This window comes from Schistocerca piceifrons, chromosome 1, assembly GCF_021461385.2.
Source record: "Schistocerca piceifrons isolate TAMUIC-IGC-003096 chromosome 1, iqSchPice1.1, whole genome shotgun sequence".
Classification (NCBI taxonomy): Eukaryota; Metazoa; Arthropoda; class Insecta; order Orthoptera; family Acrididae; genus Schistocerca; species Schistocerca piceifrons.
In genome coordinates, this window is record NC_060138.1 from 494,022,567 (window position 1) to 494,087,422 (window position 64,856).

The window sequence follows — 64,856 nt, forward strand, 5'->3', positions numbered from 1 at the left end:
GTCTTCCAAGGAACCATACCGAGAAGTTTACGGTTTTCAACTGAATGGACAGTGCACCAATTCGTCTTTTCTGTTTGCAAGCAGCACCGTTTTCTTTTATAGCTGAAGAAGCTCGCCAAAAAAAAAAAAAAAAAAAAAAAAAGTTGCCACTTTTTACGTCTCATTTTTGTGCCGTTGCGGTGTGTTCTCGTGGGGTAGGACGCAGCTCTTGTGACGCGCGTGTTGTGTAGGTAGCGTGGCCGAGCGGTCTAAGGCGCTGGTTTCAGGCACCATTCTCTTCGGAGGCGTGGGTTCCAATCCCACTCCTGCCAAACGTGTAATGTTTCCTGTGTCGAAGGCAGGTGCACTCATTGCCCGCAAAGGAAACAGCACAACAAGGCGTGAGCGTCTGCTTGGTGAATTGCCGTAGAACAGTGCGTGGTGCAACGACAGGATTTGTAGGCACCTTTTGCTCTCATCATTGCTGGCGTCCGTCTCCCCGAAATGCGTCCGGGGCACGCCGTTCTATAACGCGAGAGAGCGGATTTTTTACAGTTGTCGTCAGTTAACCGTGGGTGGCTGCTGCGTTCGCTAGAAAGAGCACTGTCGTCGTTATCCGGTGTGGTCTAGTGGCTAGGATACCTGGCTCTCACCCAGGAGGCCCGGGTTCGATTACCGGAATCGCGCGTTTTTGTTGCTCCTCTTATGCGACTTGTCTCGACTTTGCTCGACTGACGCTACGCTGACCCGTGCAGAAAGCTACGTTAAGTATGATTCACGGCAACACCTGACGGCGAGAGAGATGAAGCGTCTATCCACTTGTTATCCAGCCACATACCTGTAGTCAAGAGGCTTGGGGGACTGCAAGACATTGCCACGGAGGTGAATGCAGCTAACCACTGTAGTTAGTGTCCTGACAGCGCAGGCACGTTCATTTGCTCGTACACATGTGATGGAGACCGTGTCTCACACTGCTGTGGCGTACACCTTGGCCTAGGCTCTGCTGTGTATCGCCACTTGCATTACAGGCAGCTGCTTTCGCGGGCGCGTCCGTGGCCGTGATCGTCTAGTGGTTAGGACATTGCGTTGTGGCCGCAATAACCCAGGTTCGAATCCTGGTCACGGCAATTTTGAAAGTTTTGCCTTGCTGCCGTTGCAATGACGAGTACTCGAAATGACAGTACTCTCTTGATTTTTTCACTCGTGTTCCGCAGGCCGCAGTTTGCCCTACCACTTCATCCCCAACACGTAATGTCGCCTCCTAGAGCGCAGACGTCCGCTGCTCTCTGTAGTCGAAAAGGGCAGTTGTTTGAAGTGCGATGGATGAGCAGCCAGTCCCAGCAGAACCGGAAGCTGTGGCGTGCACTGTTTGTACAAATGCTAGGAACACTGGCGCACCAAGCAGCGCATGTAGCGTGGCCGAGCGCTTTAAGGCGCTGGTTTAAGGCACCAGACTCTCTGTAGGCGCGGTTTCGAATCCCGTAGCTGCCGGGGGCTTTGCTGTGATCGCGTTAAGCTGCCGCTTAGTCTTCAAGTGTAACCTCCTTGAGCTCACATATGTTTGATACATGGAGCATTCTAGCTCCGCCTGACAGTTACAGCTACGATACTTTAGTGGTTACGGAAAGCCCAGGTTCGAAACCTGGTCACGGCACGAAAACGTCTCTTGACGCTGTCTCCTTAACTGCGACAGCTACAGACAAGTGGCGTCGCTACCATACGGCGGGCACGGCTTTTTCTTGCTGTGGATGGCCTAAAGAGACGCTTCCAGTGGGAGAGCAGTGGAAATACATGGCACGGCGATTGCCAAGATACTTCCATTTCGAAGTGATCTTTGTAGTACAAACGAAACGTTTTGCGGCTGCTGCTCCAACGGTAACGTGGCCGAGCGGTCTAAGGCGCTGGTTTTAGGCACCAGTCTCTTCGGAGTCGTGGGCCCGACCACATCGCGCGCTCGCTCCGGCGTGTCGGGCGGTGTTTACGTGTGCTTCGCGGTCGGCGGCGGTTCATCGCGGTGACTGTTTCTTCGCTGCACTAGTCAGCTGAACTGTAAGTTAACATGGATTCCGAAGACCGAGAAAATAATATCCAATGCGAGTTTGATAGAAACGTAACCCGACCGTCTGCTTTTGAAATTCATTCGTGGATGAAAAATGACTTGAAAATTCCTGAAAGTGATGTGTTAGGCTTGCAATTAGACGCGTTCCTGAACTCTTTGTTTGTAAAATTGAAATGTCCGGAATTGTGCGATGCCCTTGTCAGTGAAAACGGTGGCGTACGTAAATTCAAACACTCTGATGGGACAATTAGCAATGTGACTCTGTCGAATGCTGGATATGGTATTCGAAATGTTCGGGTATTCAATCTGCCGTTTGAGACTAGGAATGAGACAATAGCTCGTAGCCTTATGCCTTATGGCACAGTTTTGTCGATTACGAAGGAAAAGTGGTCGTCCGCTTACATATATCAGGTTGAGAACGGTATCCGTAGTGTCAAGATGATTGTGAGGAAGCACGTTCCCTCGTTTTTGGTTATGGCCGGCCACCGAGCTTTTATTTCGTATAGTGGTCAGCCGCAAACGTGTTCCTATTGCAATGCCACCGACCATTTTCGGCAAAATTGTCCTCGGCGTAGGCGCCCTGTGCAGCTACCGCCCCGTGGGCAAGATGACGACGCGTCGTACGCGGCCGTGTTGTTAGGTGTTCCCCGTTCACCGGCACGTTCCGCAGAAACGGCAACGCCTTTAGTTGATGCGGTCGCGATGGATGTCGATGCCACTGCAACCGGACTTGATTCTGTTCAAAACATGTCCGTTTCTTCTCAGTCAGTTCCCGTAGCTACTGTATTGCTTCCGCCTCCGGCTGGGCCAGTAGTTCCGGAGCGGACCGGATCAGAACCCGTTCAGGTGGTTACCCCCCCTGTTGCTGTTGTGGATTCGTCACCTTCTACTTCCGTGCTTCAGGGTGTTCCGGACGCGGCTCCTGCCTCACAGGAACCAAAGCCAAGGCGTGAAAGTGTTTCGGAGAGGCGTGGCAATACTGACCGCTTCCGCAGTGCCAGTAGTTCGCGGATTTTAGACACACGGTCTTTTTCTCGCGGAGAACGCAGCCCGTCTCCGGAATGGAAGCAGGTTCCCCGTCCGAAGTCAAAACAAAAACAAAAATCTGTGCAAAAGCCGGCGCACAAGCCCTTGCCCCGCCCCGTAGTCGAATCACGGCCGTTGGTTGCGACGGGGCGTCGTCCACAGCGTCCTGTGGCGAGCAGTCAGCCGGCGCCTACGACAAGTGTGTCGGCAGACAGGCGGGAACAGGTTGTCCAGCAGTTAAAGGAAATGTTGCACCACTCTGATGTAAATCTAGCAATGGACACTACGACGTCTCAGGCAACGAACCCGGCACAACTTTCGGTTAAGCGTAAGGCGGAAGACACCCCCCAGCGCCGCACGCGTCCCCCTTCACAGGATTCCGCGTCCGCACCTCCCACACAAGAACCGCCTACTTCAGCTGCACCGTTTGAACGTTGTGACTGGGCGGACGATATGGAGGAGGAGGGTGGGTCCACTCCTGTCGTCTAATTTGTTTTCTTTGTTTTTCCCTGTTGTTTATGGTAGCAAGCCCTCCATCAGTTGTGGCTACTATTAATCTTAATAAGTTGGAGTCGCCTGTGAAGTTTGCAAGTTTTGTGGGTTTTATAAATTACATTGCTGCTGATGTAGTGTTTTTGCAGGAGGTTGTGATAGATATACTTCACTCCATTCCGGGCTATCAAGTGCTCTTGAACTTTGATATCGAGTGTAATTGTGGTACTGCCATTTTAATTCGTGTTGGTCATGATTATAGTAATGTCGCTACAATTCCTAACGGTCGTGGTGTAGCCTGCACGATCAACAACGTACGATATATTAACGTGTACGCCCCTTCTGGTGCCGACGGGCAGCCACGTCGCCGTGTGTTTTATAGCAGTGACATTTGTCACCTTTTACAGGGCCCCCACCTGCCCGTAGTCATGGGCGGCGATTTTAATTGCGTGCTGGACGATAGAGATCAGGAGCCACGGCCTTATAAATGCCTAGAATTACAGACGCTCGTTACTGAGATGAATTTAATTGACTCGTGGTGTTATTTACACCCGCGGGACGTGGGCTTTACTTTCTTTTATCCCACGGGAAGGAGTCGGCTCGATAGGATTTATGTTTCTCGTGATAAACAGCACTGTCTTACGGACTCCTCTGTTCACCCCGTGATTTTTTCCGATCATTGTGCGTATGTCTGCCGCTTTCATTCTCTATTGGCGGGTAAACCCCGCGCCAGTCGATTATGGAAGTTTAATGTGCGACATCTCTCACACCCACATTTTGCGCCGGTTATCGTGCGTGTGTGGCAGAGGGTGCTAAAATATCGCGGTCTATATGCCTCCACTTTGTCTTGGTGGGTCGAATTTGTTAAGCCGGCATTACGCAAGGCCATCCTGGAGTTCGGTCAGGATGTTGCTCACTGGGAGCGTTCTACATTGCACTTTTACGAGAGCTGTTTAAATGATGCCATCCACCTGCACACAACTAATCCCGCTCTTCGGATGGCGACAATTCGGCGTATCAAACTCCGTCTTCTGGATTTGAAAAGGGAATCGTTACGCGGATCTGTCGTACGGAGCCGAGCCCCCGGGGCGCTTGCTGATGAAGCGCCTTCCGTGTTTCATCAGCTGCGCGAACGCCGGCGCGCGAAGCGACGTTACGTCACAGAGCTGGAATCAGCTGACGGTGCGCGGCTTAATAGCCAGGCGGCAATTCTTGCCGAGGCCCACCGTCACTTCATCGAACTTTTCCGTGAGAAATACACTGATACTGCCGCGATTTCAGAGCTTCTCCACGACGTTCCGTACGTCTTATCCGTAGCGGATCGCCGTCGCCTCACAGAAAACTTTACTGTGGACGAAGTGAGTGATGTCCTAAAACTGTGTTCCCAGAATAAATCACCGGGCGCTGATGGGTTGCCACCGGAATTTTATTTGCATTTTTGGCACTTGTTTGGCTCGGCCCTGACTGATGTTTTTAATGAAATTTTAAATGGTGTGGATGTTCCTGCGTCCTTCCTGGAAGGGATTGTGGTCTTGGCTCCTAAGGTTCCAGTCGCCAGGAAACTGTGCAATCTTAGACCCATCACCCTTCTTAATGGTGACTACAAACTCTTCACCAAATGTGTCTCCTCACGCTTGAAGCTGGTCATGAAAAAACTGATTAGTCCCTTTCAATACTGTGCAGTGCCTCAACGCACTCTCTATGGTGCTGTGTCCACATACCGAGATGCCATTGCCTATGCTTCGACGAATAGGATTCCTTTTGGCATTTTATCCATCGATTTTGCAATGGCTTTTGACAGAGTTAGCCACCTATATCTCCGGCGAGTGCTCCAGAAGTTTGGTTTCGGTGTAAAGTATATAACTATGATTTTTAACCTTTTCCAAAATTCCACCTCACGGATTAGTATCAATGGATTTTTGTCGGAACCTGTTCCGCTCTGCTGTTCAGTCCAACAAGGGTGCCCTCTGTCAATGGCGCTTTACGCAATCTCCTTAGATCCTTTGTTGCGTAAGTTGCACAGTGTTTGTAGGGGAATCCGTATTGGGGATGAGAAGCACGTTTGTCGCGCCTATGCTGACGACCTTGGCCTCTTGGTGTCCTCGGCTACCGATTTTGATACAATACGCGCTGTTCTTACACAGTATGAACGTGCATCCGGTGCGAGCATCAATACCCGTAAGACGGTTTTTCTGCCTATTTATGCAGCGACACGTGGCTTCAAACGCCCATGGTTTACAGTGAAGCAGGAACACAAGATTTTGGGTGTTCGCTTTCAAGCCAATCTGTTACAGACTGCGTCCTACAACTGGCGTATTGTCTTAAATGGCATACGAGCTATGGCTAGCCTGTCCGCTACTCGCACCCTTGCATTAACACAGCGGGTGATTTTAATAAATGTTTTCTTGCTCAGCAAAGCCTGGTACCTCGCACAATTATTTCAGGTACCCAAGAATTTGGGCAGAGCCATAACACAGGCAGTCTATTGGCTACTGTGGCGGGGACATATTTTCAAGGTGTCTTACGAAACATGTACTTTACCGCGCGAACAGGGTGGGCTCGGGCTCATTCATTTTGCTATGAAAGCCGCAGCGTTGCTCCTTCATCGGACGAGCGTCACTATTGAACAGGATCCGTCGAGCCCCACAGCTGTTCTGTTCGCTATTCATCGTCCACTTTCTGACGTAGCACCTCTAGACCCGACTACAATACCGTTTCAGCTGCGTTATGTTCGAGAATACTACATTCAAAAAAGTTATCTCGCCGCCGACGTACTCGACCCTCGCACACGGACTGTGAAACGTGTCTACCAGGGACTTAGAGGACGGCCAGTCGGTAATAAGATGGAGGCGCGCTACCCGCGATCTGCGTGGAGGACGGTGTGGGCTCATGTTCACGCTCCCTTCCTGTCAGCGGACGTCAGCAGCTTTTGGTACCAAGTGGTTAACCGAATTCTGCCCACCAACGAAAAGCTGCGCCGCATTCACTTATCTCCATCGAGCTTGTGTGAAGACTGTCGCCAAGACGACACCTTAGAACATCGTTTCGTGTGCCTGAGGTCACGGTCGGCTTGGAACATTGCCGTCAGGATGCTCGCACTTATCAACCGGACCAGCGCTGCCGCCTTTTCTGCGGACACGGCATTGATCCCGGACTTCAACCCATATCCGCATACGAAGCGTGCCGCCACTGCGTGGATCGTGGCTCACACTGTGTTCGCCCTCCTGCAATTGCGACTTACGGACGACTATGCCTATCTGGTTTATTTGTCCACGCAACATGACCTCACTAAAACCAGGAAAGACTATGACAAAATCTTTGCCAATTTTCTGCACATTGCACTCGCATTTGCCCACGACAAACTGTTGTAAGCAACACTTCACTGCTGCGACTTTTCTTTACTTCTGTGTTTTGCATTGTCTCCGGGCCCGGATACATAGTTAATGCAAATTGAATACTACAGGAACAGTGAATCATTCAACAAGTACGATGCTTACGCTTGTGCCGGACTGCAACGTGGAAACGACGACGAAAAGTTTAACACAGTTTTATCCTGTGTTCGTGTGTGTTTGTGTTTCGTTGTGGTTTAGTGATTTCTTTATGTTTTATTTATTTTTTTTTTTTACACCGTCTGGTTCCTCCGTCATCGGCGTACATTCAAGGATGCGTTACGCACCGCGCTGCCACGGAGATTGTTTGGTTTTGAAGAAAAGAGGATTTTTTACTTTCTTTTTCTTACGTCGGCGAGGATTGTGTTTTCCTTCTCGTTTTCCGCCGGACAGTTTTCGGAAAGTTCGGGAGTCTACTCATTCCTTTGACATGTGTGGATACTTTTAAATTTTTGTGACTTTTTTCATTACTTATTTTAATGGCCGCTCCGAAGCATTTTGAACAACAAATCATGGGACGTGTGAAGGGTGTTCCTTCCCTGTGACTGAGAGGACTAACTCAGGCAGTTTTGATTTTTTATTCTTTTTTTCAATTTTATTCTTTCCTTTACTGAATTTAGGTGGACAGCGCCTCATGCGCTGTTATTATTTCATTTTTTATTTTAAGGCGTGTAGGCGCAAAGCTACTGCTTGCTGTCATTATAGGCCTGCACTTTAACTTCAAGAGGTTTTAGTTTTCCTTCGATGCTTCGTTCGCAGTGAACAGCCACAAGAAACTTTCCCCAAAGCAATCCAGTATCTCCGATTTCATCCCTTCATCTTGAATACCAACGTCTTCCAAGGAACCATACCGAGAAGTTTACGGTTTTCAACTGAATGGACAGTGCACCAATTCGTCTTTTCTGTTTGCAAGCAGCACCGTTTTCTTTTATAGCTGAAGAAGCTCGCCAAAAAAAAAAAAAAAAAAAAAAAGTTGCCACTTTTTACGTCTCATTTTTGTGCCGTTGCGGTGTGTTCTCGTGGGGTAGGACGCAGCTCTTGTGACGCGCGTGTTGTGTAGGTAGCGTGGCCGAGCGGTCTAAGGCGCTGGTTTCAGGCACCATTCTCTTCGGAGGCGTGGGTTCCAATCCCACTCCTGCCAAACGTGTAATGTTTCCTGTGTCGAAGGCAGGTGCACTCATTGCCCGCAAAGGAAACAGCACAACAAGGCGTGAGCGTCTGCTTGGTGAATTGCCGTAGAACAGTGCGTGGTGCAACGACAGGATTTGTAGGCACCTTTTGCTCTCATCATTGCTGGCGTCCGTCTCCCCGAAATGCGTCCGGGGCACGCCGTTCTATAACGCGAGAGAGCGGATTTTTTACAGTTGTCGTCAGTTAACCGTGGGTGGCTGCTGCGTTCGCTAGAAAGAGCACTGTCGTCGTTATCCGGTGTGGTCTAGTGGCTAGGATACCTGGCTCTCACCCAGGAGGCCCGGGTTCGATTACCGGAATCGCGCGTTTTTGTTGCTCCTCTTATGCGACTTGTCTCGACTTTGCTCGACTGACGCTACGCTGACCCGTGCAGAAAGCTACGTTAAGTATGATTCACGGCAACACCTGACGGCGAGAGAGATGAAGCGTCTATCCACTTGCTATCCAGCCACATACCTGTAGTCAAGAGGCTTGGGGGACTGCAAGACATTGCCACGGAGGTGAATGCAGCTAACCACTGTAGTTAGTGTCCTGACAGCGCAGGCACGTTCATTTGCTCGTACACATGTGATGGAGACCGTGTCTCACACTGCTGTGGCGTACACCTTGGCCTAGGCTCTGCTGTGTATCGCCACTTGCATTACAGGCAGCTGCTTTCGCGGGCGCGTCCGTGGCCGTGATCGTCTAGTGGTTAGGACATTGCGTTGTGGCCGCAATAACCCAGGTTCGAATCCTGGTCACGGCAATTTTGAAAGTTTTGCCTTGCTGCCGTTGCAATGACGAGTACTCGAAATGACAGTACTCTCTTGATTTTTTCACTCGTGTTCCGCAGGCCGCAGTTTGCCCTACCACTTCATCCCCAACACGTAATGTCGCCTCCTAGAGCGCAGACGTCCGCTGCTCTCTGTAGTCGAAAAGGGCAGTTGTTTGAAGTGCGATGGATGAGCAGCCAGTCCCAGCAGAACCGGAAGCTGTGGCGTGCACTGTTTGTACAAATGCTAGGAACACTGGCGCACCAAGCAGCGCATGTAGCGTGGCCGAGCGCTTTAAGGCGCTGGTTTAAGGCACCAGACTCTCTGTAGGCGCGGTTTCGAATCCCGTAGCTGCAGGGGGCTTTGCTGTGATCGCGTTAAGCTGCCGCTTTTTCTTCAAGTGTAACCTCCTTGAGCTCACATATGTTTGATACATGGAGCATTCTAGCTCCGCCTGACAGTTACAGCTACGATACTTTAGTGGTTACGGAAAGCCCAGGTTCGAAACCTGGTCACGGCACGAAAACGTCTCTTGACGCTGTCTCCTTAACTGCGACAGCTACAGACAAGTGGCGTCGCTACCATACGGCGGGCACGGCTTTTTCTTGCTGTGGATGGCCTAAAGAGACGCTTCCAGTGGGAGAGCAGTGGAAATACATGGCACGGCGATTGCCAAGATACTTCCATTTCGAAGTGATCTTTGTAGTACAAACGAAACGTTTTGCGGCTGCTGCTCCAACGGTAACGTGGCCGAGCGGTCTAAGGCGCTGGTTTTAGGCACCAGTCTCTTCGGAGGCGTGGGTTCGAATCCCACCGTTGCCACTTTTTACGTCTCATTTTTGTGCCGTTGCGGTGTGTTCTCGTGGGGTAGGACGCAGCTCTTGTGACGCGCGTGTTGTGTAGGTAGCGTGGCCGAGCGGTCTAAGGCGCTGGTTTCAGGCACCATTCTCTTCGGAGGCGTGGGTTCCAATCCCACTCCTGCCAAACGTGTAATGTTTCCTGTGTCGAAGGCAGGTGCACTCATTGCCCGCAAAGGAAACAGCACAACAAGGCGTGAGCGTCTGCTTGGTGAATTGCCGTAGAACAGTGCGTGGTGCAACGACAGGATTTGTAGGCACCTTTTGCTCTCATCATTGCTGGCGTCCGTCTCCCCGAAATGCGTCCGGGGCACGCCGTTCTATAACGCGAGAGAGCGGATTTTTTACAGTTGTCGTCAGTTAACCGTGGGTGGCTGCTGCGTTCGCTGGAAAGAGCACTGCCGTCGTTATCCGGTGTGGTCTAGTGGCTAGGATACCTGGCTCTCACCCAGGAGGCCCGGGTTCGATTCCCGGTACCGGAATCGCGCGTTTTTGTTGCTCCTCTTATGCGACTTGTCTCGACTTTGCTCGACTGACGCGTGCAGAAAGCTACGTTAAGTATGATTCACGGCAACACCTGACGGCGAGAGAGATGAAGCGTCTATCCACTTGTTATCCAGCCACATACCTGTAGTCAAGAGGCTTGGGGGACTGCAAGACATTGCCACGGAGGTGAATGCAGCTAACCACTGTAGTTAGTGTCCTGACAGCGCAGGCACGTTCATTTGCTCGTATACATGTGATGGAGACCGTGTCTCACACTGCTGTGGCGTACACCTTGGCCTAGGCTCTGCTGTGTATCGCCACTTGCATTACAGGCAGCTGCTTTCGCGGGCGCGTCCGTGGCCGTGATCGTCTAGTGGTTAGGACATTGCGTTGTGGCCGCAATAACCCAGGTTCGAATCCTGGTCACGGCAATTTTGAAAGTTTTGCCTTGCTGCCGTTGCAATGACGAGTACTCGAAATGACAGTACTCTCTTGATTTTTTCACTCGTGTTCCGCAGGCCGCAGTTTGCCCTACCACTTCATCCCCAACACGTAATGTCTCCTCCTAGAGCGCAGACGTCCGCTGCTCTCTGTAGTCGAAAAGGGCAGTTGTTTGAAGTGCGATGGATGAGCAGCCAGTCCCAGCAGAACCGGAAGCTGTGGCGTGCACTGTTTGTACAAATGCTAGGAACACTGGCGCACCAAGCAGCGCATGTAGCGTGGCCGAGCGCTTTAAGGTGCTGGTTTAAGGCACCAGACTCTCTGTAGGCGCGGTTTCGAATCCCGTAGCTGCCGGGGGCTTTGCTGTGATCGCGTTAAGCTGCCGCTTTTTCTTCAAGTGTAACCTCCTTGAGCTCACATATGTTTGATACATGGAGCATTCTAGCTCCGCCTGACAGTTACAGCTACGATACTTTAGTGGTTACGGAAAGCCCAGGTTCGAAACCTGGTCACGGCACGAAAACGTCTCTTGACGCTGTCTCCTTAACTGCGACAGCTACAGACAAGTGGCGTCGCTACCATACGGCGGGCACGGCTTTTTCTTGCTGTGGATGGCCTAAAGAGACGCTTCCAGTGGGAGAGCAGTGGAAATACATGGCACGGCGATTGCCAAGATACTTCCATTTCGAAGTGATCTTTGTAGTACAAACGAAACGTTTTGCGGCTGCTGCTCCAACGGTAACGTGGCCGAGCGGTCTAAGGCGCTGGTTTTAGGCACCAGTCTCTTCGGAGTCGTGGGCCCGACCACATCGCGCGCTCGCTCCGGCGTGTCGGGCGGTGTTTACGTGTGCTTCGCGGTCGGCGGCGGTTCATCGCGGTGACTGTTTCTTCGCTGCACTAGTCAGCTGAACTGTAAGTTAACATGGATTCCGAAGACCGAGAAAATAATATCCAATGCGAGTTTGATAGAAACGTAACCCGACCGTCTGCTTTTGAAATTCATTCGTGGATGAAAAATGACTTGAAAATTCCTGAAAGTGATGTGTTAGGCTTGCAATTAGACGCGTTCCTGAACTCTTTGTTTGTAAAATTGAAATGTCCGGAATTGTGCGATGCCCTTGTCAGTGAAAACGGTGGCGTACGTAAATTCAAACACTCTGATGGGACAATTAGCAATGTGACTCTGTCGAATGCTGGATATGGTATTCGAAATGTTCGGGTATTCAATCTGCCGTTTGAGACTAGGAATGAGACAATAGCTCGTAGCCTTATGCCTTATGGCACAGTTTTGTCGATTACGAAGGAAAAGTGGTCGTCCGCTTACATATATCAGGTTGAGAACGGTATCCGTAGTGTCAAGATGATTGTGAGGAAGCACGTTCCCTCGTTTTTGGTTATGGCCGGCCACCGAGCTTTTATTTCGTATAGTGGTCAGCCGCAAACGTGTTCCTATTGCAATGCCACCGACCATTTTCGGCAAAATTGTCCTCGGCGTAGGCGCCCTGTGCAGCTACCGCCCCGTGGGCAAGATGACGACGCGTCGTACGCGGCCGTGTTGTTAGGTGTTCCCCGTTCACCGGCACGTTCCGCAGAAACGGCAACGCCTTTAGTTGATGCGGTCGCGATGGATGTCGATGCCACTGCAACCGGACTTGATTCTGTTCAAAACATGTCCGTTTCTTCTCAGTCAGTTCCCGTAGCTACTGTATTGCTTCCGCCTCCGGCTGGGCCAGTAGTTCCGGAGCGGACCGGATCAGAACCCGTTCAGGTGGTTACCCCCCCTGTTGCTGTTGTGGATTCGTCACCTTCTACTTCCGTGCTTCAGGGTGTTCCGGACGCGGCTCCTGCCTCACAGGAACCAAAGCCAAGGCGTGAAAGTGTTTCGGAGAGGCGTGGCAATACTGACCGCTTCCGCAGTGCCAGTAGTTCGCGGATTTTAGACACACGGTCTTTTTCTCGCGGAGAACGCAGCCCGTCTCCGGAATGGAAGCAGGTTCCCCGTCCGAAGTCAAAACAAAAACAAAAATCTGTGCAAAAGCCGGCGCACAAGCCCTTGCCCCGCCCCGTAGTCGAATCACGGCCGTTGGTTGCGACGGGGCGTCGTCCACAGCGTCCTGTGGCGAGCAGTCAGCCGGCGCCTACGACAAGTGTGTCGGCAGACAGGCGGGAACAGGTTGTCCAGCAGTTAAAGGAAATGTTGCACCACTCTGATGTAAATCTAGCAATGGACACTACGACGTCTCAGGCAACGAACCCGGCACAACTTTCGGTTAAGCGTAAGGCGGAAGACACCCCCCAGCGCCGCACGCGTCCCCCTTCACAGGATTCCGCGTCCGCACCTCCCACACAAGAACCGCCTACTTCAGCTGCACCGTTTGAACGTTGTGACTGGGCGGACGATATGGAGGAGGAGGGTGGGTCCACTCCTGTCGTCTAATTTGTTTTCTTTGTTTTTCCCTGTTGTTTATGGTAGCAAGCCCTCCATCAGTTGTGGCTACTATTAATCTTAATAAGTTGGAGTCGCCTGTGAAGTTTGCAAGTTTTGTGGGTTTTATAAATTACATTGCTGCTGATGTAGTGTTTTTGCAGGAGGTTGTGATAGATATACTTCACTCCATTCCGGGCTATCAAGTGCTCTTGAACTTTGATATCGAGTGTAATTGTGGTACTGCCATTTTAATTCGTGTTGGTCATGATTATAGTAATGTCGCTACAATTCCTAACGGTCGTGGTGTAGCCTGCACGATCAACAACGTACGATATATTAACGTGTACGCCCCTTCTGGTGCCGACGGGCAGCCACGTCGCCGTGTGTTTTATAGCAGTGACATTTGTCACCTTTTACAGGGCCCCCACCTGCCCGTAGTCATGGGCGGCGATTTTAATTGCGTGCTGGACGATAGAGATCAGGAGCCACGGCCTTATAAATGCCTAGAATTACAGACGCTCGTTACTGAGATGAATTTAATTGACTCGTGGTGTTATTTACACCCGCGGGACGTGGGCTTTACTTTCTTTTATCCCACGGGAAGGAGTCGGCTCGATAGGATTTATGTTTCTCGTGATAAACAGCACTGTCTTACGGACTCCTCTGTTCACCCCGTGATTTTTTCCGATCATTGTGCGTATGTCTGCCGCTTTCATTCTCTATTGGCGGGTAAACCCCGCGCCAGTCGATTATGGAAGTTTAATGTGCGACATCTCTCACACCCACATTTTGCGCCGGTTATCGTGCGTGTGTGGCAGAGGGTGCTAAAATATCGCGGTCTATATGCCTCCACTTTGTCTTGGTGGGTCGAATTTGTTAAGCCGGCATTACGCAAGGCCATCCTGGAGTTCGGTCAGGATGTTGCTCACTGGGAGCGTTCTACATTGCACTTTTACGAGAGCTGTTTAAATGATGCCATCCACCTGCACACAACTAATCCCGCTCTTCGGATGGCGACAATTCGGCGTATCAAACTCCGTCTTCTGGATTTGAAAAGGGAATCGTTACGCGGATCTGTCGTACGGAGCCGAGCCCCCGGGGCGCTTGCTGATGAAGCGCCTTCCGTGTTTCATCAGCTGCGCGAACGCCGGCGCGCGAAGCGACGTTACGTCACAGAGCTGGAATCAGCTGACGGTGCGCGGCTTAATAGCCAGGCGGCAATTCTTGCCGAGGCCCACCGTCACTTCATCGAACTTTTCCGTGAGAAATACACTGATACTGCCGCGATTTCAGAGCTTCTCCACGACGTTCCGTACGTCTTATCCGTAGCGGATCGCCGTCGCCTCACAGAAAACTTTACTGTGGACGAAGTGAGTGATGTCCTAAAACTGTGTTCCCAGAATAAATCACCGGGCGCTGATGGGTTGCCACCGGAATTTTATTTGCATTTTTGGCACTTGTTTGGCTCGGCCCTGACTGATGTTTTTAATGAAATTTTAAATGGTGTGGATGTTCCTGCGTCCTTCCTGGAAGGGATTGTGGTCTTGGCTCCTAAGGTTCCAGTCGCCAGGAAACTGTGCAATCTTAGACCCATCACCCTTCTTAATGGTGACTACAAACTCTTCACCAAATGTGTCTCCTCACGCTTGAAGCTGGTCATGAAAAAACTGATTAGTCCCTTTCAATACTGTGCAGTGCCTCAACGCACTCTCTATGGTGCTGTGTCCACATACCGAGATGCCATTGCCTATGCTTCGACGAATAGGATTCCTTTTGGCATTTTATCCATCGATTTTGCAATGGCTTTTGACAGAGTTAGCCACCTATATCTCCGGCGAGTGCTCCAGAAGTTTGGTTTCGGTGTAAAGTATATAACTATGATTTTTAACCTTTTCCAAAATTCCACCTCACGGATTAGTATCAATGGATTTTTGTCGGAACCTGTTCCGCTCTGCTGTTCAGTCCAACAAGGGTGCCCTCTGTCAATGGCGCTTTACGCAATCTCCTTAGATCCTTTGTTGCGTAAGTTGCACAGTGTTTGTAGGGGAATCCGTATTGGGGATGAGAAGCACGTTTGTCGCGCCTATGCTGACGACCTTGGCCTCTTGGTGTCCTCGGCTACCGATTTTGATACAATACGCGCTGTTCTTACACAGTATGAACGTGCATCCGGTGCGAGCATCAATACCCGTAAGACGGTTTTTCTGCCTATTTATGCAGCGACACGTGGCTTCAAACGCCCATGGTTTACAGTGAAGCAGGAACACAAGATTTTGGGTGTTCGCTTTCAAGCCAATCTGTTACAGACTGCGTCCTACAACTGGCGTATTGTCTTAAATGGCATACGAGCTATGGCTAGCCTGTCCGCTACTCGCACCCTTGCATTAACACAGCGGGTGATTTTAATAAATGTTTTCTTGCTCAGCAAAGCCTGGTACCTCGCACAATTATTTCAGGTACCCAAGAATTTGGGCAGAGCCATAACACAGGCAGTCTATTGGCTACTGTGGCGGGGACATATTTTCAAGGTGTCTTACGAAACATGTACTTTACCGCGCGAACAGGGTGGGCTCGGGCTCATTCATTTTGCTATGAAAGCCGCAGCGTTGCTCCTTCATCGGACGAGCGTCACTATTGAACAGGATCCGTCGAGCCCCACAGCTGTTCTGTTCGCTATTCATCGTCCACTTTCTGACGTAGCACCTCTAGACCCGACTACAATACCGTTTCAGCTGCGTTATGTTCGAGAATACTACATTCAAAAAAGTTATCTCGCCGCCGACGTACTCGACCCTCGCACACGGACTGTGAAACGTGTCTACCAGGGACTTAGAGGACGGCCAGTCGGTAATAAGATGGAGGCGCGCTACCCGCGATCTGCGTGGAGGACGGTGTGGGCTCATGTTCACGCTCCCTTCCTGTCAGCGGACGTCAGCAGCTTTTGGTACCAAGTGGTTAACCGAATTCTGCCCACCAACGAAAAGCTGCGCCGCATTCACTTATCTCCATCGAGCTTGTGTGAAGACTGTCGCCAAGACGACACCTTAGAACATCGTTTCGTGTGCCTGAGGTCACGGTCGGCTTGGAACATTGCCGTCAGGATGCTCGCACTTATCAACCGGACCAGCGCTGCCGCCTTTTCTGCGGACACGGCATTGATCCCGGACTTCAACCCATATCCGCATACGAAGCGTGCCGCCACTGCGTGGATCGTGGCTCACACTGTGTTCGCCCTCCTGCAATTGCGACTTACGGACGACTATGCCTATCTGGTTTATTTGTCCACGCAACATGACCTCACTAAAACCAGGAAAGACTATGACAAAATCTTTGCCAATTTTCTGCACATTGCACTCGCATTTGCCCACGACAAACTGTTGTAAGCAACACTTCACTGCTGCGACTTTTCTTTACTTCTGTGTTTTGCATTGTCTCCGGGCCCGGATACATAGTTAATGCAAATTGAATACTACAGGAACAGTGAATCATTCAACAAGTACGATGCTTACGCTTGTGCCGGACTGCAACGTGGAAACGACGACGAAAAGTTTAACACAGTTTTATCCTGTGTTCGTGTGTGTTTGTGTTTCGTTGTGGTTTAGTGATTTCTTTATGTTTTATTTATTTTTTTTTTTTTACACCGTCTGGTTCCTCCGTCATCGGCGTACATTCAAGGATGCGTTACGCACCGCGCTGCCACGGAGATTGTTTGGTTTTGAAGAAAAGAGGATTTTTTACTTTCTTTTTCTTACGTCGGCGAGGATTGTGTTTTCCTTCTCGTTTTCCGCCGGACAGTTTTCGGAAAGTTCGGGAGTCTACTCATTCCTTTGACATGTGTGGATACTTTTAAATTTTTGTGACTTTTTTCATTACTTATTTTAATGGCCGCTCCGAAGCATTTTGAACAACAAATCATGGGACGTGTGAAGGGTGTTCCTTCCCTGTGACTGAGAGGACTAACTCAGGCAGTTTTGATTTTTTATTCTTTTTTTCAATTTTATTCTTTCCTTTACTGAATTTAGGTGGACAGCGCCTCATGCGCTGTTATTATTTCATTTTTTATTTTAAGGCGTGTAGGCGCAAAGCTACTGCTTGCTGTCATTATAGGCCTGCACTTTAACTTCAAGAGGTTTTAGTTTTCCTTCGATGCTTCGTTCGCAGTGAACAGCCACAAGAAACTTTCCCCAAAGCAATCCAGTATCTCCGATTTCATCCCTTCATCTTGAATACCAACGTCTTCCAAGGAACCATACCGAGAAGTTTACGGTTTTCAACTGAATGGACAGTGCACCAATTCGTCTTTTCTGTTTGCAAGCAGCACCGTTTTCTTTTATAGCTGAAGAAGCTCGCCAAAAAAAAAAAAAAAAAAAAAAAAAGTTGCCACTTTTTACGTCTCATTTTTGTGCCGTTGCGGTGTGTTCTCGTGGGGTAGGACGCAGCTCTTGTGACGCGCGTGTTGTGTAGGTAGCGTGGCCGAGCGGTCTAAGGCGCTGGTTTCAGGCACCATTCTCTTCGGAGGCGTGGGTTCCAATCCCACTCCTGCCAAACGTGTAATGTTTCCTGTGTCGAAGGCAGGTGCACTCATTGCCCGCAAAGGAAACAGCACAACAAGGCGTGAGCGTCTGCTTGGTGAATTGCCGTAGAACAGTGCGTGGTGCAACGACAGGATTTGTAGGCACCTTTTGCTCTCATCATTGCTGGCGTCCGTCTCCCCGAAATGCGTCCGGGGCACGCCGTTCTATAACGCGAGAGAGCGGATTTTTTACAGTTGTCATCAGTTAACCGTGGGTGGCTGCTGCGTTCGCTGGAAAGAGCACTGCCGTCGTTATCCGGTGTGGTCTAGTGGCTAGGATACCTGGCTCTCACCCAGGAGGCCCGGGTTCGATTCCCGGTACCGGAATCGCGCGTTTTTGTTGCTCCTCTTATGCGACTTGTCTCGACTTTGCTCGACTGACGCGTGCAGAAAGCTACGTTAAGTATGATTCACGGCAACACCTGACGGCGAGAGAGATGAAGCGTCTATCCACTTGTTATCCAGCCACATACCTGTAGTCAAGAGGCTTGGGGGACTGCAAGACATTGCCACGGAGGTGAATGCAGCTAACCACTGTAGTTAGTGTCCTGACAGCGCAGGCACGTTCATTTGCTCGTATACATGTGATGGAGACCGTGTCTCACACTGCTGTGGCGTACACCTTGGCCTAGGCTCTGCTGTGTATCGCCACTTGCATTACAGGCAGCTGCTTTCGCGGGCGCGTCCGTGGCCGTGATCGTCTAGTGGTTAGGACATTGCGTTGTGGCCGCAATAACCCAGGTTCGAATCCTGGTCACGGCAATTTTGAAAGTTTTGCCTTGCTGCCGTTGCAATGACGAGTACTCGAAATGACAGTACTCTCTTGATTTTTTCACTCGTGTTCCGCAGGCCGCAGTTTGCCCTACCACTTCATCCCCAACACGTAATGTCTCCTCCTAGAGCGCAGACGTCCGCTGCTCTCTGTAGTCGAAAAGGGCAGTTGTTTGAAGTGCGATGGATGAGCAGCCAGTCCCAGCAGAACCGGAAGCTGTGGCGTGCACTGTTTGTACAAATGCTAGGAACACTGGCGCACCAAGCAGCGCATGTAGCGTGGCCGAGCGCTTTAAGGTGCTGGTTTAAGGCACCAGACTCTCTGTAGGCGCGGTTTCGAATCCCGTAGCTGCCGGGGGCTTTGCTGTGATCGCGTTAAGCTGCCGCTTTTTCTTCAAGTGTAACCTCCTTGAGCTCACATATGTTTGATACATGGAGCATTCTAGCTCCGCCTGACAGTTACAGCTACGATACTTTAGTGGTTACGGAAAGCCCAGGTTCGAAACCTGGTCACGGCACGAAAACGTCTCTTGACGCTGTCTCCTTAACTGCGACAGCTACAGACAAGTGGCGTCGCTACCATACGGCGGGCACGGCTTTTTCTTGCTGTGGATGGCCTAAAGAGACGCTTCCAGTGGGAGAGCAGTGGAAATACATGGCACGGCGATTGCCAAGATACTTCCATTTCGAAGTGATCTTTGTAGTACAAACGAAACGTTTTGCGGCTGCTGCTCCAACGGTAACGTGGCCGAGCGGTCTAAGGCGCTGGTTTTAGGCACCAGTCTCTTCGGAGTCGTGGGCCCGACCACATCGCGCGCTCGCTCCGGCGTGTCGGGCGGTGTTTACGTGTGCTTCGCGGTCGGCGGCGGTTCATCGCGGTGACTGTTTCTTCGCTGCACTAGTCAGCTGAACTGTAAGTTAACATGGATTCCGAAGACCGAGAAAATAATATCCAATGCGAGTTTGATAGAAACGTAACCCGACCGTCTGCTTTTGAAATTCATTCGTGGATGAAAAATGACTTGAAAATTCCTGAAAGTGATGTGTTAGGCTTGCAATTAGACGCGTTCCTGAACTCTTTGTTTGTAAAATTGAAATGTCCGGAATTGTGCGATGCCCTTGTCAGTGAAAACGGTGGCGTACGTAAATTCAAACACTCTGATGGGACAATTAGCAATGTGACTCTGTCGAATGCTGGATATGGTATTCGAAATGTTCGGGTATTCAATCTGCCGTTTGAGACTAGGAATGAGACAATAGCTCGTAGCCTTATGCCTTATGGCACAGTTTTGTCGATTACGAAGGAAAAGTGGTCGTCCGCTTACATATATCAGGTTGAGAACGGTATCCGTAGTGTCAAGATGATTGTGAGGAAGCACGTTCCCTCGTTTTTGGTTATGGCCGGCCACCGAGCTTTTATTTCGTATAGTGGTCAGCCGCAAACGTGTTCCTATTGCAATGCCACCGACCATTTTCGGCAAAATTGTCCTCGGCGTAGGCGCCCTGTGCAGCTACCGCCCCGTGGGCAAGATGACGACGCGTCGTACGCGGCCGTGTTGTTAGGTGTTCCCCGTTCACCGGCACGTTCCGCAGAAACGGCAACGCCTTTAGTTGATGCGGTCGCGATGGATGTCGATGCCACTGCAACCGGACTTGATTCTGTTCAAAACATGTCCGTTTCTTCTCAGTCAGTTCCCGTAGCTACTGTATTGCTTCCGCCTCCGGCTGGGCCAGTAGTTCCGGAGCGGACCGGATCAGAACCCGTTCAGGTGGTTACCCCCCCTGTTGCTGTTGTGGATTCGTCACCTTCTACTTCCGTGCTTCAGGGTGTTCCGGACGCGGCTCCTGCCTCACAGGAACCAAAGCCAAGGCGTGAAAGTGTTTCGGAGAGGCGTGGCAATACTGACCGCTTCCGCAGTGCCAGTAGTTCGCGGATTTTAGACACACGGTCTTTTTCTCGCGGAGAACGCAGCCCGTCTCCGGAATGGAAGCAGGTTCCCCGTCCGAAGTCAAAACAAAAACAAAAATCTGTGCAAAAGCCGGCGCACAAGCCCTTGCCCCGCCCCGTAGTCGAATCACGGCCGTTGGTTGCGACGGGGCGTCGTCCACAGCGTCCTGTGGCGAGCAGTCAGCCGGCGCCTACGACAAGTGTGTCGGCAGACAGGCGGGAACAGGTTGTCCAGCAGTTAAAGGAAATGTTGCACCACTCTGATGTAAATCTAGCAATGGACACTACGACGTCTCAGGCAACGAACCCGGCACAACTTTCGGTTAAGCGTAAGGCGGAAGACACCCCCCAGCGCCGCACGCGTCCCCCTTCACAGGATTCCGCGTCCGCACCTCCCACACAAGAACCGCCTACTTCAGCTGCACCGTTTGAACGTTGTGACTGGGCGGACGATATGGAGGAGGAGGGTGGGTCCACTCCTGTCGTCTAATTTGTTTTCTTTGTTTTTCCCTGTTGTTTATGGTAGCAAGCCCTCCATCAGTTGTGGCTACTATTAATCTTAATAAGTTGGAGTCGCCTGTGAAGTTTGCAAGTTTTGTGGGTTTTATAAATTACATTGCTGCTGATGTAGTGTTTTTGCAGGAGGTTGTGATAGATATACTTCACTCCATTCCGGGCTATCAAGTGCTCTTGAACTTTGATATCGAGTGTAATTGTGGTACTGCCATTTTAATTCGTGTTGGTCATGATTATAGTAATGTCGCTACAATTCCTAACGGTCGTGGTGTAGCCTGCACGATCAACAACGTACGATATATTAACGTGTACGCCCCTTCTGGTGCCGACGGGCAGCCACGTCGCCGTGTGTTTTATAGCAGTGACATTTGTCACCTTTTACAGGGCCCCCACCTGCCCGTAGTCATGGGCGGCGATTTTAATTGCGTGCTGGACGATAGAGATCAGGAGCCACGGCCTTATAAATGCCTAGAATTACAGACGCTCGTTACTGAGATGAATTTAATTGACTCGTGGTGTTATTTACACCCGCGGGACGTGGGCTTTACTTTCTTTTATCCCACGGGAAGGAGTCGGCTCGATAGGATTTATGTTTCTCGTGATAAACAGCACTGTCTTACGGACTCCTCTGTTCACCCCGTGATTTTTTCCGATCATTGTGCGTATGTCTGCCGCTTTCATTCTCTATTGGCGGGTAAACCCCGCGCCAGTCGATTATGGAAGTTTAATGTGCGACATCTCTCACACCCACATTTTGCGCCGGTTATCGTGCGTGTGTGGCAGAGGGTGCTAAAATATCGCGGTCTATATGCCTCCACTTTGTCTTGGTGGGTCGAATTTGTTAAGCCGGCATTACGCAAGGCCATCCTGGAGTTCGGTCAGGATGTTGCTCACTGGGAGCGTTCTACATTGCACTTTTACGAGAGCTGTTTAAATGATGCCATCCACCTGCACACAACTAATCCCGCTCTTCGGATGGCGACAATTCGGCGTATCAAACTCCGTCTTCTGGATTTGAAAAGGGAATCGTTACGCGGATCTGTCGTACGGAGCCGAGCCCCCGGGGCGCTTGCTGATGAAGCGCCTTCCGTGTTTCATCAGCTGCGCGAACGCCGGCGCGCGAAGCGACGTTACGTCACAGAGCTGGAATCAGCTGACGGTGCGCGGCTTAATAGCCAGGCGGCAATTCTTGCCGAGGCCCACCGTCACTTCATCGAACTTTTCCGTGAGAAATACACTGATACTGCCGCGATTTCAGAGCTTCTCCACGACGTTCCGTACGTCTTATCCGTAGCGGATCGCCGTCGCCTCACAGAAAACTTTACTGTGGACGAAGTGAGTGATGTCCTAAAACTGTGTTCCCAGAATAAATCACCGGGCGCTGATGGGTTGCCACCGGAATTTTATTTGCATTTTTGGCACTTGTTTGGCTCGGCCCTGACTGATGTTTTTAATGAAATTTTAAATGGTGTGGATGTTCCTGCGTCCTTCCTGGAAGGGATTGTGGTCTTGGCTCCTAAGGTTCCAGTCGCCAGGAAACTGTGCAATCTTAGACCCATCACCCTTCTTAATGGTGACTACAAACTCTTCACCAAATGTGTCTCCTCACGCTTGAAGCTGGTCATGAAAAAACTGATTAGTCCCTTTCAATACTGTGCAGTGCCTCAACGCACTCTCTATGGTGCTGTGTCCACATACCGAGATGCCATTGCCTATGCTTCGACGAATAGGATTCCTTTTGGCATTTTATCCATCGATTTTGCAATGGCTTTTGACAGAGTTAGCCACCTATATCTCCGGCGAGTGCTCCAGAAGTTTGGTTTCGGTGTAAAGTATATAACTATGATTTTTAACCTTTTCCAAAATTCCACCTCACGGATTAGTATCAATGGATTTTTGTCGGAACCTGTTCCGCTCTGCTGTTCAGTCCAACAAGGGTGCCCTCTGTCAATGGCGCTTTACGCAATCTCCTTAGATCCTTTGTTGCGTAAGTTGCACAGTGTTTGTAGGGGAATCCGTATTGGGGATGAGAAGCACGTTTGTCGCGCCTATGCTGACGACCTTGGCCTCTTGGTGTCCTCGGCTACCGATTTTGATACAATACGCGCTGTTCTTACACAGTATGAACGTGCATCCGGTGCGAGCATCAATACCCGTAAGACGGTTTTTCTGCCTATTTATGCAGCGACACGTGGCTTCAAACGCCCATGGTTTACAGTGAAGCAGGAACACAAGATTTTGGGTGTTCGCTTTCAAGCCAATCTGTTACAGACTGCGTCCTACAACTGGCGTATTGTCTTAAATGGCATACGAGCTATGGCTAGCCTGTCCGCTACTCGCACCCTTGCATTAACACAGCGGGTGATTTTAATAAATGTTTTCTTGCTCAGCAAAGCCTGGTACCTCGCACAATTATTTCAGGTACCCAAGAATTTGGGCAGAGCCATAACACAGGCAGTCTATTGGCTACTGTGGCGGGGACATATTTTCAAGGTGTCTTACGAAACATGTACTTTACCGCGCGAACAGGGTGGGCTCGGGCTCATTCATTTTGCTATGAAAGCCGCAGCGTTGCTCCTTCATCGGACGAGCGTCACTATTGAACAGGATCCGTCGAGCCCCACAGCTGTTCTGTTCGCTATTCATCGTCCACTTTCTGACGTAGCACCTCTAGACCCGACTACAATACCGTTTCAGCTGCGTTATGTTCGAGAATACTACATTCAAAAAAGTTATCTCGCCGCCGACGTACTCGACCCTCGCACACGGACTGTGAAACGTGTCTACCAGGGACTTAGAGGACGGCCAGTCGGTAATAAGATGGAGGCGCGCTACCCGCGATCTGCGTGGAGGACGGTGTGGGCTCATGTTCACGCTCCCTTCCTGTCAGCGGACGTCAGCAGCTTTTGGTACCAAGTGGTTAACCGAATTCTGCCCACCAACGAAAAGCTGCGCCGCATTCACTTATCTCCATCGAGCTTGTGTGAAGACTGTCGCCAAGACGACACCTTAGAACATCGTTTCGTGTGCCTGAGGTCACGGTCGGCTTGGAACATTGCCGTCAGGATGCTCGCACTTATCAACCGGACCAGCGCTGCCGCCTTTTCTGCGGACACGGCATTGATCCCGGACTTCAACCCATATCCGCATACGAAGCGTGCCGCCACTGCGTGGATCGTGGCTCACACTGTGTTCGCCCTCCTGCAATTGCGACTTACGGACGACTATGCCTATCTGGTTTATTTGTCCACGCAACATGACCTCACTAAAACCAGGAAAGACTATGACAAAATCTTTGCCAATTTTCTGCACATTGCACTCGCATTTGCCCACGACAAACTGTTGTAAGCAACACTTCACTGCTGCGACTTTTCTTTACTTCTGTGTTTTGCATTGTCTCCGGGCCCGGATACATAGTTAATGCAAATTGAATACTACAGGAACAGTGAATCATTCAACAAGTACGATGCTTACGCTTGTGCCGGACTGCAACGTGGAAACGACGACGAAAAGTTTAACACAGTTTTATCCTGTGTTCGTGTGTGTTTGTGTTTCGTTGTGGTTTAGTGATTTCTTTATGTTTTATTTATTTTTTTTTTTTTACACCGTCTGGTTCCTCCGTCATCGGCGTACATTCAAGGATGCGTTACGCACCGCGCTGCCACGGAGATTGTTTGGTTTTGAAGAAAAGAGGATTTTTTACTTTCTTTTTCTTACGTCGGCGAGGATTGTGTTTTCCTTCTCGTTTTCCGCCGGACAGTTTTCGGAAAGTTCGGGAGTCTACTCATTCCTTTGACATGTGTGGATACTTTTAAATTTTTGTGACTTTTTTCATTACTTATTTTAATGGCCGCTCCGAAGCATTTTGAACAACAAATCATGGGACGTGTGAAGGGTGTTCCTTCCCTGTGACTGAGAGGACTAACTCAGGCAGTTTTGATTTTTTATTCTTTTTTTCAATTTTATTCTTTCCTTTACTGAATTTAGGTGGACAGCGCCTCATGCGCTGTTATTATTTCATTTTTTATTTTAAGGCGTGTAGGCGCAAAGCTACTGCTTGCTGTCATTATAGGCCTGCACTTTAACTTCAAGAGGTTTTAGTTTTCCTTCGATGCTTCGTTCGCAGTGAACAGCCACAAGAAACTTTCCCCAAAGCAATCCAGTATCTCCGATTTCATCCCTTCATCTTGAATACCAACGTCTTCCAAGGAACCATACCGAGAAGTTTACGGTTTTCAACTGAATGGACAGTGCACCAATTCGTCTTTTCTGTTTGCAAGCAGCACCGTTTTCTTTTATAGCTGAAGAAGCTCGCCAAAAAAAAAAAAAAAAAAAAAAAAAGTTGCCACTTTTTACGTCTCATTTTTGTGCCGTTGCGGTGTGTTCTCGTGGGGTAGGACGCAGCTCTTGTGACGCGCGTGTTGTGTAGGTAGCGTGGCCGAGCGGTCTAAGGCGCTGGTTTCAGGCACCATTCTCTTCGGAGGCGTGGGTTCCAATCCCACTCCTGCCAAACGTGTAATGTTTCCTGTGTCGAAGGCAGGTGCACTCATTGCCCGCAAAGGAAACAGCACAACAAGGCGTGAGCGTCTGCTTGGTGAATTGCCGTAGAACAGTGCGTGGTGCAACGACAGGATTTGTAGGCACCTTTTGCTCTCATCATTGCTGGCGTCCGTCTCCCCGAAATGCGTCCGGGGCACGCCGTTCTATAACGCGAGAGAGCGGATTTTTTACAGTTGTCGTCAGTTAACCGTGGGTGGCTGCTGCGTTCGCTGGAAAGAGCACTGCCGTCGTTATCCGGTGTGGTCTAGTGGCTAGGATACCTGGCTCTCACCCAGGAGGCCCGGGTTCGATTCCCGGTACCGGAATCGCGCGTTTTTGTTGCTCCTCTTATGCGACTTGTCTCGACTTTGCTCGACTGACGCGTGCAGAAAGCTACGTTAAGTATGATTCACGGCAACACCTGACGGCGAGAGAGATGAAGCGTCTATCCACTTGTTATCCAGCCACATACCTGTAGTCAAGAGGCTTGGGGGACTGCAAGACATTGCCACGGAGGTGAATGCAGCTAACCACTGTAGTTAGTGTCCTGACAGCGCAGGCACGTTCATTTGCTCGTATACATGTGATGGAGACCGTGTCTCACACTGCTGTGGCGTACACCTTGGCCTAGGCTCTGCTGTGTATCGCCACTTGCATTACAGGCAGCTGCTTTCGCGGGCGCGTCCGTGGCCGTGATCGTCTAGTGGTTAGGACATTGCGTTGTGGCCGCAATAACCCAGGTTCGAATCCTGGTCACGGCAATTTTGAAAGTTTTGCCTTGCTGCCGTTGCAATGACGAGTACTCGAAATGACAGTACTCTCTTGATTTTTTCACTCGTGTTCCGCAGGCCGCAGTTTGCCCTACCACTTCATCCCCAACACGTAATGTCGCCTCCTAGAGCGCAGACGTCCGCTGCTCTCTGTAGTCGAAAAGGGCAGTTGTTTGAAGTGCGATGGATGAGCAGCCAGTCCCAGCAGAACCGGAAGCTGTGGCGTGCACTGTTTGTACAAATGCTAGGAACACTGGCGCACCAAGCAGCGCATGTAGCGTGGCCGAGCGCTTTAAGGTGCTGGTTTAAGGCACCAGACTCTCTGTAGGCGCGGTTTCGAATCCCGTAGCTGCCGGGGGCTTTGCTGTGATCGCGTTAAGCTGCCGCTTTTTCTTCAAGTGTAACCTCCTTGAGCTCACATATGTTTGATACATGGAGCATTCTAGCTCCGCCTGACAGTTACAGCTACGATACTTTAGTGGTTACGGAAAGCCCAGGTTCGAAACCTGGTCACGGCACGAAAACGTCTCTTGACGCTGTCTCCTTAACTGCGACAGCTACAGACAAGTGGCGTCGCTACCATACGGCGGGCACGGCTTTTTCTTGCTGTGGATGGCCTAAAGAGACGCTTCCAGTGGGAGAGCAGTGGAAATACATGGCACGGCGATTGCCAAGATACTTCCATTTCGAAGTGATCTTTGTAGTACAAACGAAACGTTTTGCGGCTGCTGCTCCAACGGTAACGTGGCCGAGCGGTCTAAGTCGCTGGTTTTAGGCACCAGTCTCTTCGGAGGCGTGGGTTCGAATCCCACCGTTGCCACTTTTTACGTCTCATTTTTGTGCCGTTGCGGTGTGTTCTCGTGGGGTAGGACGCAGCTCTTGTGACGCGCGTGTTGTGTAGGTAGCGTGGCCGAGCGGTCTAAGGCGCTGGTTTCAGGCACCATTCTCTTCGGAGGCGTGGGTTCCAATCCCACTCCTGCCAAACGTGTAATGTTTCCTGTGTCGAAGGCAGGTGCACTCATTGCCCGCAAAGGAAACAGCACAACAAGGCGTGAGCGTCTGCTTGGTGAATTGCCGTAGAACAGTGCGTGGTGCAACGACAGGATTTGTAGGCACCTTTTGCTCTCATCATTGCTGGCGTCCGTCTCCCCGAAATGCGTCCGGGGCACGCCGTTCTATAACGCGAGAGAGCGGATTTTTTACAGTTGTCGTCAGTTAACCGTGGGTGGCTGCTGCGTTCGCTGGAAAGAGCACTGCCGTCGTTATCCGGTGTGGTCTAGTGGCTAGGATACCTGGCTCTCACCGAGGAGGCCCGGGTTCGATTACCGGAATCGCGCGTTTTTGTTGCTCCTCTTATGCGACTTGTCTCGACTTTGCTCGACTGACGCTACGCTGACGCGTGCAGAAAGCTACGTTGAGTATGATTCACGGCAACACCTGACGGCGAGAGAGATGAAGCGTCTATCCACTTGTTATCCAGCCACATACCTGTAGTCAAGAGGCTTGGGGGACTGCAAGACATTGCCACGGAGGTGAATGCAGCTAACCACTGTAGTTAGTGTCCTGACAGCGCAGGCACGTTCATTTGCTCGTATACATGTGATGGAGACCGTGTCTCACACTGCTGTGGCGTACACCTTGGCCTAGGCTCTGCTGTGTATCGCCACTTGCATTACAGGCAGCTGCTTTCGCGGGCGCGTCCGTGGCCGTGATCGTCTAGTGGTTAGGACATTGCGTTGTGGCCGCAATAACCCAGGTTCGAATCCTGGTCACGGCAATTTTGAAAGTTTTGCCTTGCTGCCGTTGCAATGACGAGTACTCGAAATGACAGTACTCTCTTGATTTTTTCACTCGTGTTCCGCAGGCCGCAGTTTGCCCTACCACTTCATCCCCAACACGTAATGTCGCCTCCTAGAGCGCAGACGTCCGCTGCTCTCTGTAGTCGAAAAGGGCAGTTGTTTGAAGTGCGATGGATGAGCAGCCAGTCCCAGCAGAACCGGAAGCTGTGGCGTGCACTGTTTGTACAAATGCTAGGAACACTGGCGCACCAAGCAGCGCATGTAGCGTGGCCGAGCGCTTTAGTTCCGCTTGAGACGCGACAGCGATCGCACGTGCTGTGTATTCGATCCGCCGTTTCCCTCGGGTTGTGACTATTTACTTTCTGTGTGTGACGTTTCTTTGTCTTCTTTTCTTCGTTGTTTCGTCGCCTTAGTGTTTGTGTTGTGTCTTGTGTTGTATAGCGGCTTTTGCCGCATTAATTAAGTGTTATGGCTTCCCGGTTGTTTCCGCGGAAGTGTACTCTCAGTTTTCAGTTTAACAAGGCCACCAGGAATGTTCAACCAACTTCGTTGGAAATTCACGAATGGATTGTGGATACGATTGGCATTACATCGGACCAGGTACATACGGCGTATTTTGACACAGAACTTTACTGTTTTTTTGTGAAATTGTTGAACCCGGTTTTGCTAGATAAGATTTTACTTAAACATGGTGAGCAAGTGTCGTTCCGTCATAGAGATGGTTCTGTTAGCAGTGTTACTGTTTCAAATGCTGAAATTACGTATACCACAGTTCGGGTTTATAATTTACCCCCTGAAGTTGAAAACAGTTACCTTAAGGAAGCTTTGCTTGGTTATGGTACCGTTCGGTCAATTCGAAATGAACGTTGGTCTGCACAACATAAGCTGCAATGTTATAATGGTGTCAGATCGGTTGAAATGCATATTAAGTCGAATATACCGTCCCATCTGGTTGTATGTGGTTATCGTGTTCATCTTACTTATGAGGGGCAAGTTGGTACGTGTTTTCTATGTAATGAAAATGGTCATGTTCGTGCTAATTGCCCTAAGCGGGTGTTTGTGCTTAAAAATGGGCTAGCACAACGCCGCAAATTAACGGTTGCCGATCTTGTGCCAGCAGCTTCCTCCACTGTCTCCTGTCAGCCTCCTGCAGTAGATCCTTCACAACGGGTGACACCTTCCTCTGATGCAGGTTTTCCCCCGTTACCCACTCGCCCAGATGTATCGGCTGCTTCTACACCGATCCCGCCTGTTTCCAATAACAAACGCCGTCGTGCTAGTGATACCGGTAGCACTGATGACGAAGCTGCTGTTTCGCAGCCGGTTTGCGGATCTGACGAGAGACTTCCGGAATCTCCCATGCTTGTTTTGGATTCTGTTCCCACTGTGTCTCCTGCTTTGCCTGATGACGTCACACTTGCTGCCACGCCGTCGGCGCAAGAGCCCCAACATTCGGTCGAGGTGGTGTTGACATCCCCCCCGACACAGGCATCACAACATGTTGACGACACTTCGGTGCAGACAGCTGTTTGTCGGAAAATCGCTTCTAGAACTGCGCGCTCCGCTTCAGCGGATTCCAACCCTATCTCTCCACCTCCTACACTTCCAATACCTACACCTTCTGATGCCGGTGCCGATGTTCCTGATGCAGTTTTCCCCTTGCTTGCTCCTTCTTCTGATTCCTCTCGCCCTGCTAATCCTTCGGATGCCTTGGTTGACGTGCCTGATCTCGAACCCCCCACTCCTCCTGCTCTTGAATCTGGTGTGCATCAGATACGCCGTCGGGTGAAAGTGCCCCCCAATCTTCACGCGGTGCGAAAAAAACACAAGCATGCAAAGGATGACTCTGATTCCGTTGATTCCGGGCAATCACCCTCTGCCATGTCTGATGTTGATGATCTGGATGTAGTTGCTTCTGATGTGGTGTAATTAGGGTTCATTTTCCCTTTTTTTTTGTTGATGTTGCAGGCGTACACGTTTATTACCTTAAATATAAATAGCATTCAATCTGCTCTGAAGTTAGCGTCTCTGCAGCAGTTCATTTATGACTCTGCAGCTGATGTTGTTTTCCTGCAGGAAGTCTCCGTTGCACACCTGTTTGTTCCTGGCTTTCGCACTATTATAAATTTTGCGCCTGAGTTTTCCACAGGTACTGCCTTACTAATTCGTGACGGTATCCCCGTTACCGAAATTGAGCTCTTAGACTCGGGAAGGGGTATTGGTTGTCGGTTATTTGACACAACCTTGGTTAATATTTACGCCCCCTCTGGTTCCAGCAAACGGCAGGAAAGGTCTCGTTTTTATAAAGAGGATCTGATTTATCTTTTACGCAAAAATCCTGCGACTTTGATATTAGGGGGTGATTTTAATTGTGTATTACAAGCTAAGGACCAATCCCCTCATTTTAATTATTGTTTCGAGCTACATTCTCTTGTACGTCAACTACGACTACGCGATGCGTGGGAGGTTAAACACCCCACTTTAGTTAAATTTACATTGTTTACTGCCACGTCAAGTAGTCGACTGGACCGATTGTATATTTCTGATCCCCTTAGTGTTTCTGTTTTAAATGTAGATGTTATTCCAGCCAGTTTTACGGATCATTGTGCCCTTGCGGTTATAATTAATTTGGAGCGTCAGCCTCTTAAACTTTATCGGCCACTGTGGAAATTAAATGTCTCCTTGCTCGATGACCCTGACATCGAACCTCTAATACAGACGGCGTGGGACATGTGTTTACGTTCTCTGCGATACTATCCGTCTAAGCTTCACTGGTGGATCCACTGTGCGAAGCCAAAACTCCGTCGCACTTTAATGTCCTACAGTTATAATAGAGCGCGAGATCTGAAACTGACTTTTGAGTATTATTATTCGGTGCTTCGCGAACTTTATGATACTTCTCGAATGACAGGTGCCCACCTTTCTGAGATTCGGAAAATTAAAGCCAAGCTCCTTAGTATTAAACGGCTTCAGATGGAAGGATTGAAGATTAAATCTAAACCGCCGTCCACCTTAGCACATGAAATGACTTCCATGTACCACCTGTTTCGTCACCACAAGAACCGTCGACGTGTATTGATTGACGGCCTTATGGCAGCTGATGGTTGCCGGCTTACCTTACAGAATCAAATAACCCATGAACTTACCTGCTACTATGAGACCTTATATGCTGTGGCTGATTCTGATCCGCTTGATGTTGACGAGATTTTAACTGCTATCCCATCAGTTTTAACAGAGGACCATAATGTGGAATTTTTAGCTCCTTTTACTGCAGACGAAATTTCAGCTTTCATTGCTTGTTCACCATCTCACAAATCTCCTGGTCCGGATGGCCTTCCTAAGGAATTTTTTGTTCGCTTTTGGACTATTATAGGGCCTGTTTTTACGGATATTGTAAATGAAATCTTGAATGGTGGCACAATTCCAGCCGATTTCAAGAGAGGTACGGTTGTCCTGATACCAAAATCTGCTGGTTTGAAGACAGCTAGTGACTTTCGTCCTTTAACCCTTTTAAATTTTGATTATAAGACGGCTGCTAGGGCTGTTAATGCACGTCTATCCCTCTTGCTTACACCTGTGATAACTCCTTGTCAAAGCTGCTTTCCAGGGCGCTCCATATTGACTCCTCTGGCGGGGTATCGTGATGTCGTGTCGATTGTCGCTGTCACCAATATTTCCTGTGCGCTTTTATTTGTTGATTTTAGTAAGGCTTTTGATCGTGTGTCCCATTCGTTTTTAGAGCTTCTGCTGCGCCGACTCGGTTTTAATGAAAAGGCGCTGCTGGTACTTAAGAATATGACGACTGGTATTTCTGCTAAGATTGACATTAATGGCCAGCTCACGAAGGTCATTGATATTAAACGTGGCGTCCCGCAAGGTAGCCCTTTATCCATGACCCTTTATGCTCTCTCCCTTCAACCACTCCTCTCTCGTCTCAACTCGACACTTCGTGGTCTTACGATTTCTGGGGTTACCCTGACAGCAACAGCTTATGCTGATGATTTGGTTGTTTTGCTTCGTTCCGCCGCAGAAGTGCCGCAGTTGAAAATGGAACTAGATAAATTTTCTGCGGCCTCCGGTTCTCGTCTCAACCCCCGTAAAAGCAAACTTCTGAATTTGCGGGGCTTTGAAAATGTGGTTGTTCCGTGGGTTATGGCTGTTGAACACCATACACATTTAGGCATCTATCTTGAACGGTGTCCTCTTCGTATGGCTGCAAAAAATTGGCAAGTGGCCATTTCCAAGCTTCAAGGTGTTTTATTCGAACACTCATGGCGTTCGATACCGCTACTGCAAAAAAAGTGTGTATTAGACACTTATGTTTTATGTAAAGTATATTACGTTGCTCAGTTGTTTCCGCTTCCCCGAATGCAGGGTGCAAAAATGGTCCAGCTTATCAACAGATATATTTGGCGGGGGCACATTTTTAAATTACGTTGTGATGTTCTTACGAAGCTGCGTCTTGCGGGCGGCTTGTCGTTCACCGATGTCCGTGTCAAGGCTGCGGCCCTTTATGTTAAGCGCACCCTCCATCTTTTATTTTCTGAGTCCCCGACTGTTACTTCGCGATTATTCCATGTCGTTCGTCCTGCGAGCTTGTCACCGCCTATTAACGTAGGGCCTCTAAATGCGAAGCTACGGCATGTTCGGGACTTCTACATTGAGATTAGTTATCTGGATCTCCACTTCCAACGTGGTCCTGTTTTTACTATGCGAACACTGCTTGACAAATGGCACAGGTCTTCTTCTTCCATCCCGATTGTTTTGCAATATCCCCGTTTTAATTGGCGTCACATATGGACGAATATTAGCTTACCCGTTCATTCAGCACCTGTTGCCTCCCTATGGTATAAGGTAGTTCACCAGCTGATTCCTACGAACGAACGACTTCATCGCATAGGTTTAAGTGTCTCTCCGCTTTGTCAAACGTGTGGTTGTGTTGATACACTCCAACACCGATTTACCTGCGCTGACCGTCTTCGCATGTGGTACTGGCTGCGCCGACAATTGGCGTTACTCACCAGGAGCTCGGAATCGGCATTTACAACTGATATTCTCTGCTGGCCGGACACGGTTTTTTATCCCGGGACAAAGAACAATACCATTATGTGGCTTCTTGGCCGTTACATTTTTGCAGTGGTTGATGGTGATGGTATTTCCGATTTTCTTTCGTTTATTGGTTACATGCTTCATGAGTACTGGACGCAACAATCTTTCCCACATCTTAAGAGGGACTTTGCGAATATGCTTAGTATTGTCTTCGAAAAGCAGGGGATTGGTTAAGTTTCCACTTCTATTGATCGCTCCTGCGCCAGTTACATTAATGGCACCGGTATAGGGGCATACTGATCTCACTTCATGATAGGGAAGACATTCTCGCTAGCTCTTACTTATTTTGCTTTCCTGCCAAGCTTTTACCTGTTTGGATAGACACTGCATCACAAGCCCCGTGTCCACATATAAGTATCATAAGACTCTGAACCAAGGAAAATTACTACGTATTGGTGCCACTGTGCTTCAGTGCAGGGAGGAGGAGACGTCATGGCCAGGCCTCGGGTTTCGACCCCTGCCCAACGCGCCTCCCCCGAGCTGCACTGGGTCATTACAGTGAAAGAAATACAAAAAGAAAAAAAAATGGATAAAGCATAAAAAAAAGACACTAAAAAAAAAGGATAGCTCAGTCTAAAAGAAGAAAAAAAAAATGGATAAGGCATCGGTCTCCTAAACCGGGGATTGTGGGTTCGAGTAAAAAAAAAAAAAAAAAAAAAAAGTCGGTAGAGCATTAGGCTTTTAACCTAAGGGTCAAAAAAAAAAAAAAAAAAAAAAAAATGGATAAGGCGTCGGACTTCGGATCCGAAGATTGCAGGTTCGAATCCTAAAAAAAGAAAAAAAAAAAAGCGCTTTAAGGCGCTGGTTTAAGGCACCAGACTCTCTGTAGGCGCGGTTTCGAATCCCGTAGCTGCCGGGGGCTTTGCTGTGATCGCGTTAAGCTGCCGCTTTTTCTTCAAGTGTAACCTCCTTGAGCTCACATATGTTTGATACATGGAGCATTCTAGCTCCGCCTGACAGTTACAGCTACGATACTTTAGTGGTTACGGAAAGCCCAGGTTCGAAACCTGGTCACGGCACGAAAACGTCTCTTGACGCTGTCTCCTTAACTGCGACAGCTACAGACAAGTGGCGTCGCTACCATACGGCGGGCACGGCTTTTTCTTGCTGTGGATGGCCTAAAGAGACGCTTCCAGTGGGAGAGCAGTGGAAATACATGGCACGGCGATTGCCAAGATACTTCCATTTCGAAGTGATCTTTGTAGTACAAACGAAACGTTTTGCGGCTGCTGCTCCAACGGTAACGTGGCCGAGCGGTCTAAGGCGCTGGTTTTAGGCACCAGTCTCTTCGGAGGCGTGGGTTCGAATCCCACCGTTGCCACTTTTTACGTCTCATTTTTGTGCCGTTGCGGTGTGTTCTCGTGGGGTAGGACGCAGCTCTTGTGACGCGCGTGTTGTGTAGGTAGCGTGGCCGAGCGGTCTAAGGCGCTGGTTTCAGGCACCATTCTCTTCGGAGGCGTGGGTTCCAATCCCACTCCTGCCAAACGTGTAATGTTTCCTGTGTCGAAGGCAGGTGCACTCATTGCCCGCAAAGGAAACAGCACAACAAGGCGTGAGCGTCTGCTTGGTGAATTGCCGTAGAACAGTGCGTGGTGCAACGACAGGATTTGTAGGCACCTTTTGCTCTCATCATTGCTGGCGTCCGTCTCCCCGAAATGCGTCCGGGGCACGCCGTTCTATAACGCGAGAGAGCGGATTTTTTACAGTTGTCGTCAGTTAACCGTGGGTGGCTGCTGCGTTCGCTAGAAAGAGCACTGTCGTCGTTATCCGGTGTGGTCTAGTGGCTAGGATACCTGGCTCTCACCCAGGAGGCCCGGGTTCGATTACCGGAATCGCGCGTTTTTGTTGCTCCTCTTATGCGACTTGTCTCGACTTTGCTCGACTGACGCTACGCTGACCCGTGCAGAAAGCTACGTTAAGTATGATTCACGGCAACACCTGACGGCGAGAGAGATGAAGCGTCTATCCACTTGTTATCCAGCCACATACCTGTAGTCAAGAGGCTTGGGGGACTGCAAGACATTGCCACGGAGGTGAATGCAGCTAACCACTGTAGTTAGTGTCCTGACAGCGCAGGCACGTTCATTTGCTCGTACACATGTGATGGAGACCGTGTCTCACACTGCTGTGGCGTACACCTTGGCCTAGGCTCTGCTGTGTATCGCCACTTGCATTACAGGCAGCTGCTTTCGCGGGCGCGTCCGTGGCCGTGATCGTCTAGTGGTTAGGACATTGCGTTGTGGCCGCAATAACCCAGGTTCGAATCCTGGTCACGGCAATTTTGAAAGTTTTGCCTTGCTGCCGTTGCAATGACGAGTACTCGAAATGACAGTACTCTCTTGATTTTTTCACTCGTGTTCCGCAGGCCGCAGTTTGCCCTACCACTTCATCCCCAACACGTAATGTCGCCTCCTAGAGCGCAGACGTCCGCTGCTCTCTGTAGTCGAAAAGGGCAGTTGTTTGAAGTGCGATGGATGAGCAGCCAGTCCCAGCAGAACCGGAAGCTGTGGCGTGCACTGTTTGTACAAATGCTAGGAACACTGGCGCACCAAGCAGCGCATGTAGCGTGGCCGAGCGCTTTAAGGCGCTGGTTTAAGGCACCAGACTCTCTGTAGGCGCGGTTTCGAATCCCGTAGCTGCCGGGGGCTTTGCTGTGATCGCGTTAAGCTGCCGCTTTTTCTTCAAGTGTAACCTCCTTGAGCTCACATATGTTTGATACATGGAGCATTCTAGCTCCGCCTGACAGTTACAGCTACGATACTTTAGTGGTTACGGAAAGCCCAGGTTCGAAACCTGGTCACGGCACGAAAACGTCTCTTGACGCTGTCTCCTTAACTGCGACAGCTACAGACAAGTGGCGTCGCTACCATACGGCGGGCACGGCTTTTTCTTGCTGTGGATGGCCTAAAGAGACGCTTCCAGTGGGAGAGCAGTGGAAATACATGGCACGGCGATTGCCAAGATACTTCCATTTCGAAGTGATCTTTGTAGTACAAACGAAACGTTTTGCGGCTGCTGCTCCAACGGTAACGTGGCCGAGCGGTCTAAGGCGCTGGTTTTAGGCACCAGTCTCTTCGGAGTCGTGGGCCCGAACACATCGCGCGCTCGCTCCGGCGTGTCGGGCGGTGTTTACGGGTGCTTCGTGGCGGCGGCGGCGGTTGCTTCGCGGCGCCGTTTTTCATCTGTGCTGTACTTTTTGGTGAAGTGAGTACTATGGATCACGGTGATTCCGAGGATCGTCAGAATAACATTCAGTGCGCCTTTGATCGATCGGTAATTCGGCCGTCCGCTTTCGAAATTCATAAATGGCTTCGCGAGGATTTGAACTTAACGGACAGTGACGTTCTTGGTTTACAATTGGATTCCTTTTTGAACTCTTTGTTTTTGAAGTTGCCAACTCCCGAAATGTGTGACACTCTTGTATCGGCCAATGACGGTGTGCGACAATTTAAGCACTTTGATGGCAGAATTAGTAATGTTGTGTTGTCTAATGCTGGTTTTGGTATCCGGACAGTGCGTGTTTTCAATCTACCGTTTGAAATGAGGAACGAAACGATTTCGAGTGCTTTGACGCCTTATGGCACTGTTTTGTCGGTGTCAAAGGAAAAATGGTCAGCTGCTTATCTTTTTCAAGTGGAGAACGGTATCCGTAGTGTGAAAATGATAGTTAAGAAACATATTCCTTCTTTTGTTTATATTAAAGGACAACGCGCTTTCATAACGTACAGCGGTCAGCCCCAGACGTGTTCTTTTTGTAATAGTACTGGTCATTTCCGGCAGGACTGTCCTGCGCGTAGGCGGCCGGTACAGCTGCCACGTGGCAGTAGTCAGGACGAGATGACGTGGGCAGCAGTCGCCATTGGTCCCACCCCCCGCGACGCGCGACGCGCTGAGGCAACCGCCGTACCGGCGGACGCTACTGACATGGACACCTCACCCTCTTTGCCAATACATAGCGTTGTGTCGGAAGTGACTGTTAGTTCTCTTTCGGAAAATGTGACTGCGTCGCAGGACGTTTCCGTTAGCGCGCAACACACAGTGTCAGCACTCGTTCCAGAACGCGTGCCATTCACAGAATCTAGCCTCGTCAATGACGCTGCGTTCCGTACGGCTTCATTGTCTGCTCTGGCTGTTGAGACGCCATCAGTATTAGAATCCGCTACCTCAGTAAACTCTGTGGCAGTCTCGGAATCGGTCGCGGAAGATGTGATGCTGTCAGGATCAGAACCCGCCCCTGTGTTCCCCACGCGTGCTGCGTCCGCGAGTGTGGCTACTTCCGACCATGTTACTGGCCACCGCCACGAGAGTTTTTCGATTCCAGAGGCCCCCAAATCGCGACGCGAGCGGAATACTGCCGGCACTAGCAACCCTCAACGTTTGCGCTGTGCCAGTACTTCTGGTCGATTGGAATCAGGTTTCTTTTCCGGACGGGTTCGCAGCCCGTCGCCGGTCCGTCGGGCCGTCGTGCCGTCCCAGTCCCAACCGACACAGCAAGGTTCGCAGCGGACCCTGCAGAGTGTTGAAGTTGCGTCCCGGCCGGCGTTGACGTCGGGCCGTGGCCAGCAACGACACATTTCTCGCAGTCAGCCGGCAAAGAAAACCACCCCTGCCGACAGTAAGCGTGACGTGGCTGTTCGCCGGCTTAAAGATATTTTGCGCACGCAGGGTTCCGAAACGGACGTTGACTTGGCCATGGACGCTGTGCCGTCTGCTCAAATGCCTGTCAAACGCAAATCTGGCGACCCACACCCTCGGCGCACTCATACGTCTGTGCGTGACCCTGGGTCGACACCTTCCTTAGCTTCCTCCCCCACGGTGGTGTCCGGATCTACAGCAGACGCGCCTATGGAGTTTGCGAGCGTGCCCAAGCCCCCTCCTCCCCGTGACCAGCTGGATTGGTCGGCGGATGTGGAGGAAACGGATGACGGGACTTCAACCCGTGCATAACCTGTCTATTCTGCGGCACACATTTTAACTGGTGATGCAGGTTTTCCTGTTGTCTGTTCGTTTCTTTTGTGTTTTTTTATCTCCGTATGGCGTCTGATCCACGTCAGTGGAATGTTGTTACTGTCAATGTAAACAAAATGCGTAGTCAGTACAAGGTGTCCGCCCTGCACGCTTTTTTACGTGCCAATAATTGTCATATAGCATTTCTACAAGAAGTTACGCGTGACGCCTTGTCGTTTTTTGCTACTTTTACAGATTTTATTGTTATTGATAACGTCGTGTCATTGGAAGGTACAGGCACGGTGATTTTAGTCCGTTCTGGTCATGACGTGCAAGGTATTGACTGTTTGCCGGATGGCCGTGCTATTGCGTGTACTGTTCATGGTTTTGTTTTTGTTAATGTTTATGCCCCTTCTGGTAGCACGCCTGCAAGGAATCGATTTTATTCTCAGGACTTCTGTTATTTTCTTCACCGAAATCGGGACAACTTAGTTGTTGGGGGAGATTTTAATGCTGTTATAGACGACAGGGACCAGGAGCCTAGACCCAATAGGTGTCCGGGACTTTCTGCTCTAGTTGATGGCCTCCGGCTCCGAGATACGTGGCGTGTGCTCCACCCTCACACAACGGAGTTTACCTATTTTTATCCCACGGGCCATAGTCGTCTTGACAGGATTTATGTGTCGTCCCCGCTTGTGACTAATGTTTTGGAGGCAGAAGTTCATCCAGTTCTTTTTTCTGATCACTGTGGTTATGTATGTCGACTCATTTTATCTCTTCCCCGTATTCCTCGTCGGAAGCCGTTGTGGAAGTTTAACTGCAGCCTTTTAAGTGATGTACATTTTAATCGAAAGTTTACCGTCATGTGGCAAAGCGTCTTGCAGACCAAGCCTGCAGCACGCAGCACTCTTGAGTGGTGGGTGAAGGTTGCTAAGCCGGCTATAAGGGCATTTTTAATTAATTTTAGCCGCGAAGCTGCACATTGGCGTCGTGAGACAGCGCGTTTTTATCAGAGTTGTCTGCGTGATCTCGCCCAGCGAGTTACAGCCCAGCCTGAACTTCTTCCTACTCTCAAGCAGTTTAAGGCCAAACTGTTCCACGAACTGAGGCAGAAATGTGACGGCCCGGTTATTCGAAGTCAGCCGGTAGGTGTCGTGGATGGGGAGGCCTTATCTGTGTACCATCTAAATAGAGAGAGAAGGAGGCGCGCGAAGTTACGCATTGATACTTGGATCACACGTGACGGTACGAAAACCTCTGACGTGGGCCGGATTGAACGGGAAATTACTGAGCACTTTGCGTCTCTTTTCAACGATGTCGCTGTGATTCCTGGCGCGATGCGGTGGCTATTGCAACAGACGCCAAATGTTTTGAGCCGCACCGATAGGGCTCATCTTAACGCACCCTTTACTCTTGAGGAACTAAGGGAGGCTGTTCACGGCAGTTCGCGGGGGAAATCTCTCGGTGTAGATGGGATACCGGTAGAATTTTATCTCAAGTTTTTTAATGTTCTGAGCGATACTCTACTTGCAGTTGCCAATGACATTCAAAACGGCATTGCTATACCGGCAGAATTTGAAGAGGGCTGTATTGCCCTCGTTCCGAAAACCACAGCTGTGCCGAGCATTGACAATGTCCGACCTATAACTTTGTTAAACTCGGATTACAAAATTGTGGCACGGTGTGTCGCAATTAGGATGAAGCAAGTTCTGCCGAAAGTCCTCAGTGAAAATCAGACGTGCGCGGTAAGAGATCGAAATATCTTCGATGCTATTTTGGCATATAGAGACTGTATAGGATATGTCAAAAGCGCCAGGGTGCGGACTGCTGGGATTTTATTGGTAGATTTTAAAAATGCATTTGATCGAATAAGTCATTTTTATTTACAGAAAGTCATGACCAGAATGGGTTTCGGGCTGAAGTTTACACGGCTGATTCAAAATTTATTGCGCAATGCCACGTCACGCGTTAGCATTAATGGCCATCTCAGTGATACAATACAAATAAGGCGTTCTGTGCGTCAAGGCTGCCCTCTATCGATGGGTCTGTATGCCTTAGCTTTAGACCCTCTCCTTCGTTCCATTTGCCATGAATGTCGGGGCATCAGAGTGGGTGACGAGCACCTAATCTGCAAAGCCTATGCTGATGATTTGGGGGTGTTTATTGAACAGCCGGGTGACATCGATAGGCTGTACAGTGCTCTGAAACAGTTTGAGGCAGCGACTGGGGCGGTCGTAAGTACTAATAAGACGGCTCTACTCCCCCTCACACCGCGCATGCGTGCTGTCCACCGTCACTGGTACTGTATTAAACAGCAGTACAAAGTTCTGGGCATTGTCCTGACGGACGACACCCAACGGATGGCGGCGCTAAACTGGCGCACGACGCTTCATCAGATTCGTGCACTGGCGAAAATCCACGCTGTCAGGAATCTGGCGCTTGGCGAAAAAGTATTCCTCATAAATACCTGTGTACTTGCCAAAGCGTGGTACTTGGCCCAGATTCTGCCACTGCCGAAAAAACTTGAACGTGCCATCAAACACGCAGTCTACTGGCTGTTGTGGAAAGGCAATATTTTTAAGGTGTCCATGGACACGTGCACTTTGAGCGTGACGGAGGGGGGGCTGGGTCTGGTTGATCTCCACGCCAAATGTGCGGCGTTGTTCTTTCGAAGGACTACTGCGGTGGTTGAAAAAGGGCCTCGTAGTGTGACGGCGGTTCTGTTTGCCAAATATCGACCACATTCGGTGGCTGCTCCAGTTTTTGTTTCTGATGTTCCTTATACGGTAAATTATGTGCGCCACTTCTACCTTTATGGTAGTTACGTTGTTAGCAGCGATGTCCGTGGACGCACGGTCAGTGATATCATACGAGCACTTCGCGGGAATCCATCGAAGAATAAATGGGAACGACGGCTGCCGCAGTACGACTGGAATACCGTGTGGAAAAACATTGCATCTAAGGTCGTCCCGGCGGAAGTACGTGCGACGTGGTACAAATTAGTGAACCGTACAATTTCGACGAACTCAAAATTACAGTCCATCCATCTTATCCAGTCTAGTGCTTGTGAAATGTGCGCTGAAGAGGACACTCTTGAACATCGCTTTGTGTGTCGCAAATTCAGAGTTGTTTGGGACACTGCACGTGATATGATACGCTTGATTAACAGAGTGGCTACGCATCATGTGACCGCGATAGACGCCATAGTGCCGCAGTGTAAGGCTTACCCTGTAGCCAAACGTAATGCCACGATTTGGATTATTGGACACACCATTCATTCTATGTTTTCTCTCGGATTGACTGATAAACTGGACTTCCTTACTTATCTTTGGACTGAACATAATACCGAACGCGTCCGTGCAACTTATCACGAGACTTTTTCCAATTTTTTGAATGCTGCTCTGTCTCATGTATTCAACACGAGTTTGAATTATTCTTGATTCTGATTGATTCCTTATATATAGTTTCCCTGTCCCGTCCATGACGTGAACAGATCTAGACAGGAACGTAACGTAACGAAAATATTAAATTGTATGTCTCCGTCATGTTGTGTATATGTTGCTCGACGAAATTTACTGTCGTGCGCACCTTGATGCTTTCGTCGTTCTCCGTCTTCCTTTCTTTTTTGTTTACTCATCGAGTGGCCGATGTTCTATTGCTTATTTATTTTTTTTCTTACAGCGGTGAACGCTTTTTGCTTTCCATTATTGTCTTTAGTGGCACGGACCTCTCTTGCAGCATTGTACTTTGTGTACTCTTCTGCAGTTTCCTGTCGGTCTGTGCCTTGCCTAACCAATTGTTCCTTTTTTTTGTGCTCTCGTTGTGTCTTTACATCCGCTTTTATTTTTACTGCTGTGTGGAAATGACCGAGGTGGTCAATCGGCGTTTTCAGTTTCAAGTTGGTTGATGTGGTGCTTTCCAGGTACGGCTTTCAATGACGCACGGGTCGAATTCCTTTAAATTTGAGGTTAAGGTTCTTGTTTTTACTAGTTTTTCTAGGGAAGTTTCTTCTTTTTTCTCTTTTCCCTTTTTTTTTACCCCCGTATGTGTGCTGTTCGCTGCATACCAATACATTCCATTACATTATCTTGGAGGGATTTATTCATTTTTCATTTCGCATGTATGTTTCCACGTATTGGACCATCCGGAGGAACTCCTTGCTCTTACGCAGGAATATCTGGATCAACGGGGGAACACTCACGTTCATTGTCATCGGGGGAGCTACATCAACTAATTGTACAGCCACAGAAGCTCGCCAACGACGGCAATTATGGAGAGCGCAAGGCCGGGCTATAAGGGGAGTTGGGAGGCCCGCATATAAAAAAAAAAAAAAAAAAAAAAAAAAAGGTGTAAGGCGCTGGTTTTAGGCACCAGTCTCTTCGGAGGCGTGGGTTCGAATCCCACCGTTGCCACTTTTTACATCTCATTTTTGTGCCGTTGCGGTGTGTTCTCGTGGGGTAGGACGCAGCTCTTGGGACGCGCGTGTTGTGTAGGTAGCGTGGCCGAGCGGTCTAAGGCGCTGGTTTCAGGCACCATTCTCTTCGGAGGCGTGGGTTCGAATCCCACAGCTGCCAAACGTGTAATGTTTCCTGTGTCGAAGGCAGATGCACTCATTGCCCGCAAAGGAAACAGCACAACAGGGCGTGAGCGTCTGCTTGGTGAATTGTCGTAGAACAGTGCGTGGTGCAACGACAGGATTTGCAGGCACCTTTTGCTCTCATCATTGCTGGCGTTCGTCTCCACGAAATGCGTCCGGAGCGCGCCGTTCTATATAACGCGAGAGAGTGGATTGTTTGCAGTTGTCGTCAGTTAACCGTGGGTGGCTGCTGCGTTCGCTGAAAAGAGCACTGCCGTCGTTATCCGGTGTGGTCTAGTGGCTAGGATACCTGGCTTTCACCCAGGAGGCCCGGGTTCGATTCCCGGTACCGGAATTGCGCGTTTTTGTTGCTCCTCTTATGCGATTTGTCTCGACTTTGCTCGACTGACGCTACGCTGACGCGTGCACAAAGCTACGTTAAGTATGACTCGCGGCAACACCTGACGGCGAGAGAGATGCGGCGTCTATCCACTTGTTATCGAGCCACATACCGGTACCTGTAGTCAACAGGCTTGGAGGTCACGGAGGTGAATGCAGCTAACCACTGTAGTTAGTGTCCTGACAGCGCAGGCACGTTCATTTGCTCGTATACATGTGATGGAGACCGTGTCTGACACTGCTGTGCCGTACACCTTGGCCTAGGCTTTGCTGGGTATCGCCACTTGCATTCGAGCCAGCTGCCTGCGCGGTCGCCTCCGTGGCCATGGCCGTGATCGTCTAGTGGTTAGGACATTGCGTTGTGGCCCCAATAACCCAGGTTCGAATCCTGGTCACGGCAATTTTGAAAGTTTTGCCTTGCTGCCGTTGCAATGACGAGTACTCGAAATGACAGTACTCTGTTGATTTTTTCACTCGTGTTCCGCAGGCCGCAGTTTGCACTACCACTTCATCCCCAACACGTAATGTCGCCTCCCAGAGCGCAGACGTCCGCTGCTCTCTGTAGTCGAAAAGGGCAGTTGTTTGAAGTGCGATGGATGAGCAGCCGGTCCCAGCAGAACAGGAAGCTGTGGCGTGCACAGTTTGTACAAATGCTAGGAACACTGGCGCACCAAGCAGCGCATGTAGCGTGGCCGAGCGCTTTAAGGCGCTGGTTTAAGGCACCAGTATCTCTGTAGGCGCGGTTTCGAATCCCGTAACTGCCGGCGGTTTTGCTGTGATCGCGTTAAGCTGCCGCTTTTTCTTCAAGTGTAACCTCCTTGAGCTCACATATGTTTGATACATGGAGCATTCTAGCTCCGCCTGACAGTTACTGCTACGATACTTTAGTGGTTACGGAAGGCCCAGGTTCGAAACCTGGTCACGGCACGAAAACGTTTCTTGACGCTGTCTCCTCAACTGCGACAGCTACAGACAAGTGGCGTCGCTACCATACGGCGGGCACGGCTTTTTCTTGCTGTGGATGGCCTAAAGAGACGCTTCCAGTGGGAGAGCAGTGGAAATACATGGCACGGCGATTGCCAAGACACTTCCATTTCGAAGTGATCTTTGTAGTACAAAGGAAACGTTTTGCCGCTGCTGCTCCAACGGTAACGTGGCCGACCGGTCTAAGGCGCTGGTTTTAGGCACCAGTCTCTTCGGAGGCGTGGGTTCGAATCCCACTGTTGCCACTTTTTACATCTCATTTTTGTGCCGTTGCGGTGTGTTCTCGTGGGGTAGGACGCAGCTCTTGGGACGCGCGTGTTGTGTAGGTAGCGTGGCCGAGCGGTCTAAGGCGCTGGTTTCAGGCACCATTCTCTTCGGAGGCGTGGGTTCGAATCCCACAGCTGCCAAACGTGTAATGTTTCCTGTGTCGAAGGCAGATGCACTCATTGCCCGCAAAGGAAACAGCACAACAGGGCGTGAGCGTCTGCTTGGTGAATTGCCGTAGAACAGTGCGTGGTGCAACGACAGGATTTGCAGGCACCTTTTGCTCTCATCATTGCTGGCGTTCGTCTCCACGAAATGCGTCCGGAGCGCGCCGTTCTATATAACGCGAGAGAGTGGATTTTTTGCAGTTGTCGTCAGTTAACCGTGGGTGGCTGCTGCGTTCGCTGGAAAGAGCACTGCCGTCGTTATCCGGTGTGGTCTAGTGGCTAGGATACCTGGCTTTCACCCAGGAGGCACGGGTTCGATTCCCGGTACCGGAATTGCGCGTTTTTGTTGCTCCTCTTATGTGATTTGTCTCGACTTTGCTCGACTGACGCTACGCTGACGCGTGCACAAAGCTACGTTAAGTATGACTCGCGGCAACACCTGACGGCGAGAGAGATGCGGCGTCTATCCACTTGTTATCGAGCCACATACCGGTACCTGTAGTCAACAGGCTTGGAGGCCACGGAGGTGAATGCAGCTAACCACTGTAGTTAGTGTCCTGACAGCGCAGGCACGTTCATTTGCTCGTATACATGTGATGGAGACCGTGTCTGACACTGCTGTGCCGTACACCTTGGCCTAGGCTTTGCTGGGTATCGCCACTTGCATTCGAGCCAGCTGCCTGCGCGGGCGCCTCCGTGGCCATGGCCGTGATCGTCTAGTGGTTAGGACATTGCGTTGTGGCCCCAATAACCCAGGTTCGAATCCTGGTCACGGCAATTTTGAAAGTTTTGCCTTGCTGCCGTTGCAATGACGAGTACTCGAAATGACAGTACTCTGTTGATTTTTTCACTCGTGTTCCGCAGGCCGCAGTTTGCACTACCACTTCATCCCCAACACGTAATGTCGCCTCCCAGAGCGCAGACGTCCGCTGCTCTCTGTAGTCGAAAAGGGCAGTTGTTTGAAGTGCGATGGATGAGCAGCCGGTCCCAGCAGAACAGGAAGCTGTGGCGTGCACTGTTTGTACAAATGCTAGGAACACTGGCGCACCAAGCAGCGCATGTAGCGTGGCCGAGCGCTTTAAGGCGCTGGTTTAAGGCACCAGACTCTCTGTAGGCGCGGTTTCGAATCCCGTAGCTGCCGGGGGCTTTGCTGTGATCGCGTTAAGCTGCCGCTTTTTCTTCAAGTGTAACCTCCTTGAGCTCACATATGTTTGATACATGGAGCATTCTAGCTCCGCCTGACAGTTACAGCTACGATACTTTAGTGGTTACGGAAAGCCCAGGTTCGAAACCTGGTCACGGCACGAAAACGTCTCTTGACGCTGTCTCCTTAACTGCGACAGCTACAGACAAGTGGCGTCGCTACCATACGGCGGGCACGGCTTTTTCTTGCTGTGGATGGCCTAAAGAGACGCTTCCAGTGGGAGAGCAGTGGAAATACATGGCACGGCGATTGCCAAGATACTTCCATTTCGAAGTGATCTTTGTAGTACAAACGAAACGTTTTGCGGCTGCTGCTCCAACGGTAACGTGGCCGAGCGGTCTAAGGCGCTGGTTTTAGGCACCAGTCTCTTCGGAGTCGTGGGCCCGAACACATCGCGCGCTCGCTCCGGCGTGTCGGGCGGTGTTTACGGGTGCTTCGTGGCGGCGGCGGCGGTTGCTTCGCGGCGCCGTTTTTCATCTGTGCTGTACTTTTTGGTGAAGTGAGTACTATGGATCACGGTGATTCCGAGGATCGTCAGAATAACATTCAGTGCGCCTTTGATCGATCGGTAATTCGGCCGTCCGCTTTCGAAATTCATAAATGGCTTCGCGAGGATTTGAACTTAACGGACAGTGACGTTCTTGGTTTACAATTGGATTCCTTTTTGAACTCTTTGTTTTTGAAGTTGCCAACTCCCGAAATGTGTGACACTCTTGTATCGGCCAATGACGGTGTGCGACAATTTAAGCACTTTGATGGCAGAATTAGTAATGTTGTGTTGTCTAATGCTGGTTTTGGTATCCGGACAGTGCGTGTTTTCAATCTACCGTTTGAAATGAGGAACGAAACGATTTCGAGTGCTTTGACGCCTTATGGCACTGTTTTGTCGGTGTCAAAGGAAAAATGGTCAGCTGCTTATCTTTTTCAAGTGGAGAACGGTATCCGTAGTGTGAAAATGATAGTTAAGAAACATATTCCTTCTTTTGTTTATATTAAAGGACAACGCGCTTTCATAACGTACAGCGGTCAGCCCCAGACGTGTTCTTTTTGTAATAGTACTGGTCATTTCCGGCAGGACTGTCCTGCGCGTAGGCGGCCGGTACAGCTGCCACGTGGCAGTAGTCAGGACGAGATGACGTGGGCAGCAGTCGCCATTGGTCCCACCCCCCGCGACGCGCGACGCGCTGAGGCAACCGCCGTACCGGCGGACGCTACTGACATGGACACCTCACCCTCTTTGCCAATACATAGCGTTGTGTCGGAAGTGACTGTTAGTTCTCTTTCGGAAAATGTGACTGCGTCGCAGGACGTTTCCGTTAGCGCGCAACACACAGTGTCAGCACTCGTTCCAGAACGCGTGCCATTCACAGAATCTAGCCTCGTCAATGACGCTGCGTTCCGTACGGCTTCATTGTCTGCTCTGGCTGTTGAGACGCCATCAGTATTAGAATCCGCTACCTCAGTAAACTCTGTGGCAGTCTCGGAATCGGTCGCGGAAGATGTGATGCTGTCAGGATCAGAACCCGCCCCTGTGTTCCCCACGCGTGCTGCGTCCGCGAGTGTGGCTACTTCCGACCATGTTACTGGCCACCGCCACGAGAGTTTTTCGATTCCAGAGGCCCCCAAATCGCGACGCGAGCGGAATACTGCCGGCACTAGCAACCCTCAACGTTTGCGCTGTGCCAGTACTTCTGGTCGATTGGAATCAGGTTTCTTTTCCGGACGGGTTCGCAGCCCGTCGCCGGTCCGTCGGGCCGTCGTGCCGTCCCAGTCCCAACCGACACAGCAAGGTTCGCAGCGGACCCTGCAGAGTGTTGAAGTTGCGTCCCGGCCGGCGTTGACGTCGGGCCGTGGCCAGCAACGACACATTTCTCGCAGTCAGCCGGCAAAGAAAACCACCCCTGCCGACAGTAAGCGTGACGTGGCTGTTCGCCGGCTTAAAGATATTTTGCGCACGCAGGGTTCCGAAACGGACGTTGACTTGGCCATGGACGCTGTGCCGTCTGCTCAAATGCCTGTCAAACGCAAATCTGGCGACCCACACCCTCGGCGCACTCATACGTCTGTGCGTGACCCTGGGTCGACACCTTCCTTAGCTTCCTCCCCCACGGTGGTGTCCGGATCTACAGCAGACGCGCCTATGGAGTTTGCGAGCGTGCCCAAGCCCCCTCCTCCCCGTGACCAGCTGGATTGGTCGGCGGATGTGGAGGAAACGGATGACGGGACTTCAACCCGTGCATAACCTGTCTATTCTGCGGCACACATTTTAACTGGTGATGCAGGTTTTCCTGTTGTCTGTTCGTTTCTTTTGTGTTTTTTTATCTCCGTATGGCGTCTGATCCACGTCAGTGGAATGTTGTTACTGTCAATGTAAACAAAATGCGTAGTCAGTACAAGGTGTCCGCCCTGCACGCTTTTTTACGTGCCAATAATTGTCATATAGCATTTCTACAAGAAGTTACGCGTGACGCCTTGTCGTTTTTTGCTACTTTTACAGATTTTATTGTTATTGATAACGTCGTGTCATTGGAAGGTACAGGCACGGTGATTTTAGTCCGTTCTGGTCATGACGTGCAAGGTATTGACTGTTTGCCGGATGGCCGTGCTATTGCGTGTACTGTTCATGGTTTTGTTTTTGTTAATGTTTATGCCCCTTCTGGTAGCACGCCTGCAAGGAATCGATTTTATTCTCAGGACTTCTGTTATTTTCTTCACCGAAATCGGGACAACTTAGTTGTTGGGGGAGATTTTAATGCTGTTATAGACGACAGGGACCAGGAGCCTAGACCCAATAGGTGTCCGGGACTTTCTGCTCTAGTTGATGGCCTCCGGCTCCGAGATACGTGGCGTGTGCTCCACCCTCACACAACGGAGTTTACCTATTTTTATCCCACGGGCCATAGTCGTCTTGACAGGATTTATGTGTCGTCCCCGCTTGTGACTAATGTTTTGGAGGCAGAAGTTCATCCAGTTCTTTTTTCTGATCACTGTGGTTATGTATGTCGACTCATTTTATCTCTTCCCCGTATTCCTCGTCGGAAGCCGTTGTGGAAGTTTAACTGCAGCCTTTTAAGTGATGTACATTTTAATCGAAAGTTTACCGTCATGTGGCAAAGCGTCTTGCAGACCAAGCCTGCAGCACGCAGCACTCTTGAGTGGTGGGTGAAGGTTGCTAAGCCGGCTATAAGGGCATTTTTAATTAATTTTAGCCGCGAAGCTGCACATTGGCGTCGTGAGACAGCGCGTTTTTATCAGAGTTGTCTGCGTGATCTCGCCCAGCGAGTTACAGCCCAGCCTGAACTTCTTCCTACTCTCAAGCAGTTTAAGGCCAAACTGTTCCACGAACTGAGGCAGAAATGTGACGGCCCGGTTATTCGAAGTCAGCCGGTAGGTGTCGTGGATGGGGAGGCCTTATCTGTGTACCATCTAAATAGAGAGAGAAGGAGGCGCGCGAAGTTACGCATTGATACTTGGATCACACGTGACGGTACGAAAACCTCTGACGTGGGCCGGATTGAACGGGAAATTACTGAGCACTTTGCGTCTCTTTTCAACGATGTCGCTGTGATTCCTGGCGCGATGCGGTGGCTATTGCAACAGACGCCAAATGTTTTGAGCCGCACCGATAGGGCTCATCTTAACGCACCCTTTACTCTTGAGGAACTAAGGGAGGCTGTTCACGGCAGTTCGCGGGGGAAATCTCTCGGTGTAGATGGGATACCGGTAGAATTTTATCTCAAGTTTTTTAATGTTCTGAGCGATACTCTACTTGCAGTTGCCAATGACATTCAAAACGGCATTGCTATACCGGCAGAATTTGAAGAGGGCTGTATTGCCCTCGTTCCGAAAACCACAGCTGTGCCGAGCATTGACAATGTCCGACCTATAACTTTGTTAAACTCGGATTACAAAATTGTGGCACGGTGTGTCGCAATTAGGATGAAGCAAGTTCTGCCGAAAGTCCTCAGTGAAAATCAGACGTGCGCGGTAAGAGATCGAAATATCTTCGATGCTATTTTGGCATATAGAGACTGTATAGGATATGTCAAAAGCGCCAGGGTGCGGACTGCTGGGATTTTATTGGTAGATTTTAAAAATGCATTTGATCGAATAAGTCATTTTTATTTACAGAAAGTCATGACCAGAATGGGTTTCGGGCTGAAGTTTACACGGCTGATTCAAAATTTTTTGCGCAATGCCACGTCACGCGTTAGCATTATTGGCCATCTCAGTGATACAATACAAATAAGGCGTTCTGTGCGTCAAGGCTGCCCTCTATCGATGGGTCTGTATGCCTTAGCTTTAGACCCTCTCCTTCGTTCCATTTGCCATGAATGTCGGGGCATCAGAGTGGGTGACGAGCACCTAATCTGCAAAGCCTATGCTGATGATTTGGGGGTGTTTATTGAACAGCCGGGTGACATCGATAGGCTGTACAGTGCTCTGAAACAGTTTGAGGCAGCGACTGGGGCGGTCGTAAGTACTAATAAGACGGCTCTACTCCCCCTCACACCGCGCATGCGTGCTGTCCACCGTCACTGGTACTGTATTAAACAGCAGTACAAAGTTCTGGGCATTGTCCTGACGGACGACACCCAACGGATGGCGGCGCTAAACTGGCGCACGACGCTTCATCAGATTCGTGCACTGGCGAAAATCCACGCTGTCAGGAATCTGGCGCTTGGCGAAAAAGTATTCCTCATAAATACCTGTGTACTTGCCAAAGCGTGGTACTTGGCCCAGATTCTGCCACTGCCGAAAAAACTTGAACGTGCCATCAAACACGCAGTCTACTGGCTGTTGTGGAAAGGCAATATTTTTAAGGTGTCCATGGACACGTGCACTTTGAGCGTGACGGAGGGGGGGCTGGGTCTGGTTGATCTCCACGCCAAATGTGCGGCGTTGTTCTTTCGAAGGACTACTGCGGTGGTTGAAAAAGGGCCTCGTAGTGTGACGGCGGTTCTGTTTGCCAAATATCGACCACATTCGGTGGCTGCTCCAGTTTTTGTTTCTGATGTTCCTTATACGGTAAATTATGTGCGCCACTTCTACCTTTATGGTAGTTACGTTGTTAGCAGCGATGTCCGTGGACGCACGGTCAGTGATATCATACGAGCACTTCGCGGGAATCCATCGAAGAATAAATGGGAACGACGGCTGCCGCAGTACGACTGGAATACCGTGTGGAAAAACATTGCATCTAAGGTCGTCCCGGCGGAAGTACGTGCGACGTGGTACAAATTAGTGAACCGTACAATTTCGACGAACTCAAAATTACAGTCCATCCATCTTATCCAGTCTAGTGCTTGTGAAATGTGCGCTGAAGAGGACACTCTTGAACATCGCTTTGTGTGTCGCAAATTCAGAGTTGTTTGGGACACTGCACGTGATATGATACGCTTGATTAACAGAGTGGCTACGCATCATGTGACCGCGATAGACGCCATAGTGCCGCAGTGTAAGGCTTACCCTGTAGCCAAACGTAATGCCACGATTTGGATTATTGGACACACCATTCATTCTATGTTTTCTCTCGGATTGACTGATAAACTGGACTTCCTTACTTATCTTTGGACTGAACATAATACCGAACGCGTCCGTGCAACTTATCACGAGACTTTTTCCAATTTTTTGAATGCTGCTCTGTCTCATGTATTCAACACGAGTTTGAATTATTCTTGATTCTGATTGATTCCTTATATATAGTTTCCCTGTCCCGTCCATGACGTGAACAGATCTAGACAGGAACGTAACGTAACGAAAATATTAAATTGTATGTCTCCGTCATGTTGTGTATATGTTGCTCGACGAAATTTACTGTCGTGCGCACCTTGATGCTTTCGTCGTTCTCCGTCTTCCTTTCTTTTTTGTTTACTCATCGAGTGGCCGATGTTCTATTGCTTATTTATTTTTTTTCTTACAGCGGTGAACGCTTTTTGCTTTCCATTATTGTCTTTAGTGGCACGGACCTCTCTTGCAGCATTGTACTTTGTGTACTCTTCTGCAGTTTCCTGTCGGTCTGTGCCTTGCCTAACCAATTGTTCCTTTTTTTTGTGCTCTCGTTGTGTCTTTACATCCGCTTTTATTTTTACTGCTGTGTGGAAATGACCGAGGTGGTCAATCGGCGTTTTCAGTTTCAAGTTGGTTGATGTGGTGCTTTCCAGGTACGGCTTTCAATGACGCACGGGTCGAATTCCTTTAAATTTGAGGTTAAGGTTCTTGTTTTTACTAGTTTTTCTAGGGAAGTTTCTTCTTTTTTCTCTTTTCCCTTTTTTTTTACCCCCGTATGTGTGCTGTTCGCTGCATACCAATACATTCCATTACATTATCTTGGAGGGATTTATTCATTTTTCATTTCGCATGTATGTTTCCACGTATTGGACCATCCGGAGGAACTCCTTGCTCTTACGCAGGAATATCTGGATCAACGGGGGAACACTCACGTTCATTGTCATCGGGGGAGCTACATCAACTAATTGTACAGCCACAGAAGCTCGCCAACGACGGCAATTATGGAGAGCGCAAGGCCGGGCTATAAGGGGAGTTGGGAGGCCCGCATATAAAAAAAAAAAAAAAAAAAAAAAAAAGGTGTAAGGCGCTGGTTTTAGGCACCAGTCTCTTCGGAGGCGTGGGTTCGAATCCCACCGTTGCCACTTTTTACATCTCATTTTTGTGCCGTTGCGGTGTGTTCTCGTGGGGTAGGACGCAGCTCTTGGGACGCGCGTGTTGTGTAGGTAGCGTGGCCGAGCGGTCTAAGGCGCTGGTTTCAGGCACCATTCTCTTCGGAGGCGTGGGTTCGAATCCCACAGCTGCCAAACGTGTAATGTTTCCTGTGTCGAAGGCAGATGCACTCATTGCCCGCAAAGGAAACAGCACAACAGGGCGTGAGCGTCTGCTTGGTGAATTGTCGTAGAACAGTGCGTGGTGCAACGACAGGATTTGCAGGCACCTTTTGCTCTCATCATTGCTGGCGTTCGTCTCCACGAAATGCGTCCGGAGCGCGCCGTTCTATATAACGCGAGAGAGTGGATTGTTTGCAGTTGTCGTCAGTTAACCGTGGGTGGCTGCTGCGTTCGCTGAAAAGAGCACTGCCGTCGTTATCCGGTGTGGTCTAGTGGCTAGGATACCTGGCTTTCACCCAGGAGGCCCGGGTTCGATTCCCGGTACCGGAATTGCGCGTTTTTGTTGCTCCTCTTATGCGATTTGTCTCGACTTTGCTCGACTGACGCTACGCTGACGCGTGCACAAAGCTACGTTAAGTATGACTCGCGGCAACACCTGACGGCGAGAGAGATGCGGCGTCTATCCACTTGTTATCGAGCCACATACCGGTACCTGTAGTCAACAGGCTTGGAGGCCACGGAGGTGAATGCAGCTAACCACTGTAGTTAGTGTCCTGACAGCGCAGGCACGTTCATTTGCTCGTATACATGTGATGGAGACCGTGTCTGACACTGCTGTGCCGTACACCTTGGCCTAGGCTTTGCTGGGTATCGCCACTTGCATTCGAGCCAGCTGCCTTCGCGGGCGCCTCCGTGGCCATGGCCGTGATCGTCTAGTGGTTAGGACATTGCGTTGTGGCCCCAATAACCCAGGTTCGAATCCTGGTCACGGCAATTTTGAAAGTTTTGCCTTGCTGCCGTTGCAATGACGAGTACTCGAAATGACAGTACTCTGTTGATTTTTTCACTCGTGTTCCGCAGGCCGCAGTTTGCACTACCACTTCATCCCCAACACGTAATGTCGCCTCCCAGAGCGCAGACGTCCGCTGCTCTCTGTAGTCGAAAAGGGCAGTTGTTTGAAGTGCGATGGATGAGCAGCCGGTCCCAGCAGAACAGGAAGCTGTGGCGTGCACTGTTTGTACAAATGCTAGGAACACTGGCGCCCAATGCAGCGCACGTAGCGTGGCCGAGCGCTCTAGGGTCCTGGTTTAAGGCACCTGTATCTTCGTAGGCGGGGGTTCGAATCCCAGCGTTGCTGTCTCCTTAACTACGACAGCTACAGACAAGTGGCGTCGCTCCCATACGGCGGGCACGGCATTTTCTTGTTGTGGATGGCCTAAAAAGACGCTTCCAGTGGGAGAGCAGTGGAATTACATGGCACAGCGATTGCCAAGACACATTTCGGAGTGATCTTTGTACTACAAAGGAAACGTTTTGCCGCTCGTGGTCCAACGGTAACCTGGCCGAGCGGTCTAATGCGCTGGTTTTAGGCACCAGTCTCTTCGGAGTCGTGGGCCCGAACACATCGGGCGCTCGCTGCGGCGTGTCGGGCGGTGTTTACGTGCGGATTGCGGTCGGCGGCGTGTGCTTCGCAGCGCTATTTCTTCTTTGATTTGTTCTTTCAGTGAGTACTATGGATCTCGATAGCTCAGAGAATCGTCAGAACAATATTCAGTGCGCGTTTGATAAATCCGTACGTAGGCCTACTGCCTTCGAAATTCACGAATGGGTTAAAAACGACCTTCAATTACCGAAACGTCTTGTCCTTGGCGTTCAGCTTGACGCGTTCCTGAATTCGTTACTTCTGAAACTCTCTTTTTCCGATATGTGTGAAACATTAGTAAACGTGAATGGTGGTGTACGTAAATTTAAGCACCTTGACGGTACTATCAGTGGTGTTGTGTTGTCGAATGCGGGTTGTGGTATACGTACTGTTCGCGCATTTAACCTGCCTTTTGAAGTGCGAAATGAAACTATTGCTCGTAGTTTACTTCCGTACGGTACAGTGCTTTTGGTCGTAAAGGAGAAATGGTCGTCAGCATATTATTATGATGTTGCAAATGGTGTCCACAGTGTACGCACGATTGTCCGACAGCATATACCGTCCTTTGTTTTTGTTGCTGGCCATCGGTCCTTTATAACTTATAGCGGCCAACCGGCGACCTGTTCTTTTTGTAACGGCACCGGACATTTTCGACAGGACTGTCCGAAACGTAGTCGCCCTGTGCAATTACCACGGACAGACGGTCAGGACGAGGTGACGTGGGCCTCGGTCGCGCTTGGCGCCTCCCCCGCACGTGCGAGTCGTGAGTCTGACCCTGAGGTTGCGGCCGACGCTGTTGCTATGGACGTTGCACCTACCGTTCCTGTTGCTGATAGCTGCCCGGCGTTGCCTGTGATTTCTCTGCCCGCAACTGTGGAGGCCCCGTTGCCTGCTCCCACAGCTGTCGATAGAATTGAGCCACCGATAGTGTCTGAACCCGCACCGGCAGCTGTAACGCTGTCCGTAGCCGAACCCGTTCCATGGGCTGCTCCCTCTGTTGTGCCTGAGAATGTGTCCGCTGTTGCCACCGTTGTTGTCGACAGTGTGGAGCGTCATGACGCCCTCGCGGAACCTAAACCGCGTCGGGAAAGGCCGATTGAGAGAGCTGACAACGCTGCCCGCTTTCGAAGCGCTAGTATTTCGGGTGTTTCTTCTCGTAAGGGGCGAACGCCGTCCCAGGTGGTGACTTGCGTCCCACCCTACAAGTCCACCTCAAAACAGAAAGAATTGCAACGGGCCTCGCAGCGCGCGGCTGTTGACTCGCGGCAGGTGTCGGCTGCCGATCGCCGTCGGCAGCGGCCTGCCGCTTACAGTCAGCCTGAGGCGTCCGTGAGTTCCGCGGAGTCTAAGAGGGACGAGAAAGTTCGTCAGCTCAAGGTTTTACTCACTCAAACGGACCCTGTCGTCACAAGCGGTACGGCGATGGACGTTGTTTCGAGCGTGTCGCCTGCACACTTGGCAGGCAAACGCAAATCGGACGACTCACATTGCCGTCGCATCCGGCCGCACTCGCAGGATTCTGGATCTGATTCTGCCGCCGGCGCTGGACCGGCCACGGCGGCTCCTTCCGGTGCCGCTGTTAGTATGGACACGGAGGTGGTTCAGCCCCCCCGTGTTTTCTAGTGAAAAGTGTGACTGGGCGGCGGAAGTGGAGGTGGAAGACGGGACTGGCGCCGGTACGTAACGTGACTTTGCTCAATGTTTGGCAGCGTGAACGCCTTCGTCGTTGTCTAAGTCTAACATTGTTTTTTGTGACTGACACCGGTCTGTTGTACGTTTTAACCTTTATTTTCGCTCGCGAGTGTAGTTTTGGCAGCGCCACTGCACCCATCGTTGTGTACTTTTATTTGTTGTGTATTTTAAATGTGACTGCTATTTTAAATGTGTCGGGTGTCCGCCGCTCGTCGAGGCACGGTTTAGTCGTTCTTGCCGCTCCCTTGGATCGTTACGGAAGCACGGGTGCTTTTCCAGAAGTGCACATTTTTTTACAAAAAGTTGTTTTGTACTCTCGTTGTGTATGGGGTCTGCACGTGTTGGTTGTGTGTTTACCCCGTTACTCTCAATACCGTGCGCTGTCTTAACAGTGCATGTGCCGTTTTTGTTGCGCGCAAATTTTTTTCTCGCATCTGATGTGTGACATCAGTTGCAGACATATTTCGCTGTGTTTGCCACACACTTGCATCGTCTTGGCGCCGCTTGTGCATGCAATTTTGTGCGGACTTATTTCTTAGCCTTGAATGTGTGTGGTGTATGTTGTACGCTGGCGGAACTTTTAGTCGTTTGTGTCGAAACAGTGTATGCTCCTTGTGACGCCGATGCTTCCACTGTTGTGCAAGCTTCTTTAATTCTTAATTATTATTGTTATTTATTGTCTTTGACTGTGTTTTGTGTGTGCCACCCGTCGGAGGCAATGTCTCCCCGCTCATGCCGACGACCTGCATCGAATAGTATTGGCGTCGCACATGTACTTTTACTTTGTCCGTATCTTTTACTCTTTTACCTATGTCTCCTGTCTCCACCTGTTGGGGATGACTTTTACCGTTGTTGTCGATTGCATGCGTCGTTTGGTAGCGCACATGACCTTTCGTTGTGCCACTTTGTGCCTGTGATTTACTTTTGTGTACGGCGTCGGCGGTTTGTTTTTTACCTATCCTGTCGCTCGACTGCGTCGTCCTAGCTGTGCCGGGGCACCTCTTATTGTATGTGCTTATTGTATCTGCTTACTTGTTGGTGTTTTAGCTGTGCCTGGTGTTCGGTAGCCTGCGGTGGATCGTTTTCGCCGTTCATGTTCACATGTTTCTTTGCTTTGGCGGCGCCGTTGTGACCGTTATTGTGGATCCTTCTTTCGTGTGTATCCTGTGTATGCTACCTGCCACCTGTCGGTATGCCATTTTCGCCGATCTTGTCCACAATACGCGTTATCTTCGCAGCGCTATTGCCTCGCTTCTTGTGAACACTGCATTTGTTGTTCCTTGCGTTGTGTATGGTTCCTGTCACGCGTCGGTGGCATATTCTTACCGTTAATGTTAACAAAATGCGTAGTCCGCATAAGGTCTTTGCCTTAAAAACTCTTTTATGTGAAACCCGTTGCCATGTCGCCTTTTTGCAAGAAGTGACACGTGAGGCTCTGCTGCTTTTAACCCATTTGTGTGACTACGTTATTGTGGATAATGTGGTGTCCGACGATGTCACCGGCACTGCTATTTTAGTCTGCCCCGGACTCACTGTCACGAATATTGAGTGTCTACCTACTGGCCGCGCTATTGCGTGCACTATTGAAGGCGTCGTGTTTGTTAATGTTTACGCTCCTTCCGGCAGCGACTACGCGGCGCGGCGGCTCTTTTATGGTCAGGAGCTGTGCGAGGTTTTGCACCGGAACTTCGCTCATTTAATTTTAGGCTGTGATTTTAATGCGGTCACTGATGATCGCGACCAGGAGCCGCGCCCCAACAAGTGTCAGGATCTCCGTAAGCTCCTCACCAGCTTTAATCTCAAGGACACGTGGCGAATGCTCCACCCGCTTGACACCCAATATACCTACTTTTATGCAACGGGACACAGCCGGCTCGATCGGATTAATGTGTCATCGTCACTGACAACCCCGATAACTCGGTCTGAAATCAGGCCAGTTATTTTTTCCGATCACTGCAGTTATTATTGTGAACTTTCCCTTCCACTTTCTAGGCCTTCCTCTCGCAAAAATCTATGGAAGTTTAACTGCAGCTCGCTAGCCGACTCCCGTTTTACGCAGTCCTTTGCTGATATGTGGCACAAAATTTTGCACACTAAAGCCGATGACAGTAGCGTCCTCGTGGTGGGTTGGCACTGCGAAACCTGCAGTCAGGACATTTTTAATTAATTTTAGCCTCGAAGCAGCGCACTGGCGTCGCTCGACGTCACAATTTTATCAGAGCTGTTTGAAGGACCTCGCCCGACAGGTCACGGCCCAGCCGCATTTTCTTCCCGTTTTCAATCAATTTAAGGCAGAACTCTTGACCGATCTGCAGAGGAAGAGTAGAGGGCCAGTTACACGGAGCCAGCCTGTGGGTGCCGTGGACGGGGAGCCCCTCTCTATATATCATCTCAACAGAGAGCGGAAGATGCGCGAACGATTGGCCTTTGATGCGTGGGTCACTCGGGATGGAACAAAGACTTCCGACAGGGTGACGATTGAGAATGAAATCCACGCACATTTTGAGTCTCTCTTTCAAGATGTTGATGTCGACCCCCCTGCGCTGCGTCGTCTTCTACAGGGGATTCCTCATGTTTTACGTCGCACAGACCGCGTCCATATCAGTGAGGCTTTTACGTCCGACAACTTGCATGAATCTGTCAAACGAAGTCCTAGGGGGAAATCCCCCGGAATGGACGGCATTCCCGCTGAATTTTATTTGCAGTTTTTTAACCTTTTACGCGTTACTTTAACTGCTATCGCCAATGAAATTCTTCATGGCGCTCCTCTACCTCCAGAATTTGCAGCGGGTTGCATACCGCTCACTCCAAAATCTAAAGCGACGCCGACTATACATACTGTTCGACCGATCACTCTGTTGAACGCGGATTATAAGATCATGGCGAGGTGCGTCGCGCACAGAATGCGGCAAGTCATGCCGCGCGTTCTCTGTGAACATCAGACGTGTGCTGTGCGTGACAGGAATATTTTTGATGTCGTTCTGGCCTATAGGGACTGTATCGGCTTTATACGCGGCAACAGGATTCGGTCGGCAGCGATTATGTTGGTCGATTTCCAGAATGCGTTTGACAGGGTTGCCCATGCCTATTTACGGCGTGTGATGGTTGCCATGGGGTTTGGCCGTAAGTTTACCCACATGGTTCAGGGTTTTTTACGCAATGCCACGTCGAGTGTCATCGTCAATGGGTCCCTCAGTCCACCTATACGTCTGACTCGCTCGGTCAGACAGGGTTGCCCATTGTCAATGACACTTTACGCTTTGGCGCTCGACCCGCTGCTGCGGTCTATCTGCAACGACTGTCCGGGGATCCAACTTGGGGAAGATCGTCTTACTTGCCGGGCTTATGCCGACGATCTTGGGGTGTTCCTGGGTCGGCCGGCCGATGTCGAAACCCTGTACTCTGTTCTCCGGCAATTTGAGAAGGCGTCGGGGGCAATTGTGAATGTTCACAAGACCGTTTTGCTCCCCCTTACTCCTCGGATGAGCCATGTGCGTCGTAATTGGTTCAGTGTTGTGCAGCAGCACAAAGTCCTGGGTGTAATTTTGTCTGATAATCCTCAGCGCATGGAGGCTCTCAATTGGCGCCCTACCTTACACAAAATTAGGGTGGTTGTTAAAATTCATGCAGCCCGGCATTTGGCGCTATACGATAAGGTGCAGCTTATCAATACTCCTATCTTAGCTAGAACGTGGTATTTAGCACAAGTTCTCCCGGTACCTAAGCTCCTAGACCGCGCTATTAAACAGGCCGTCTACTGGCTCCTTTGGAAAGGGGACATTTTCAAAGCATCCGTAGCCACCTGCACCTTAAATCCAGCCGATGGGAGACTCGGTCTGGTGGATTTTTCCGCCAAATGCGCGGCGCTCCTCCTCAAACGGACTGCGACCGTGTTAGAGAAGGGTACCAGCAGTGCTACGGTCATGTTGTTCACTCAATACCCCCCACCTTCCGTGGTTGCTCTGGTCTCTGTCAGCCACATACCCTTTTCGTTGAATTACGTGCGGCGTTTCTATTTTCACAACAGCTATCTTGCGTATAGTGGCCCCAGCGGAGGCCGTGTCAGCGACATTATCCGTGCTCTGCGGGGATCACCGACCAGGAACAAGTGGGAGTACCGCATGCCGCACACTGACTGGCGAACATTTTGGCGAAACATCGCCACACCCGTCCTTCCTCCACGTGTTAAAGCGACGTGGTATAAAGTCGTCAATGGTACGGTTCCTACAAATGCTAAACTGCACTCTATTCATCTGAGTCCGTCCCCCGCCTGCGAAGAGTGCCATGACGAGGATACCATTGAACATCGCTTCGTGTGCAGTCGGTTCCGTGCTCTGTGGGACACTGCTCGGGATATGGTGCGTCTCGTCAACAGGGTGTCTACAGCGCAGGTGACAGTGGCAGATGCAATCGTACCCCAGTGTAAGGCGTTTCCGACCACCAAACGCAATGCCACCATCTGGTTAATCGGTCATACAATTCATTCTCTATTTTGTCTCAAACTGACGGATCGTCTGGATTTTCTCACATACTTACGGGCTGAACATGGCATGTACCGTGTTCGCAAAAACTATGCTATGACTTTTGCAAATTTTTTGCATGTCGCCTTGGCGCATGCTTTTGCTCATTTACCGATGATGACTTAATTAAATTTACACTTTCCTGCTTAAAACTATGACGTGATAGTAAGAGAATTCGTCCTGCGATGAATGTATATTCAGTACCAGAAACGAAAAATATAACGTAAACGGGAGACATTTCTCCCTTGGGAACTGCCTCGTATATGGCATTATGCGAGGATATTTGTTTTACCCTTCTTTATTTTCTTATTTTTTTCCGCTCTGCCATGTATTGGTTTGGAATCGTGATGCCGAGGAGAGGCATTGCATGAAAGTGTCCCCTTTTTTTGTGGACATTTCGTTGTGTTTCATTGATTTTACTCTGGTCAGAATTCCTGGTGTGTTCTTTCCTTATTGCCTTGCATTATTTTCTTTTCTTTCTCGTTTATTCGGCGTTTATTCTTTTCTTCACGGTGTACATCCGTGTTTAATGATTTCTGCATTGCTGGAAGGCGTTTTGCTTTGTGTGCTGACTGGACTTTTCTTTGACTCTTTCCAGAAGGTTATATATATATTTCTTTTTGTTTTCGCACTTCACGAAGCCTTCATATAATTTCCGTGAAGATGCATACGTTTCTGTTTTCCCTTATCACAAGGAATGCCTCAGAGGAAGGAGGCTTCCTTTGCAACTTTCTGTCGTCAACGTTCGTTTTCGTTTCAGTTACATCTGGCACCAGCACTAAAAAAAAGAAAACGTCTCTTGATGCTGTCTCCTTAACTACGACAGCTACAGACAAGTGGCGTCGCTACCATATGGCGGCCACGGCATTTTCTTGTTGTGGATGGCCTAAAGAGACGTTTCCAGTGGGAGAACAGTGAAAATACATGGCACGGCGATTGCCAAAATACTTCCATTTTGTAGTACAAAGGAAACGTTTTGCCGCTGCTGCTCCAACGGTAGCGTGGCCGATCGGTCTAAGGCGCTGGTTTTAGGCACCATTCTCTTCGGAGGCGTGTGTTCCAAACCCACAGCTGCCAAACGTGTAATGTTGCCTGTGTCGAAGATAGCTGCACTCATTGGCCGCAAGGAGGGCGGCACAACAAGGCGTGAGCGTCTGCTTCGTGAATTGTCGTAGAACAGAGCGTGGTGCAACGACAGGATTTGTAGGCGCCTTTTGCTCTCATCATTGCTGGCGTTCGCCTCCACGAAATGCGTCCGGAGCACGCCGTTCTGAAGCGCGAGAGTGTGGATTTTTTTACAGTTGCCAGGAGGCCCGGTTTCTATTCCCGGTACCGGAAATGCGCGTTTTTGTTGCTCCTCTAGGAGCACTGCCGTCGATATCCGGTGTGGTCCAGTGACTGGGATGCCTGGCTCCCAGGAGGCCCGGTTTCTATTCCCGGTACCGGAAATTCGCGTATTTGTTGCTTCTCTTATGTGACTTGTCTCGACTGGCCACTGGGATGCCTGGCTCCCAGGAGGCCCGTTTCTATTCCCGGTGCCGGAAATTCGCGTATTTGTTGCTTCTCTTATGCGACTTGTCTCGACTGGCCACTGGGATGCCTGGCTCCCAGGAGGCCCGGTTTCTATTCCCGGTGACGGAAATTCGCGTATTTGTTGCTTCTCTTATGCGACTTGTCTTGACTGGCGCTACGCTGACGCGTGCAGAAAGCCATGTTATGTATGATTCGTGGCAACATCTGACGGCGAGAGAGATGCGGCGTCTATCCACTTGTTATCCAGCCACATACCGGTACCTGTGGTCAAGAGGCTTGGAGGACTGCAAGACATTGCCACGGAGGTGAATGCAGCTAACCACTGTAGTTAGTGTCCTGACAGCGCAGGCACGTTCATTTGCTCGTATGCATGTGATGGAGACCGTGTCTCACACTGCTGTGGCGTACACCTTGGCCTAGGCTTTGTTGAGTATCGCCACTTGCATTCCAGCCAGCTGCTTTCTTCGGCGCCTCCGTGGCCATGGCCGTGATCGTCTAGTGGTTAGGACACTGCGTCGTGCCCCCCTGCGGGTTCGGGGGTAAGAATAGGCCCGCGGTATTCCTGCCTGTCGTAAGAGGCGACTAAAAGGAGTCTCAACCTTGTCGGCCTTATGTGATGGTCCCCTCTCGGGTTTGACCTCCATCTTTCTAAATTGTTCCGAAGAGCGAGCCAATTGGGGAAGGGCGCCTTACGTGGTGCACTGTATCTGTCGTGCGTTGAGACCTTTAGCTGGCTTTCTCTTCGTTGCAATGGTGTCCCGCTCGTTTTCCATCTCTTGGGCGAGGATACGTCCCTGGGTGCGATTACCACGCTGCACTGTGCAGTGTTGCTTTTAGCTGCGACGATGACCTTATACGTTTTTGCACCTATGATCCAGTACGGTAGCCAGTCCATTGTGGTGGGGCCGCCATGTACCCTGTTGGTTGTAGCCCCCTGACAACGTAGGGATCGCTCTACTGATGCCTGCGCCGTTTACTCCCCATGTATGCCAAGGAGTAGATGCCCATCTCCCTGGGGCATTAGGATTCCCGGCAATGGCCATCCTGCCAGGTGGCTCTTGCTGTGGCTGGGTGGCGCCCATGGGGAGGGTCCTTGGTCGGAGTAGGTGGCATCAGGGCGGATGTCCCGCAATGAAGCGTGGTACATCATCTCTTGCTGGTGGCCAGCCCCCAGCAGTCTCTAAGCGTTCAAGGGCTCATTTTAAAGCTAACGTTTATGACCCCAAATCGTTCCCATCCCTGGCCACACCATGGGAGGAACGAAAGGCAATGAATGACAGTGACATGTATTCACCCAGGTATCTCGTCTGTACCAGAGCTGATGGGGAATCCTTTGTATCCGTGAAGCCTCAGTTCTTTGTAGAGCATTTGTAGGACAAGTTTGGGGAGGTGGAGGGCTTGTCTAAAATGCGCTCTGGGTCAGTTTTGATAAAAACAGCATCCTCCACCCAGTCACGCAGGTTGCTTGCTTGTGACAAGTTGGGGGATGTTGACGTTACCATCACACCACATAAGAGTTTAAATATGGTCCAGGGTGTTATTTTCCATAGGGACCTACTTTTACAGTCTGATGACGAGCTGCGCGCCAGCTTAGAGCATAGAGGTGTTCATTTCGTCCGGCACGTTCATCGGGGTCCGAGGGACAATCAGGTTGCTACCAGTGCCTTCATCTTGACCTTCGAGGGTGATACATTACTGGAGAAGGTCAAAGTGATGGTCTACCGTTGTGACGTCAAGCCCTATATCCCTCCCCGGATGCGGTGCTTTAAGTGCTGGAAGTTCGGTCATATGTCTTCCTGCTGTACTTCCAGCCTCACATGTCGAGATTGCAGACGCACATCTCATCCCAATAGTCCATGTGCTCCGCCTCCCATCTGTGTCAACTGTGGAGAGCCTCATTCACCTTGCTCGCCAGACTGCAGAATCTTACAGAAAGAACGCAAAATCATGGAATATAAGACCTTGGACCGACTGACTTACACTGAGGCTAAACGGAAATTTGAACAGCTACGTCCCATGCACATGATGGCATCTTATGCCTCCACTGTCACTCCTGCTCCAGCTCCTTTAGCTGCACCACAGGCAGTCAGCTCTCAGCGTCAGAGGACCTCACCTGCCCCCTTGACGATGAGGGCCCCTTCTCTTGCTGTTGCTCCCACACCATCTACCTCGGGAGCAGCACCCACTAAACCACCAGGGACACCAGTCCCCACTTCTAAGCCGGAGAAGCGTAAGTCTTCTTCGGCTTCTCTCGCTCGAAAGGGATCCCTTGGATCCCTCCCTTCCCAGGTTCCCACCAGCGGCACAGCAGACACCAACCAGTGGCTGAAGAGGCCACAGGTCGCTGGTCGTCAAGCTTCACGATCATCTTTGGTTCCGGAGACTGACACCAGTAAGCCCTCTCAACAATGGCAACTGAAGGAACAGTGAGAGAAAACGACATTGAAGCCCCGTAAGACCAAGGCACCTGCGTTGGCTCCTACTCCACTGCTTCCTACAAGCTCTGCGTCTGAGGATGAGGTGGAGATTCTTGCATCCGCTGAGGACCCAGATCTCGCCAGTCCCTCAGACGCAATGGATAGCATTTGCACGGGTGCTCCATCAGAGGCAGCAGGTGACCCAGCGGCGTAATCTGCCTTCCCAGTCCCGTCACACCTTTCTCGGACATGGACAATATCCTCCTCCAGTGGAAATGCAGCGGTTTCTTCCATCATCTAGCTGAGCTCCGACAACTTATCAGCCTTCACCCTTTCTTCTGCATTGCTCTTCAGGAAACTTGGTTTCCAGCAATGCGAACCCCCGCCCTCCTTGGCTATCGGGGTTATTATAAGAACTGAGCAGCTTATGAAAGGGTGTCTGGTGGCGTCTGCATCTATGTCCTTAACTCTCTTCACAGCGAGTCTGTCCCTCTACAAACAGCTTTAGAGGCTGTCGCTTTTAGGGTGTGGACGCCACAGGCTATTATCGTCTGCAGTCTTTACCTTCCACCGGATGGTGATGTCGCGCAGCATGAGCTTTCTTGTTACTGGGCGACTTCAACGCCCATAACCCTCTGTGGGGTGGGTCAGTGGCAACAGGTCGAGGCGCCACCATTGAGCATTTATTGGCACAGCTCGATCTTTCACTTTTAAATGATGGTTCCTTCACACACTTCAGCGTGGCACATGGCACATACTCTGC

General features: G+C 50.3%; 23 non-coding genes across 23 annotated transcripts; all 23 read left to right on the forward strand.

Moving 5' to 3' along the window:
• The first annotated feature begins 1,034 nt into the window (after positions 1 to 1,034).
• Positions 1,035 to 1,106, forward strand: Trnah-gug. The gene has a single exon. It is a non-coding gene; the product is annotated as a tRNA-His (tRNA).
• Positions 1,107 to 8,809: 7,703 nt separating this feature from the next.
• Trnah-gug lies at positions 8,810 to 8,881 on the forward strand. Its single transcript has one exon. It is a non-coding gene; the product is annotated as a tRNA-His (tRNA).
• A 747-nt stretch (positions 8,882 to 9,628) lies between these two features.
• Trnal-uag lies at positions 9,629 to 9,710 on the forward strand. The gene has a single exon. It is a non-coding gene; the product is annotated as a tRNA-Leu (tRNA).
• A 445-nt stretch (positions 9,711 to 10,155) lies between these two features.
• Positions 10,156 to 10,227, forward strand: Trnae-cuc. The gene has a single exon. It is a non-coding gene; the product is annotated as a tRNA-Glu (tRNA).
• Positions 10,228 to 10,590: 363 nt separating this feature from the next.
• On the forward strand, positions 10,591 to 10,662 carry Trnah-gug. Its single transcript has one exon. It is a non-coding gene; the product is annotated as a tRNA-His (tRNA).
• A 7,266-nt stretch (positions 10,663 to 17,928) lies between these two features.
• Trnae-cuc lies at positions 17,929 to 18,000 on the forward strand. The gene has a single exon. It is a non-coding gene; the product is annotated as a tRNA-Glu (tRNA).
• A 363-nt stretch (positions 18,001 to 18,363) lies between these two features.
• Positions 18,364 to 18,435, forward strand: Trnah-gug. The gene has a single exon. It is a non-coding gene; the product is annotated as a tRNA-His (tRNA).
• Positions 18,436 to 25,701: 7,266 nt separating this feature from the next.
• Positions 25,702 to 25,773, forward strand: Trnae-cuc. Its single transcript has one exon. It is a non-coding gene; the product is annotated as a tRNA-Glu (tRNA).
• Positions 25,774 to 26,136: 363 nt separating this feature from the next.
• Trnah-gug lies at positions 26,137 to 26,208 on the forward strand. The gene has a single exon. It is a non-coding gene; the product is annotated as a tRNA-His (tRNA).
• Positions 26,209 to 26,955: 747 nt separating this feature from the next.
• Positions 26,956 to 27,037, forward strand: Trnal-uag. Its single transcript has one exon. It is a non-coding gene; the product is annotated as a tRNA-Leu (tRNA).
• An 885-nt stretch (positions 27,038 to 27,922) lies between these two features.
• Positions 27,923 to 27,994, forward strand: Trnah-gug. Its single transcript has one exon. It is a non-coding gene; the product is annotated as a tRNA-His (tRNA).
• A 6,370-nt stretch (positions 27,995 to 34,364) lies between these two features.
• On the forward strand, positions 34,365 to 34,446 carry Trnal-uag. Its single transcript has one exon. It is a non-coding gene; the product is annotated as a tRNA-Leu (tRNA).
• An 885-nt stretch (positions 34,447 to 35,331) lies between these two features.
• On the forward strand, positions 35,332 to 35,403 carry Trnah-gug. The gene has a single exon. It is a non-coding gene; the product is annotated as a tRNA-His (tRNA).
• Positions 35,404 to 42,564: 7,161 nt separating this feature from the next.
• Trnal-cag lies at positions 42,565 to 42,646 on the forward strand. Its single transcript has one exon. It is a non-coding gene; the product is annotated as a tRNA-Leu (tRNA).
• Positions 42,647 to 42,931: 285 nt separating this feature from the next.
• Trnae-uuc lies at positions 42,932 to 43,003 on the forward strand. Its single transcript has one exon. It is a non-coding gene; the product is annotated as a tRNA-Glu (tRNA).
• Positions 43,004 to 43,375: 372 nt separating this feature from the next.
• Trnah-gug lies at positions 43,376 to 43,447 on the forward strand. Its single transcript has one exon. It is a non-coding gene; the product is annotated as a tRNA-His (tRNA).
• Positions 43,448 to 44,194: 747 nt separating this feature from the next.
• Trnal-uag lies at positions 44,195 to 44,276 on the forward strand. Its single transcript has one exon. It is a non-coding gene; the product is annotated as a tRNA-Leu (tRNA).
• An 80-nt stretch (positions 44,277 to 44,356) lies between these two features.
• On the forward strand, positions 44,357 to 44,438 carry Trnal-cag. The gene has a single exon. It is a non-coding gene; the product is annotated as a tRNA-Leu (tRNA).
• Positions 44,439 to 44,723: 285 nt separating this feature from the next.
• Positions 44,724 to 44,795, forward strand: Trnae-uuc. Its single transcript has one exon. It is a non-coding gene; the product is annotated as a tRNA-Glu (tRNA).
• Positions 44,796 to 45,167: 372 nt separating this feature from the next.
• Positions 45,168 to 45,239, forward strand: Trnah-gug. Its single transcript has one exon. It is a non-coding gene; the product is annotated as a tRNA-His (tRNA).
• Positions 45,240 to 52,399: 7,160 nt separating this feature from the next.
• Positions 52,400 to 52,481, forward strand: Trnal-cag. Its single transcript has one exon. It is a non-coding gene; the product is annotated as a tRNA-Leu (tRNA).
• A 285-nt stretch (positions 52,482 to 52,766) lies between these two features.
• On the forward strand, positions 52,767 to 52,838 carry Trnae-uuc. Its single transcript has one exon. It is a non-coding gene; the product is annotated as a tRNA-Glu (tRNA).
• A 372-nt stretch (positions 52,839 to 53,210) lies between these two features.
• Positions 53,211 to 53,282, forward strand: Trnah-gug. Its single transcript has one exon. It is a non-coding gene; the product is annotated as a tRNA-His (tRNA).
• The last annotated feature ends 11,574 nt before the right edge of the window (positions 53,283 to 64,856 follow it).